This window comes from Vicia villosa, linkage group LG4 (genome assembly GCF_029867415.1).
Source record: "Vicia villosa cultivar HV-30 ecotype Madison, WI linkage group LG4, Vvil1.0, whole genome shotgun sequence".
Lineage (NCBI taxonomy): Eukaryota > Viridiplantae > Streptophyta > Magnoliopsida > Fabales > Fabaceae > Vicia > Vicia villosa.
The window spans coordinates 56,563,356-56,635,444 of record NC_081183.1 but is presented as its reverse complement, the minus strand read 5'-3'; the positions used below and the strand labels follow the sequence as shown (position 1 = coordinate 56,635,444).

Below are 72,089 nucleotides of genomic sequence, written 5' to 3'. Positions count from 1 at the left end.
TACATCAGATCAGTTGGAAATATCTACTCCCTGACGATTTAGTTCGTTCAGAAGAAGAAACTCGTTTGCCCAGTCCTGATACCTTACTATCAGTTGAGGACGTTTTCTTTACCCGGCGTACACAGTTCGGAAGAAACATCCGTTCCTATCCTAATATCCAGTTTCAAATTAGTTGAAGGAACCGCCTCCGGATCTCCCGTGATCTTACGAAGGAGCAAGCCACTGATATCATCAGATCAGATGGAGATGTTTGCCTGATCGACTTTGTCTTTCAGATGAAGATTGTCCTACTTATTTTCTAGCATCATGTCTAGATCAGTTTAAAGGCATTCTTTCCCCGGCGTACACAGTTCGGAAGAGATATTGTTCCTATCCTGATTTCCAGTTCAGTTGAAGGAACCGCCTCCGGATCCCCGTGGTCTTACGAAGGAGCTAGCCGCTAATTCCCAGATTAGTAGGAATATCTACCTGATGATTTAATTGCATCAGAAGAGATGTCTGCCCAGATTCCCAGATCATGATTCCCAGATCAGAGATACCTATTACCCGTTGATGTCCGATTCAACCGATGTATCTCCTTCGATTCCCAGATCGACCTAAGACATCTATCCCGATGCATGTTCGGAGACATCTGCTACGTCTGATACTCAGATCAGTCGAGATGTTCCTTCTCTTGATGCCCAGATCATCTGAAGTGTTTTCCCCTTCCTGTGGGTGCCCGTTCCTCCTTTTTCACAAGTTGGAGCATATTTATTATCCAGATCAATTGAAGTTTTTTTTCCCTGCTTGCGGGGTGGTACATTCCTTCTTATTGCAAGATGGAATCTTCTATTCATCAAGAGCGCAAATTTTCGAGTTCATTCTGGTATTCAATCTCCTTCCACCTCAACGGTTCGAAACTTTCGTTTCTCACTCGTCAGGTTCAAGAAGTTTGAATAGGGGCAGCTGTTGCACCCCAAAATTTGCCCTCTTTATTTGAGCTATAAGTTAATAATGACGTTTATTTCGTCATTCAAAAATTGAAGAAAAATGATAAAGAGTTTTCATGGGTTTAAGAAGAAAGGCGTGAAAAATGGTTTAAACAGTGGAAATACGAGAAAAAATTCGCAAGTCATATTTGGAAGGTGATATGAACTAAGTTCCCGCGATGTCTAGACTGTTTCGACGATATCTACAACTTTCGTGTTCGGCTCGGAAGCTAATTCTTTGAAGAAGGTCGTCAAATTTGCAAATTACTTGAGGTTTCGCAGTGAAAAACGGTGCTGAATGTAGGGTTTTCGGACAATAAAAAATTCATATCTCACAATCCGCTCGTCGGATTCGCTTGAAAATTTAACTGGAGCTCCGTACTATCATTACCAAGATTTTATATGTTCGGACCGAAGACCAATTATGCACCAAAAATTCCCAGCATTTTGAAGAACGCCTTGATTTTTCAGTGAAAAGTGTGTTTTCGAGTATGTCGCACCTAGTTTGAAAATTCATAACTTCTTCGATTTTTATCGTATGAAGTCCATTCCGGCGGCATTCTCTCGGAAATTTCGTTAGCTTCGATTCTTCGTCACACATGCTTGTTCAGATTTTGAGCCGAAGATAGAGTTTTATCGAGTTTTTTGAGCGGTACTCACAAAATTCTGCGCAGTCGCACCAGATGAATTGACGTTTCTTGTCATTCAAACGGGCGTGTTTTCTTCATCGCTTATCGGATTGAGGTGATTCTTGCGGCGACGGGTCACAAATTTGGTCATCTTCATAATGGCATCGGTTTAGTTCCAAAATTTAGAGCCGAACCGAGTTTTCTTAAAAACGAGCCAAAATAAGACGCACCGAGGGCAATTTGGACGTTTCGCGTTGACAATATATAAACATTTTGCTCTTCACAAATGAAGAAAAAAACTCTCATAACTTCAATTCACCCAAAATAATCAAAAACACTTTCTCTCAATTCTCTCTCATTTCTCTCAAATCAAAACCACAAAAACTCACAAAACCTTCATCAATCTTCATCAATTCAAGATCAAATCTCAAGAACAAATGAAGATTGAAGCACGAATCAAGATCTTCTCCTCCGATTAAAGTACCACGCATCTCTCTCCCTCTCCTAGTGCCTTGCACCACACTCCCTCCCTTCTCATCTTTCGGATTTCGTTCGTGTTCGCGTCGTGTTCGCGTTCGTGTTCATCCGATCTCATTCTCGTCGCTTGATCCGGTAAATTCACTACAAACCTTGTTAGATCATTGATTTTGTTGCTTAATTCGACATTGATCATGATGATTTTTGATTGCGGATGATGGATCTATGATAATTGATGATGATAATTGTTTGTTGATTGAATGATTCGTGTTGATCTTGATTATTTGATTGAATTCGAGATTTACCGGTGAATAGTTGTTGATGATATATTGATAATGCTTTATGAATTAAATATATGCACACAAAGTGTTTGATGATTTGATTAAGAGAATTGTGATGATTTGATAATATTGAGTTGTTGTGAATTAAGGTGCATGTGGATGAATTTTAGAAGTAGGACTTGTTTGGTTCAATTTTAGAATGTGAATTTCAACTTAAGCATGATAATTGGTGTTGACATGAGAGGTTATAACCATGAGCATGATGTTGAATTTTTGAGGTTGATTCTTGTTGTTGTTGTGCTTGATGATAATGATTGAAGTTGAATATACTTGGTGCATAAATGTGAGTTTAATGTGGAGAATTGTAGTGATTACACTCTTGAAAATCATGATTCTATGTTATCTTTGCTCTTGCCAATAATATAATTTGATGTGTCAATTTCCATGAGCCATTTCTTGGTGTTTATGTGTGATTTCTATAAGTTGTTGGAGCTGTTTTAAAGGTAACATAATGCAGAATTTTCTTGGCTTTGTATTTGTGTTGCATCTCATTATTTTCAACTCATGAAAACATAGTTTTTTGAAGGATTTTTGTCCAAACCTTGTTGTGTTGTTTGTTTGTTAATTCTAAGTGATAGTAGAGTTTTCTTGTGTGTTAATAAATGCCTCTAAGTGCTGGAACTTGCTGCTATACCATGCTATTTGCTTTCTTTCCGAATTTTTCCATAACGCGCGCGGTGTGTCGGCTTTACTTCAAAATGTCATAACTCTTGAACCGTGTGGACTTTTCGCGAATGTGAATAATGTTTCTTGAGTGGAATAATATTTTCGGAGCTGTTGGTGAGGTTTATTTTCAGTTTCGGACGACTTTTTTTTATCGTTTTCGCTACTGTCCCGTTTCGGAAATCGTGCTTCCGAGCCGATTTAATAAATTCCGACCGCATATTTGAGTTCTTTGGCACGTTTCTAGCTTACCATAAAATTTTGGTTTAATTCCGACAAGTTTAGTTTTTTATCATTTTTACCCGGTTTCGCCGTTTCGGTGTACCGTTGTGCATGTAAATACTTGTGTTGGCTTCCGTAGTTTTAGTGTACATATTTGATTTGTTTTTGAATACTATCTCATGTTTCTTATTCACTTTTGTTATGTTTTCACTTTCTATTCCGTTATCCATTTCCGATTCACCTTATAATTCAATAACGCAATTCCGATTGCGGTGTCTTGTTATCTCTAACGTGTGTGCTAGTATGCAAGGCAACACGGAGGCTCTGGTCGATGCCCGCTCTCGTGTTCCGCTTTATTTGCGGGACACGACATTTATCCTCTCTCTGATTCGCGTTTCTACACGCATCCTTTATCATTATACTTGCTTGTCCGGATTTCTGTTTCCCTTGCAGGTGTATGGTATTCGTTGTGCCCGATGCACACGTTGGCGCGTGATTTACTTTCATCGCACCGATTCTTGATTGCTTATGCGGATTTTAATCGGAGTGCTGACATGTTTGCTGTTGCTTTTGCTAGCTCGCTCGCGGGATCCTAGTTTACTCACTCTCCTCGCTTTAGCTTACGGATCATCATCCGTTTGGTATTGATTCCGTTTCATTTTACTTCTTTCTGTACTTTATCGCTTTCTCGCATCATCCTTTAACATGAGAAGTAGGACCTAGACATGCATCTGGCCAAGCCCTCGAAAGAGGCTCTGTTTTTGTTGGTGTGTTTATATTTGTGCTTTGCGGCAGGGAGTCACGGTGTAATAAGTCCTATATGGCACTCCGTTAAGTCCTCATGGAAGGCATGCGGTCAAGGGTTCGTAATCAACCCCCGCCTAGTCTCATCGAGTCTGTTTGGTATGCGCACGCCTCGCGTTGCTCGCTTCCGAACGTGCAAAAGATCTTGTTATCGAGTATGTCAGGAAAAGGGTTCATGCAATCGGACCCCCGTCTTTCCTATAGCTCGCGTCGCTCGACGTTGATGCTCGGTGTACGCACGCACCGTTTTCCTTTACGATCCGTGACGGCTTGGTTGCTGAGAGGGGACCGCCCTCTTGTCTATGGCCTGATCATTTTCACGAGGTCTAATGCTTGGTTGACTTGGGTTGAGCTGCTCCCCTTGGCTATGGCGGGACCGTTTTTCTACCATTCGGTCAGTACCGTTGGTTTTGTTTGCTTTACGAGTGGATGCTCGTTTGTGTGCTATTTGTTTGCTTTTGCCCTTTTCCCTCGTAGGTTGTTAGTTTAGTTATATTTGCACCCTTTGTATGATAACATTAGGTATCAAGCTTTCCCCCTTAGCTTAGGTCTTTCTCATGCATTCTTTAAAACAAAAACCACACTCTTTGATTTTCTTTTCTTAAGAACTTGTTATTTCCGCTCCATTCCCAAGCATAAGTCTCCAAAGGTCGAGCAGCGGAGTGTGAATGTAACTCGTTCACCTAAAAAATACAAAACAAACAGAAACTAGTTAGCCGAGCTACGGTAGCTCTGATTCTGCAAAACAGATACGTAGGCAGCGGGGTAGGGCCCGTGCGAGCACAATCCTTTCTTTTCCCTACATTTTGCATTCATTTTAGTCCAGATTAGCGTAGATTTATTACACACCCATAGATTTAGACACAAGCGTGGATACCATCGAGTACGATGGGCGCGAGGGGTGCTAATACCTTCCCCTCGCGTAACCGACTCCCTTACCCTTTTTCTCTGGTCGTGAGACCGTTGTTTTGTTTTGTGGTTTGCTGGCATTCCCTTCCTTTTCAGGATAAATATGTTAGTGGCGACTCTGTTAATTTTCGCGGTAGCGACATTTGGTTTATGATATAGTTGTACTAGTTTATATATAGTAACTATTTTAACCATTTAAATAATGAAATGACTGAGTTACAACTTCAGAGGGCCCATTTTGTTAGTCAACCTCATGCAGAGAAAGGAAATGTATATTCATATTAATCTTTTTTTTATAAGCAAAATTGGATTGAAAAAGCACTAGGGGTGCTTAACCCAAATACAAAAAGATAAAAATCGGTAAGCAACCCAACCAACAACCAAAAAAAGAAAAGTCTCGGGTCTAGGAACCAATCCTCCCGGGACCTATTACAATGGTTCCTAAAAAACACACTAAACCAATTCCAAGAAAGGGATTTCATAAGTAATAATCCATCAAAGGAGGAGGACACATCCAACCCATTGAAAATAACATCATTTCTACACTTCCACATAATCTAACAAAATACTAAACCGAAGAACCATCTCAAATCAACACCGCCCACCATACCAAGATGCTCCTCCAACCAACAAAGACGCCCCAATACCGATACAATCACGGAATCATCAATCAATCTTAACCAAAGAAGAAGTTTCCTCCACCAAACATTAGTAAAAGAACACTCAAAGAAGATATGATTTAAATCTTCCTCTACATCAAGGCATAGAGGACAAAGCAAATCATTTGGATTATTCAAAATACCACGTTTCGATAATTCAACCTTTGTTGGAAGCCTATTCCATAACAATCTCCAACCAAAAATAAGAATTCTATTAGGAATTTTGATCTTCCAAAGACTAGAGAAAACCAATCCTAATGAAGATTCCATGGGTGACAACGGAACAACGCTCAAAGATAAAAAATCATAAGCGTTACTAACCGAAAAACCGGAAACGTGGCGCCACCACTTGAAACCATCAATCTCCGCCATAATGGGATGCACCGGAGTGAGAAGAATCCAAAGCTCATCACATTGAAGCGCGGCTGCCCGGTCCAAAGGTCCAAGGAAAAAAGGCATATGCCACCTCCAAATATCTCCATTCCAATAACCCATGTCCGCCACCTTGCAATGTGAATCCTTGACCAAAAGGAACAAATCCGGGAACATAGTGCAAAAAGGGGTGTTACACAACCAACAATCAAGCCAAAGAAGGATGAAAAAACCCGATTCGAGCTTTAAAGAAATAGATGAAGCAAACCAATTTGACGAATCGGTTGAAGAGTTCGCGCCTATCGAACAAAGATCCCTCCACCAAAGAGAAACTCTACTTCTTGAGTGAAAGGATGGAGCGGTGATCATAGCTCTCTTTATATCGCCGTACCTACAAGAAAGAAAGTTAGTCCAAAAAAAATTCCCTCCATTCAAAATTCTCCACTTCCATTTACAAAGGAGAGCAATATTGAATCTTCCACAATGTTTCACCCCTAAACCTCCCTCCTTCTTAGAACGGCACACTTTGTCCCAACTAATCCAACACACCTTCTTCCTTCCCTCCTCGCCCCCCCATAGGAAAGAATGTTGAATGGCAATAATCTCCTTAATAATAGCTTTAGGAGCCTTGTAAAAGGAGAAAAAGAATATCGGCAAACTAGATATAACGGAATTCAAGAGAACCACCCTTCCACCTATCGACAAGTGTTTATGATGCCAACCTCCTAATCTTCTCCTTAATTTTTCCACTATAGGTCTCCAACTCAAACAACTTCTAGGATTAATCGCAACCGGAATCCCTAGAAACACAAAAGAAGAGAAACCAACCTCACAATTAAGAAAAGACGACGCGGCTTGAATGAAATTAGGGTCTAAGTTGACTCCGAAAAGCCTACTTTTAGACAAATTAACTTTCAAACCGGAAGCAAGCTCAAAGCCCCTAAGAATAGCTTTGAACGTCCAAAGGTTGTTCCAAGAGTCCTCACCCACAAGCACGGTATCATCCGCAAATTGTAGGATTTCCAATTTGGCACCACCATCCACCACAAAACCCTTAAACTCACCTAGAGAAGAAGCCACTTTGACCATACCCGATAGACCTTCCGCCACCAACAAAAAAAGAAAAGGTGATAGCGGATCACCTTGTCTTAAACCTCGAAAAACATCAAAGTCGCGGGTAGGACTACCATTTACCAAAATAGACATGGAACTATGGAACTATTGAATACAAGAGCTTCAATCCAACTTCTCCATTTCACCCCAAAACCCATCCTTACAAGCATATTAATATTAATCTTAAAATATGGTTGTAAACAAATATTAAGTAAAACTCGTATTCAAGCGCATCATAACCACTTCTAAAACACATAAGACAACAATTTCAAATTCTTTTTAGAAGATCTATGATTGCAATTCTAATGCATGTCAAATATTGACCTAAAAAGCCCAAAATACAAAACCAATGGTTGTAAGGTAAAAAATATGAGAGTACAAATTAAACCATGCATGCATGTTTTTTTTTTCACCTTTGAATTAATGGTTATCCAAACTTACCTTTTTCAACCCTGATATGGTAGATTTACAGCATTTTATTTAGGACCAAATAGAACCATGCATGCATTTGCTTGCTCCCTCATTAAAACTGGACCCAAATATGTGAAATCCGGTTATGGATTTATATATGCATGGGATTAGGGGTATGCATGGTTGTTTATTTTTAGAAAGTCAAACCATAATCATTTTCAAACCATTAAAATGGTTTGAATTCATAACCATAACCACGTTTCAATCAAAACTGATTATAAAATCGATTATAAATTTGGTTAGGATTATATAATCGTTTTTTTTTTTAAATCCAGTTTTAAAAATATTTTTTATTTTGAAAATTAAAAATTTTATAATTGAATTAAAATATTTGGATTAATTTTGGTTTTGGAATAATAACCGGATTATAACCGAATCCAAAAATAACTTAACCGGTTAATAACCTTTTAATTATATCCGGATTATATTGATGGATAACTAAACCATTAATAATTAAACCGGTTAATAACCATTTAATTATATTCAAATATTTAAAATGGATTTAAATTTGGTTATGGATTTGGTCCTCACAACCGGATATTTTGCATACCCCTACATTGTGTTTTTTAAGATAAGGCAACGATGAAAATTCTTTGCACATGATGGTGAAGGACGCAGAAGAGTGAAATAGTCGATGCAGTAGAAAGAGAGAAAGGAATGACGAAAAGATGAATAAAAAAAAAGAGTATGAGAAAGATTCGGACAAATGGTTGATAATAGAAGATGTATAACTCATTGAAATAAAAGGGCCAATAGTTGATTATATAAAAATGATGATATCTAAGATGAACCAGCAAATAAGTGGCTCATGGGTGAACAACACCTCAAAACTTATGATGAACCTTTTCACATCAAATTCTATCTTCTCTCTCCCCTCCTTACTGTTTCTTGGTAAAAAGTGGAATGATTTTTCTTGCATTCTGCAAGAGTTAGGACAACAAATAATGAAAATTGCAAATTAAATAAATTATAATTTTGCAATCATAGCAAACACAAAAAAAAACACACCAATGAAAAATCTTTAGGAAATTTCTTTACCCATCTCCCTATGGGGTCACCCCTAGCGAAAACTCCAGTTTACCCCTGCTTCGAAAATGCATTTCCGAAGTATTTTTTTTTAAATTTTTCTAGACTTCGGAAATGCATCTCCAAAAACACCAAATGGGGGGTGTTTTCGGAGATGCACTTCCGAAAACACCTTTTTTCAGATTTTAGTGTAATTCGGAAGTGCATTTCTGAATTATGCAGAAGTCTATTTTTTTATGCTTTTTCTAATAGTCACGTACGAAAGATATACAAAACGTATAATATATACAAAACGGAAAAGCCGAACAAAATAAACGACATATCAACGTAAAATACTAATATAATAAATAAAATTCAAATAATATATACAGACCGAGTCATAGTGTGCGAAATCTATAATCCGAATGCAAAAAAAAATAAACCTGGACCCCTACTGGGTATGCCTAACCCTCTCTCCCAGGGACCTCCTCTGCCGCCTGAATGCCGCCGCACGGCCCGCATCAGTGACGATCCTCTCCATCACGGCGACTGCCTCTGGACCGCCCTGATCAACGATACCTCGATCCAACGCGTCCCATCCAAGCATCTCTATCCGCAGGCAGATCGGCAGAAGATCAATGGCGTGGTCATCCTCGGCCTGCTGGTTCTCCAGGATCTCCTCGTGTGCTGGCCTAGGAGCGCCGGGAGCGTCGGGTCTCATTAGAGGATGTGACACCTGATAGAACCATGTGACATACCCCTCCACACTGTGCCAGTCCTGGGTGACCCGAATGCGACGATACTCCTCCGGGACCACATGACGCTCCCAATCCTCGAATATGCTAGTGAGTTGCACTCGGGTCACTGTGTCGGGAGCAGCCTCAAAAGGTGACCTGGGTATCATCTACACAAATCCAAACTGCCGCATGCACCGCTCAGGGAGATACCGCACCATGGTGTTGGTCCCGCATGCCAACCTGCCAAAATATAACGAGATGCTGTCAAAGGGGACAACATCAGTGTATTCGTTGAATGGCCTCCAACTGATGTCATCGTGCATCGTGTGGTCGAGGTACCCACAGTATGGTCCCACTGCATTGTTCCCCCTTTGGAGAACATATCGGGCGGCCCTGGGCATGGCGTCCTCGTACGCAAAATCAACGCGAAAGCCGTGGATGCGGGGGAAGTAGGAGATGATCCAGCTCTGAAACACAAACACGATAATGTATTAAAAATAAATACGAAACATAAATAAATGTGAAACAATTAAAATGAAACGTACCGTAAGTAGTGTGCAGGATCCGGTCAACTGCCTGGTCCTCTAGTTGGAGGACTCATTCAGCTTCTAGTATAGGTATGCCAGAACAGCTGACCCCCAGTTCCACTGGTGAACGGTAGTCAAGTCCATGAAATAGCGGAGGTAAGTCACGTCGATGTACCTTGCACTCTTGTCCACAAAGAGTGCAGCGCTTACCACAAACATGTACCAGCACCGGAGAGCGCAGCCACGGTGATACTGCACAAATAGGGCGTCATCCGCCTCCTCGGATTCGGCCGCCGCCACAAGGTCGTGCTCAAAATAAGCTTTAAGCTTTCAGCAACTTCTAGCTCCATACCCAAATAGAGCGCCATCCACTCACTGGCTTCGATCCTCTGGATCCGGGAGTGGTCCAACAGCAACCCCCTGATCGGCAAGTGGAGAAGACACTGCACATCATGCAAGGTGATCGTCATCTCCCCAACCGGTAAGTGGAAAGAAGACGTCTCCCTGTGCCACCTCTCCACAAAGGCACCCTGCATCTCGTGGCTAATGGTGGTATACCCCGTCATGCACAGCCCACTAAGCCCTGAAGCTCTCACCGCGTCGTTAAACCACTCAGCCTCCGGTTTAAAGAGACTGAAAATCTTCCGGGAGTGGTTCACCTGTTTCAAAGTCTCCCTCTCCTGTTATAACAAAAACAAGTAAAAAAGTATGTTAATTAGACCGTTAAGAAAATGTTGAATAAACAGCTAAATTAAAAACGGTTAAATAATAAAGTCGGGAAAATTATAAAAAATACCTCTCCCCCTCAGATACGTCGAACGACGTGCTCGTGGTAGGTAATCAGCAAGGTAGTGTCATTTGGCCCTCCTGGGAAGCCCTCCTCCTGCTCCTCCTCCTCCCCGTGTGGAGGGTCAACATCCGGTACCTCCTCCGCCTCGTGGTATGTCACTGCCTCCTCCTCCTCCTCCTCTCGTACCTCTTGCTAGCGGGAAGAAGATACCTGAGGCAGACGACTCCTTGATCCAGATGCAGAAGTACCCTCGTCCATCTGCACGAGAACTCGCACACGTCCTAGTCCCTGCCCCCGTCCCTGCGTCGACGCCAGCTGCGCTGCCCGCTCGCGTCTAGCCTACGCAGTCTAGGTCTCTCTACCCTGTCTGATGCGTGCTGGGTGGCCTGCCATGTTCCTGAAAACAATTGAAATCAATAAGAATGTGAAACAATAGAAAAAACAAAAAAAATTCAATTCTGGACCACTTCGGAAGTTCATTTCCGAAACTGGGAATGGAGGTGCTTTCGGAAATGAACTTCCGAAACACCCCTGCGAAGCAGTTTTCTGCAACTTCTATGGCAGACCCCAAAATCCATCTTCAAAACTAATTTTAATCAATCTAAACAACCTAAATAACAGTATCAACCTACCCCAATAAAATTTTCGCAAGTTCCAAACACCCTAATAGAGATATGAATAATGGATCTAAAAATTGAAAAAAATTGATAAACTTACCACTAATAGAGATTGAGATGATTTAGGTTGAGATTGGGTCGCCTTTGGCAATCTCTGACTAGTTCACACACTTGCTTTTGCAGAAATTTTGAAGAGAGGAAGTTTGGAAGAAGATTTAGGGTAAAATGAATGGGGGAGGGGGCTGTTTTGCTTATTCTGCAAAATGCGCAGTATTTCGGAAATGCACTTCCGAAATGGTGTTTTCGGAAATGTATTTCCGAAATAAGACAAATTTTGAAAAGAAAAAAAGCGCTTTCGGAGATGCATCTCCAAAAACAGCATTTTCTTGCATTTCGGAAATGCATTTCCGAAGTAAGGGGTATATTTGGTTTTTCACCAGAGGTGACCAAGAAAGTAGGGAGGTGGGTAAATAAATTTCCAACCCTTATCTATTAAAGAAAATGAAAGTGGTTCAACTTGGTTGCTTAAAAAGGGAATTCTTGAGTTCCATGATATGCTACTGGGTGAAAAAAAGTTTATCCTGAAATTTAAATTACGGTGAGGAAAATTGATTATGAAAATGTTATGAATTTTTAAGTTTATATATTTACTTCTTTAATGACTCTTTCAATTTCTCATCTACATTGTCTTTTTAACCTTGTCTATTCAATTTAATCCTTAATTTTTATAGAAATTTTCAGTTGCTGAACAATCATGATGTAAAAAATTATTTATAGAGGGATAGTTTGTGCAAAAGATTAATTGTTTAATTCTTTTGAAACTTACAAATTGAATTGTGATAGACATGCGGGAATTGATAAGACAGGGGCAATGATCCCTTTTTTTCCATCTTTTTGCAATTCATCTTTCGATGATTTTAGTTTACTTTTGTCTTCAATTTTGCTGGAGATTTGATTTTTGTAGTATAATCTAATGAATTTATGGGTTTTTTTTCCATCTAACACCTAGAAATATTTTTAAGATGTAAAGCAAGAGTTGTTGGGAAAGGGTACAATAATAGATGTGTAGATTTCGATGATACTTATGCCATTGTATCTAGATAATAGGCTATAAGGATGCTTTTAGATTTCTCATGCATTTTAAATTTTAAAAACTTTCAAATGGATGTAAAGAGTGCATTCATGAACGATTACACCGAAAAGGAAATGCATGTTGATCAACCTCTCGGTTTTCTAAAACTTTTATTTTCTAATATTGTTTTCAAAACTGAAAAAAGGTTTTCTACGATCTGAAACAAACTCTTAAAGCTCAATATGACCATCTGAGCAAGTTTTTGCTTGAAAAAACTTTCAAACAAGAAAAGTTGACAAAACTCTTTTTATCCAAAAAATTGAGTGCGGAAAATTCTTAGTTAAAATTTATGTTGAGGATGTATTTCGGTGCTACTAACAAGTCCTTGTATAAGGAGTTTTCTTAGATGTTGCATACACTAGTGCAGGAAATACTTTTTACATCGGGCGAAAAGTACATTTTACATCGAGCCTGGGTCCGATGTAAATCCAAGCGATGTAGTAAATCAAAGACATTTTACATCGGGTCATAGTCCGATGAGAAAATTACACCTATCACATCGGTTGACTGTTAGGTCTGATGTGAAATATGGGGTTGACTTTTTTTACAATAGATGATATCTTTTACATCGGTTTCTTTTACGGCCAGATGTAAAATATAGGTTTTAACATCACACAAACCACATTATGTCACTGTTATTAAGAATGTGACTGCAAAACCAAACATATGCTTAAACTAGATCTCATTAAGTACTACCTCGAAAAAAGTTCATGATAACTAAAATTAATAAAAATCAATAAAAAGTTCACAATTGCAAAAATGTAGGAAGGACTAGCTCCAGATGAATTCCATTTCCCATCAAAATTAGAATCTTAAATTTAAGAAAGCATGGCTACCTGAACCAAGTTCCATTAAAAAAACTATAATAACAAAGCATTTCATCACTATTTCTTCCATCCTAGAAGACTACCTCATGTGGCTTCACACCGGCCTCGAGTGAAAACCTGGCACCAAGATAAGTCTTCAAATCCGGAACACTCTCAATAGCTTTAATCAATGCGGCATTAACTGTTTTCTGCTCATCTTTCTTCTCCTGAGGTAAAATTTTTTTCTCCTGCATTCAAAATTAAAAACAGATATCAGCCCACAGTAACCAATTGAGCATAAAAAGAAAAATATAAACAGAATATGAAATATGATATTTTTCGATTATGAGATCGTGAAAATTTCAAGATCCTCGTGTTCAATACATCATACCTCAAAAATGACATGAGAATCTTGCTTTCAAATGTCATAGTCAAATCCCTAATACCCTTATTCATAGATTTTCAAAAACACTAAGGATATGTTCTCCTAGTACTTCGTTATTACCTTAAGGGTGTTGTAGCAGGTTGAAGCTGATAGGTCATGTCATTCTTATGGCAAGTTAATAAGTCACTTCACTGTAACTATCAACATTGTCAAATAATATAAACTAACAAAAACATCAAACCACAACAATTACCATCAGAAGTCATACACCAGGAACGTTTTACTTCCAACTAAATTAAAATATACAGCATATATAGAGAGAATTTCCAAACACGTGTATATCAAATAATAACTCATGCCACTGCTATGTAGTTTGTAAATAAACAACATGAAAAATTAAAGAATTTAGAGGTATGTTGGGCAATGACAACTACAAGCAAGAAGATGACAAGCAGGTACAAAGGGTTATGTAAACGCAGTAACCATCTACATTCAACTTTAATTAATACACATACAAGGACAGTGTAGAATAATACAAAAGATTAAAATATAGATTACTATGTTGAGCAAGGACTAGTTCAGGCAAATAACAAACACAGTAACCATCTACATTCAACTTTAATAAAAACACATACAAGGAGAGGGTATAATACTAGTAAGAATATTACAAAGATTATTTTGTATTGGTGAAGAATTATTTTTTATAATATATTCATAAACTAAAATAATAGGTTACACAGAAGTAAGAAATTGATCATTTATTCATAAGCTAACTTTTAAAAATTAAATATTCTTAAGAAAAGAATTTGATCACAAACAGAGTCAATAAAAAGCATTACACGCATAAGATAAGCATTAGAATTCAAATGCAAATACATACAAAACATCACAGCTACTATATAGATTTAAACTCCAAACTCCATAGTCGATACAAAGATGGAAGCAAAACACTAAAAAATACTGGTAAAATCATTAGATTTGGTGTTAACACTTTCTGAGCAAAATTACAGAGTATTATAGTAGCATCTCCAAACACGGTCCAATCATTACCAAAAAATCAAACCCAAACATTAAAAAATGCAAATCATAGAAAATGATAATCGAGAATTCACCTCATTGATAGCAAGGATTTGACCATTGCTCTTCCTCACCTTCTTCAGCTTCCTCAAGAAATACCTAATCAAAATAAAATTCAAAATTCAAAATTTATAACAAAAACATTTGACTACAACTTCATGATTCTAGAAAACTATAAATCGGCTGAAATCTCACATCATTTTCAAGATCTAGCAAAAATGAACGGATATTATACATGACTGAAAACTCGAAACCTAAGTTAAAGTGGAATGAGATTAATCTCCTTTACCTGAACTTGGACTTGGCGCAAACTTCATTGGTAGCCCAAAGCTTCATACGATAAATCTTCGGGTGTTCATCTGATTCCGTAGGGAGAGCTCTCCCAACCACCTGGTACTGATGAAACTGCAAAACCAAAAACACAATATTGATATCACAATAATAAATTATACTTCATAAATCACATCGCGAGTAATCTTACTCAAATTTGAAAAGAAGAAGGAGTCAAGAATCTGTAGAAGAAGGGTGGTGTCGGCCAGGATGAGTCATCGGATTTGGATTTAGCGCGAGTGGGTGGTGACAGTTAGGATGGTGTTTACGGTGATTTCCGGTAAACAACCGCTAGTCCTCCAAACTATAAAATATACTTTGGTTACTCGCAGGATCGACTAGATTGATCCTAGGACATAGTCAAACAATTGTCTTTCGATATGATTTGATTCATGCTTGTTTGTTATGGCTTCGAGAAAACTTGTTTGTGATATGATCGTGTGAATGTTTACTTAAAAACAACACTTGTTATACACGTAAGTATGACTTTCGACAAAGAAATATAAATAAAAGCGTATAAACTGCAGAAATGTAAAGTGCAAGAATGTAACGTGCAGGAATGTTAAATGCAGGAATGTAAAATGCTTCGAGATAAAAGTTAGACGAAACAAAAGAAGTGCAGGAATGTAAATAACAGAAAGTAAACGAAAGCAATAATAATGAAAAGATACTTTGAATAAAGAAAGATACAAATGTATTAAACTGGTGTTGGTGTCATACGTACATTTCTCAGCGAACTCGTTCTCTAAACACTTGATACTTGAGTGATTTGTGAGTGATTTGTACAAAATGAACACACGGAATCCTAACATTAAGACCCTTATTTATACTAATTTTGACCCTAACGGTCCTACACTAATCTGATGCCACGTTGCCCACAAGAATCCCTGGGATGCCATCTATCTTTGTGCAGTTACACAAACTACTTCGAAATTCAAATCCTCCCGCCTGAATCCTCTTTCGACGCGTGGCAACGTGATCAGAACCGAGAATGCCACGAAAACACGTTAAGCTTCAGTACTTTACGTATTTCGCAAAACGTTTAAGTCATCAAAGATAACCCTCTTCGAATTAGCTCCAATTCCAACTATTTTCGTTCCAACCCAAACAATCATTCTCGAAACATGGCCATCAGCAGCCATTTTTAAACTCAAAAATGGTCATCAGTAACCATCTTCCTTCGAATTCTAACTCTTCAAAGGATATTCTTTCTAAACGAAATCCTCGGCTAACAAATTGCCCCCAATAAATGCCTGTTTCGAAAATGAGAGAAATAGGCGTTTCTTGTCATGATGAAATTTCGTTTTACTCACTTCTTAGAGTTCCAAGACGACTGACTAACGTCATAATCATTTATGACTCCACTTTCAAAATGTCTTGTCATTTTCAAAGATGTCTTCTCAGAACTTACATACCCATGTTCTGGCATTACTTCATGATCATTACTCTTATATACTAGGAGTAAGGCTAATAATTATTCGACCGTCGTTGGATTAAATCAACGTCTGCCGCGTGTCTTTTGACTTTTACCCAAAAGATTTGAAAGGGTTTCCGTTAAACCTTTAAATACTTGAACTTCTACCCTCGCATAACTTCCACTCCTAACTTCCTTGCCTTCAACATAGACAAGAAAAAAATCCTCTTTGGCTTAGTTTAACCTATTTCCTAAATCAAATTTACTCATGGCGTCTTCTTCAAGTGCTCTTCAACCCATTCAAAAGCTTCAAAATCCTACACAGATAAAGAATCAAGAACACATTCCAGACCCAAATGATGCAGAGGCGTGCGCCATCTATGCTTCTCAAGTAATCATCCCTTTTGAACTTTCTGGAAAAACTCATGCTTTCATGGGTCCTTTACCAGGAGGAAACAACCCCTCTTTGAGTAAATTTTTCCATGCTTATTATAAAACTAGACCTTTAGTTAGCAAGTATAAGATAGATGAAGAAGGTCATCCAATCTCAGCTGATCCTGATAACACAAAAGAAACCTCAACTGAAACTTCTTTGGTCTCAGAGAAAATTAGGTTAAACTATGTAACCAATTTTGTGAAAGCCTTTAGGTCAATCCCTTTAGCAAAAGATTCTGAATTGTATTACGCTTGGCTAGCGAAGGTGGAAAAACAAAAGGCTTCTTTTCGGAAACAATTAGGGATTTATGACTTAATCCAGTTATCCAAAACAGGCCTAGAATATAACCAAACCATGTTAGTAGCGTCAGTTTATTTCTGGGATGCTTCTCATAATACTTTCCACCTTCCATGTGGAATGGTCACCCCTACCCTTTTCGACGTAGCTGCTATAACAGGGCTTCGACCAACTAGGGAAACCTTCGATCCCAATTTCATGGATACTGACACCATCAATTTTAATGAAGCAACAGTCACTTAAACTGCTTTCGTTCAACAATACCACAACGAAACGACCACAGAAGTCTCAGATGAAGAACACATTGCGTTTTTAGCACTCTGGCTTTCGAGATGCGTCTTTTGTTCTAGGTCCATTCAAGTAGGAAAGAGATACCTTTGCATGGCTAACCAGCTAAATGCTGGGAAAAAGTTAAACCTAAGCCAGTTAATTCTAGGATTTCTCTACGAGAATCTCGGTGAAGCAACAGACCTTGTCAAGAACTACAAAACAGGATCTCTTCTTTTTGCTGGTACCTTCTGGTTGTTGCAACTATGGCTTAATGCCACTTTTGAGGCTCACCTCCCATACAAAAGTGTTGTGGATGAAGAAAGTGCAGCTATAAAGAATCGAACAGTGGAAGGAACCAGACTAGCTTACCTAACCTCAAAAGAAGAAACTGGCAAACTTCGTGAAACCTTCTTGGCGTACATAATGATGTTCGCTAAACGTTATCAATTCAGTCCCTCGATGGCTCCATTCGTACAACGGAAGGTGGGTCCCGAATGGCTTACTCGAGAGTTTCCAGCAGCTTCTTCCGACCAACAAGCTGAATCCATGGCTATCTGGGAAGCTTTCCTCACCCCAAAGTTGTTATATCACCGACTTCGATCTCCAAAGAGTCACTGCTGTCTTCTTTGTTATCAACCGAATCTGGTTTCGAGACAATTTGGGTTGGTTCAACTCAAACCAAAATGCTTATATGACAAAAGGAATCACATGTGTCTACACACTTCGCATATGGCAGAAGATGAATATGAGTAAAAAATCTCCATATATGTTGGCATCACCACTTTGTCTCCCGTCTCTTTCGAACTTGCTTTTTACTCTACCATAGATTTTCATCAATGGTGGACAGATTATTATACCACGCAAATCTTCGATGCTGAAAGCCTTACTCGGGAACTAACTGAAGCTTTTGCTGATGTGCAGGAGAATTTCCATAAAGGTACTTCGACTCATATAAAGAAATCCAAGCATTTCAAAAATTCTTTGAAACTATCTACAGGCCTGATGATCTTAGTCGGACCGTTCGTGAGGCTGCGGTCACTTTACGTGAAAAGTTTTCTGCTAAACTAGATACGTTGAAATTGCCCACGTCTGTTCGACCTGAACTACGTTATAAAGTGGCTTTCGAACTTCATCCCCCAAAATTTCCTCCACTACCTAGTGCTGATTTTGGTGTGGCTTTAAGCCCTCCTTTTCCAGACTGGTTTGTGTGTGGGAATCTCATAAAAATCCTCCAGGAAGAATCTAAAAAACGCGCTGAACGAGTGGTCCCGACTAATCATACCTTGGATACTTTCAAAAAACATCTTTATATAGGTCTTGAGCACGTTCGCGTCTTGACTCCAATACCCGAAGGTTGGGGTTTAGACAATCTTTCGACTAACTTTTCTTTCTTTCCTGAAATACTGATTTCCATTTTGTTCACAGCCGTTACTCGAAAGAGACAAATCAAGGAAGCCCCTGTACAGAAGGGTTCTAGAGCTTCGAGGAATACCAAGGCGAGTGGGAGTGATTCTGTCACCACTGGCAAGAAACCCACGGTACATACAAACCTTACATTTTAACTTGTGAAATTTTATGAATATTACTCACTTGGTTTTAATATGTATTTCAGAGCTCAAAACCTCCAGCGTCTTCGAAGCGAAAAGTTCCTCAAACAGCTGCTTCAGATGACGAAGATAAATCTCCTCCTCGTACTAGACAAGCAATAAAGAAAATACAGAAAGCTGCAACCCCTTCAGCCAAAGGAAAGGGATCTGGAACATCGAAGCTCACTTCATCGAGTGACAAGGTATCTTCTGATGAATCACCCTTGAAGGCTGCTAGTACTATCCCCATCGTGGAGAGTCACAACTCAAGCCCAGACACATTTCAACCAAGGTATTTGGATTTCACAATTTAATCATTTTTTCAAACTCTAATTCCAATGATTAAGTTCACATCTTACCTTGTAAATGTAGGATGATGCTGTCACAGCTACTTCTGATCTCAAAACTTCAAGTCTAAACATTGATCTTGACAATCTTCGAGGTAAATGTCTGACTTTTCGAATGACAGACGAAATTCTTGCAACTTTCCATTTTTATCAATTCTAACTATTCAACACAGGTGTTTCTCGACACAAATCTCCCGTGCTTTCTCCGGTTCTCGAAGACACTCAACCTCTTGCAACTATCATTCCAACTGTGCCTGCTGAAAAAAGTCATTCAAATGATGAGTCTCCACATATTCATCAAGATGAAAATATGGAGGAGAACCCTCAATGTTGGAATAGTGATAATGCAGCCGGACAACCAACTGGCAGCGAAGATACTATATCTAAGCAAGATGCTACAGAGGAAACTTCAAAACAGCCTACACCTGATCTTCATGAAACTTCGGCCTTCGGAACTATAGTCACTCCTGTGACTACTTCGAAGCAGGCCTCCGCAATACTTACTCCTTCAGAACTGGAGCAACTCAAGAAAACTGATCCCGTAAGCTTCCTCAAGACCATGATGAGTGTTGATAACGTTTCGCCCGTTGGACTTGGAACTTCTTCTAATGTCCTGGCGGGTACTGGTGACAAGGATGATATTTCTAATCTCCTTCGTCAAATAAGGGAAAAGTTCTTCGAAACCAACCTCGTCGAAGCTCTAAGCAGGGATTCCACCAAATGTTATAGCTTAAACAATCTTTTGAAGAAAGTAGACTTACTTCTGGTCTCAGAGGAAGTCTCAGAAGTGATTGTTTTACTGGGTTCTCTGATTGACCAACTTCAATCTAATCTTCTTCGAAAACGGAATATTGACGAGCAACTCACAACAAAGGTGACTTCTCATAGTTCTTCTTGGAAAGCTGCAAACGATGCAACAAAAAAGGCCGACGCCCTTAAGCTTGAACGTTCGAAGAACCAGCAGGAATATGAAGATTGTGAAACGAATATCAATTCCTGGAAGCAAGAAATTGAACTCCTCGAAGAGAAAATAAATAATTCCCAATCTCGTCAAGTAGAAATCCAACAAACCAATCAGCAAGAATTGACTGAAGTGGCGCAGTTAGGGATTCAACACTTCGAGACGGCACAGAAGCTAGTGCCAGAGATCGAAGAACTGAAACGACAATAGGCAATAATCGAACGTCATATGTCCTTATGGGAGACTCAATATTCGAATATGAAAGATAATCTTCCCAAGGATTTTAATTAGTTACTTTGAACCTTGTAATGCCCTTTGTATTCCGTACTTAGTTTATTTTGTAATCGAACTCCCTCCAGAATATATATGCAATTTTATCTTTCAATCTTCCACACATCTGATTTTGTAGTTGTCATAAGTAACGTTTTAGCGATTCCTAACAATTGCCAAAATTATTTTATTTTCATAATGATTTTAATAATGCACCCACTTGACATGATTACCCTTCGCAGCCTCTTAAGCCTAGACTTGACGTTTCCATTTCCCTTAGCCGTAACCATCATTAAATGATGACATCACCTTTTTCAAAACGTCTACTTGAGACGTGCGTGTATCAGTTTTCAATCATGATTACACTTCAACTTCCAAGGCGGGAAACTGCGGAGGCCATAACTTCTCTTGGGGATACCAAACGCAGTCCAATCAACACTAAAAAATGAACCGTTCTTTTTGGCCAGCGTATTCTATATAGAGCGTTAGCATTCTACTCCTTCATTCACACTTTCCCCAAACTCTTATCAAAATTTGCTCTCTTCTCCTTGCATCCTTTCAAACACAGAATTTTGACAAAAATATCACGCATTCTTTCTCTCAAATGGCGCAACCCTTGACCTACAATACCATCAGAGCCTGTATCAAAATGGAGTTTAAAATTTCTGAGGAAGAGTTTGAAGAGAGTCACATCAACATCAGCGCACTCTTTGCTAATCTACAACTCTAGTTCTATCGCAAGGTGTGGTGACGTGTCTTCCTTATGGGAGATTCTTGTCCTACATGTTTCTCAAAAAGGGTATAGTGAGAAGAATGCGTAGGTCAGGATCCCTAGACATGTTCGAAGTAGAAAGCTTTCCCCTGCTATCCTTGGAGGGTTTAGAACAAAGGATTAACTAGAGGATGCGTTGTCTGAGGCTTTTGATGGAGATGTTATAGTTTTTAGTTTTATTGTCTCCAATTTTTTTTGGATGCCCCTTTTGTTAGCCTCTAGTATGTTTTTAATTCTGTAGTTGATGGAAACAACAATCCCCAAATGGATGTACTCTTCTTCTTCTAATGAAATATGTTTTGGCATTGCTTTGTCTTTTTACTTTATTTAACACATATCTTGCTTGAACACGAAGCCATTTTGGTGCTTGTTTTACCACTTTGGCCTACGTAGCATACTTCGAATATCTACGTTTTTGCAATCTTTACTTCGTGCATGCTCGATTTGTATCTTTTCAGATACTTTCCATTTACTCTTAAGATCCTACGATCTTCTGCCAATTCTTCTATCTCATAAGCGTTATTTGAGAATACTTTTAAAATTCGAAAGGGTCCTTCCCAATGTGGGGACCATTTACCTAGTGCTTGATTCTTTCGATCTATAGGTAAAATAACTTTTCAAACTAAGTCATTATTAATAAATGTTTTACCTTTCACCTTTTTATTGTATGCTCTGGACACCCTTTCTTTTTGTCTTTTTATCATCTCCAGCGCTCGAAGTCTGTCTTCGTCTAAATCTACCAATTCGTTCATCATCAATTCTCAATATATGTTTGGAGGAATTTCTGCCTGTCTTTGAATCCGGACTGACTGCAAGTATATCTCAATTGGGAGCACTGCATCGTGTCCGAACGTCAATTGGAAAGGTGTAGTGTTTGTAGCTTCTTTTGGCGACGTTCGACAGGCCCAGAGTGCTTGGTCCAAAGTTTTATGCCAACTCTTGGGTTTTTTCCCTAAGTGTTTCTTTATGAGACCAATTACTATCTTATCTGCTGCTTCAACTTGTCCATTTTCCTGAGCGTAGTAAGGTGTAGAGGTAAACAACTTGAACCCCATTTCTTTGGCGAAATCTTGCATCTTTCGCCCAGTAAACATTGATCCTTGATCTGTGGTTATACTCTCTGGGATTCCGAATCTATATATAATGTGCTTTTGAATAAACTCCATCACAGTCTCCTGATCCACATTTGCAAGTGGTATTGCTTCGACCCATTTTGTGAAATAGTTTATTCCCACAAGGATATATCTTTGACCTTTAGAAGACTTGGGGTGAATTTCCCCAATTAAGTCTAGTGCCCAACCTCTGAAAGGCCATGGTTTTATTATTGAACTTAATTCATTTGCAGGAGCATGTTGAATACCTGCATGCTCTTGACACTCTTGACATCCTTTAGCGAATTCTATGCAATATTTTAACCTAGAGGGCCAATACATTCCGTACCTAAACAAAAGCCATTTCATTTTGTGCCCCGCTTGGTGTGCACCACATGCTCCACTATGTACATTCGAGAGAGCCAAATATGCTTCAACTTCACCCAGACATTTTAGCAAAACTCTTGCAGGAGTCTTCTTAAACAATTCATTTCCCATCAAGAAATATGATAAAGCTCGATACTTTACCTTTCTATCCGTGTCTGTCGAAGGATCCTTTAAATAGTTCACAATTGGACTCCTCCAATCTGTGTCTGCTAAAGAGTCTATATTTAAAACTTCAAACTCCTCTTTGTTAGCAAAACCTAATTGTGAATTTTCCAGATCACTTGGGGAGAGCTTGGTGGCCATTGCTTTGCCTCTTACTTCGATCAGCTCTTCTAGTTTTTCTTTTCATACTCTGTATCCTGAGGCTAACTGTGCCAAATCATTTGCTTCTTGATTATTCAATCTTGAAACGTGACTTAAATCCACGTACTCGAATTTTTTAAGTAGCCTGTTTGCTATGACAAAATACATGATCAATTTCTCTTTGATACATCTGTATTCCTTTGTCAATTGCTTGATCACTAGTTTGGAGTCTCCTTTAATTTCGACTCTGGTTGCCCCCAATTATAACAAAGCTTCAAGTCCAGTGATCAGTGCTTCGTATTCAGCTTCGTTGTTGGAGCATAAGGGACCTTCAATCTTGTACTTGAGCTTTGTTGGAATTCCATCAGGAGAAATTATCAGTATTCCAACACCGGTTCCTTCTTTATGAGTCGAACCATCGAAGTATAACTTCCAAGGCTTCAAGTCTACATATTATTGAGGGTTCTCAACCACTGCATGGTCAACAATGAAATCTGACACGATCTGACCTTTCATTGCTCTAAGAGGTTGAAATATCAAAGAGTACTCAGTAAGGGCTAAAGCCCATTTGCCAATTCGACTATGCAATATTGGTTTTGATAGCATATGTTTAATAACATCACAATGAGACGAAACATAAACATCAACTGGCTTTATATAATACTTGAGTTTGATACAAGAGAAATATAAACAAAGGCAGAGTTTTTCTATTGCGCTATACCTAGTCTCTGCATCATTGAGTACTCTACTTAAATAATAAATAGCTCTTTCGACACCATTGTCCTCTTCTTGTGCCAACATGCTGCCTATTGTATTATCTGAAGCTGAGATATACAGGCGTATATGCTTCTTCCCATCTGGGGGAGACAATATTGGTGGATGCATCAAGTATTGCTTGATTTTTTCAAAAGCTTCTTGATGTTCAGCACGCCATTCAAAATTTCCTTGTTTGAGTCGTAGTAAGGGGGAAAAGGCTTGCGTGCGTCCACTCAAGTTTGAGATAAATCTTCTCAAGAAGTTTATCTTTCCTAGTAATGACTGTAGTTCTTTCTTCGTGGATGGAGGCTTTGTTTCCATAATAGCCTTTGTTTTATTTTGATTAATTTCTATTCCCTTTTTATGGACTACGAAGCCCAGGAAATCTCCAGCCTGCACAAAGAAAGCACATTTAAGGGGATTCATCTTTAAGCCATGTTTTCTCATTCTCTCGAATGATTGGCTCAGATGGTCAAGATGACTGTTATCTGAAACAGACTTTACAACAATGTCATCTATGTATACTTGCATGAAAGTTTCTATAAAATCATGGAATATAGAATTCGTTGCTCTTTGATAAGTTGCCCCAGCATTTTTTAGGCCAAAAGGCATTACAACCCACTCGTAGGTGCCTATTGCCTCTGGGCAACGAAAAGCTGTTTTGGACACATCTTCTTCTGCAATGAAGATCTGGTTATACCCAGAATATCCATCCAACATACTTAGATATTCGAAGCCTGCGGCTGAATCTACTAGCATTTCTGCCACAGGCATGGGATATTCATCCTTAGGCGTGGCTGCATTCAAATCACGAAAATCTATGCACACTCTTAATGAACCATTCTTTTTAATAACTGGCACAATATTAGCAATCCATTCAACATACCTTGTAGTTCTGATGAATTTGCATCGTAGAAGTCTCTCGACCTCTGCTTTGATCTTCGAATGAATCTCCGGTGCGAACCTTCTAGGGGTTTGCTTGATGGGATTTTTTCCTTCTTTTATTGGTAACTTTAGTTCGACCAAGTCTCTTCCTAAACCAGGCATCTCATCGTAATCCCATGCAAAGCAATCTTTGTTTTCTTTTAATAACTTAATGACTCTTGAATTCAACCCTGGCTCTAATTTTGCACTGACATATGTTACCCTCTTCTGATCTCTGTCTTCAAGATTTACTTCTTCGAGTGGATCTTGGGCTTACATTTTGATATTTGCCCCCATTGGGTCTTTCTCGAATCCCAAGGGTTCTTTGTCGTAGATTGCATCCAGCCTTTGACTCAACTCTTCACCTGAGATCTTTTCGGCTTGAACTGTGTCTTCAAGGAATTGAGGGATCGAATGTGTACCAGAATCCGTCGTTTCTTCCTTCCTTGGGATTGCACCTACAATCATGTTTGATAATTCGGCTTCGAGAGCCGTTTTTCTTTTGTTCTCGGATATGTAAGCTGAAATCTTTTCGAAGAAGGATGATTCAGACATTATCAACGTCGTCGTCCCAGCTTGTTGGCCGTATTGTTGGAAAATGCTCTATTAGTGCGGTATCTTCTGGACCGTCCATTATTTCTCTATTCCATTGGAACCCATTTGGGTGTAAAGAAATAGTATAAAGCATTCTTATTTGGGGTATATATATCTTCTGCCGCATGGCAATGCCCTATGTTCACCAAATTCCTGTCGAAACTGGTTTTATTGACTTGATTAACTTCATCCATGTAGTAACTCTGATCCCCTTCAATGTTCTCTACTATACCATCTTCCGTCCAAATGGTTAATCTTTGATGCATTGTCGAAGGCACCGCAGCAACTCCATGGATCCACTCTCTTCCCAGCAAAAGATTGTAGTTTTCCTTCGCTGGTATCACCATGAACATCGTTGGTCTTGTGATCGAACCCATAGTTAAATTTACTTGAATGACACCGAGAGTTTGCCCTATTTTTCCTTCGTAGTTAGACAAAACCATATTATGTGGCCTGATATCAGTATCGAACATACCAATTCTCTTTAACATGAATTGGGGCAGTAGGTTCACTGCTGCCCCTCCATCTACTAGGACTTTGTTAATGCCAACATTTTCAATCTTAGCCCTTATGTAGAGTGGTTTTAGATGATTTCTCATGCCTTCATCCGGCCTCTTGAAGAAATCATTCTGCTCTTCAACTGCCCCGTTGTTTAGCACATAATAACAGACAGGTTTGTGTCTTGCCATCTCTTCCATATCAGCTTCCTCACAATCCTCAGCTTATGTTTCTTGATTAAACTCATGAGGGAGCACTGATACAATATTGCAATTGAGGTTTATAGACGATACTCCGTCTGAGTCGAAATCATTTGTCATTCTATCGTCTTCTTTCCAAGGGCTGGAATGCATCTTTTCTTCTTCCTTCTCATTTTCAGAGTTGAACAACTTGCGTTCTACTGGATGTTTACTTGTCCTTGCCCCCTGGGTTGGGACTTGGTTGCTACTAGACTCTCCATTCTCCCTTGGTTTGTATTCTCTTTGGGCCTTCTTCATCCTCTGGTGCCTTCTCCATTGAGATCTGGACATAGGATTTTTGCCTTTGTAATTCTCCAACCTGTACACCTCTCGATTTGAGGTTTGGAATTTCTTCCGATATGCCATTGCAGTCCTTCCCCCTTGGTCCCAACTTCGCCATTTGTTGGTTCTCGCACCAGCTTGCATCCATCTATCCCTAGGTATATCTGCAGGGACTTTGAACGTGACCCTTCGAGCTCTAGGGTGTGGGCTGTCAGGCCTCTTCGATGGGGTCCATACATCAAACCCATACAGGTTGGGACGAAGCCCTGGGTTTCTCGACCCATGTAGAAATATACCCTTTCGAATGATCGTGCCAGCAATTCGTCATAGACTGCTCCACATCTGGGACACAATGCAACTTAAGTGTTTTCCTTATGACACTTGACCAAGAAACCCACCAAGCTTTCTTCCATCCTCGGGTACACCTTTAGCAAAGAGTTTCCTCCTCTCCAGGGTTGTTCCAATCTTTCTCGTAAGGCCCTTTCGAAGTTAGCCTGAACCCTTCGATTTAGCATGATTGAACACCTTGGGCACATCAGCATCTTTCTTCCATTCTTCTCGTGGCAATTCCAGAGATAATCTTTCAAGTTTTCCCCTATTGGTGGGATTTCAATGTTTCCCTTCTCCCTTATCAGCCATTTTTCTAGTTCCTCTATTTCAGACAAAGGCCGCCTAACATTGACCATGTTAACAACTGCCGGAGGAGCTTCAGAAATCTGTATCTGCTGAAGTTTCACCCTGAGGTCTTCAGTGGCCTTGCTAGTTTTTTCTTTCAGATCTTCAGTCATATCTGCATCGAAGGATTCTTCAACATCAGTGTTGAAGACTGCATTGTCATTTAGGCCTTCAGTAGCCTACTTTCTAGTTGAAATTGTCTCCGATTCAGCAACATCTACTTCAGACACTTCCACCATGTTGACGTCAAGTTGTTCACACGGGTTAGTGGCAGCAATATTCAAAGGGTCTGTGTCAACCTTCATATGACTCTTGGTTTTGTCAGCGAATTTCAGACGTCCGTCCTTGATAGCATTCTGAATTAGATCCCTGAAAAGAAAACATTGTGAGGTTTTATGGCCTAAAAAACCATGGTATTTGCAAAAGCCTCGTTTCTTCCGTTGTTCTAACGGAGGAATTTTGGAATTAGGAGGAACTATCATCTGGCCATCTTTTACTAGTAAATCAAATATCTCGTCACATTTAGTAACATCAAATGTATAAGTTTTCTTAGGAAATCTACCGCTTTTATCATTCTCTACTGGATTTTTTCCATTGGCCGGTGTGAGCAATTTGCAAGAATAAGGTGGCGCTTCTTTTAATTCAGCTAGATCTATTTCGCCGTTGACGTCTTCAACCTCGACGTATGCTACCTTTTCTTTCTTGTAACTTTTATTTGCTCTAGCCTTTTCTGCTTTTAGTCGTGCGACTTGTCGAACCCTGTCTGCCAACTGGGCCATGTCCCTTAGGTATTGAGTATCCAATTTCTTTCGAATTGAATAATCTAAACCGCCTACAGCCATTTCGACTAATTCATGCTCTGTGACAGTCGTGAAGCATCTTGATTTCAACAAACGGAACCTATTTAAGTAATCATCTATAGGTTCCGTGAACTTCCTCTTGATGCTAGCCAGTTCTTTCAGACTTATCTTGGTTTGACCCATGTAGAATTGTTCATGGAACAACCTCTCCAAGTGTGCCCATGCATCTATGGAATTTGGGGCAACATGGTGAACCAAACAAAAGCATTTTTTGTTAGCGAACTAGAGAAGTATTTAATTCTTAAATCTTCGTTCCCTGCTAAATCTTCTGCTTTTGTCAAATATCTGGCTATGTGTTCCACGGTTGACTCACTGGTGTCCCCTGAAAATTTAGTGAATTTTGGTACTTTGGTACCTTTTGGCAATTCTGTTTGCATAACATATTCTGCTATGGGGGATGTATAATTTGGACGTCGAAGCCCGGTATTGAGGCCATTATTGGCCATAATTCTCTCTATCATGGCAGTTAGGTTATTTTCTGTTGCCAGGTTGTCTCTCCTAACCCTATGTACGACTTCGTCAGGATGTTCGTCTCTTCCCACTACAACTACTCTAGGCTGTTGCTAGGGAATTTCTTGTCGACCAACGTTAGCAGTCTGATTTTGAGTTTCCAAATCTATTACTTGATTTTTCTCGACTGGCGTTGGCCTGGGTGTCGGAACTGCATTTCGAACTTGTTCTAAAATTGGGTCCCCTTCTTGATAGGTTGATTGATTGTTCCTTCGCCTATTTTGTGGGACTCCTAAGAAATCCGCCATTTGATTTATTTGAGATGATATTTTTTGAAAAGTTTCCACATTATCCTGGTTAGTCCTGGCAATGTTTGTTGCTAATGGATTCAAGATCGACCCGAATTCTTTAGCAAGAGTTCCTAACATATCATGGTTACTTGCATCCATTTCCTGTCGAAATGCTGCTTGACTATTTGTGGTAAAAGGGGGTATTTGGGAAGAGAAGCCAGTATTCTGTGCGCTTCGACCTATCGAACTGACATTCGGCGAAAATGCCGTCGGGTTAGTTGTAGTGTATGTAGGCCATGATCCTCGTAATCCTGTCATATATGAATATGGCATTCCATATGGATTGTTGGGTCTCCAAGCTTCGAAAGTGGATGATGGTCCTCGGGAAAATAATTGACTTGCAGCGTTTGTCGAGAAAGGTGGTATCTCGCCTGTGCTGATGAATGGAGGCGCGATGGTCGAACTCGAAACTGGCACAGTCCCTGTCGTCCCTGTAGTACTTTCGGGTATTGCTTGGGAACTACCTATGGGTCCAGATCCTGTCGAAACCGGTATATCCTGCGCTCCTTGAGTAGAAGTCGAAGCATGCGTAGAATTTGCCGCCACTGTTCCTGACCCTTGTGGGGGATCTTGATCTCCCCCTCCACTGGCCGCATTGACCATTTTCTTGTTGTACCTTCGTTTGGGAATCGGTTGTGCACTGTTGGTTAATTTACCGTTCCTAAGGTTCATACAAGGTCTTGATATTTTCTAGACAAAATAAAACAATCAATTAATAACAATCTGTTTGACACTGTCCCACTGGGCGTGCCAATTTGTTTACGGTGATTTCCGGTAAACAACCGCAAGTCCTCCAAACTATAAAATATACTTTGGTTACTCGCAGGATCGACTAGATTGATCCTAGGACATAGTCAAACAATTGTCTTTCGATATGATTTGATTCATGCTTGTTTGTTCTGGCTTCGAGAAAACTTGTTTGTGATATGATCGTGTGAATGTTTACTTAAAAACAACACTTGTTATACACGTAAGTATGACTTTCGACAAAGAAATATAAATAAAAGCGTATAAACTGCAGAAATGTAAAGTGCAAGAATGTAACGTGCAAGAATGTTAAATGCAGGAATGTAAAATGCTTCGAGATAAAAGTTAGACGAAACAAAAGAAGTGCAGGAATGTAAATAACAGAAAGTAAACGAAAGCAGTAATAATGAAAAGATACTTTGAATAAAGAAAGATACAAATTTATTAAACTGGTGTTGGTGTCATACGTACATTTCTCAGCGAACTCGTTCTCTAAACACTTGATACTTGAGTGATTTGTGAGTGATTTGTACAAAATGAACACACGGAATCCTAACATTAAGACCCTTATTTATACTAATTTCGACCCTAACGGTCCTACACTAATCTGATGCCACGTTGCCCACAAGAATCCCTGGGATGCCATCTGTCTTTGAGCAGTTACACAAACTACTTCGAAATTCAAATCCTCCCGCCTGAATCCTCTTTCGACACGTGGCAACGTGATCAGAACCGAGAATGCCACGAAAACACGTTAAGCTTCAGTACTTTACGTATTTCGCAAAACGTTTAAGTCATCAAAGATAACCCTCTTCGAATCAGCTCCAATTCCAACTATCTTCGTTCCAACCCAAACAATCATTCTCGAAACGTGGCCATCAGCAGCCATTTTTAAACTCAGAAATGGTCATCAGTAACCATCTTCCTTCGAATTCTAACTCTTCAAAGGATATTCTTTCTAAACGAAATCCTCAGCTAACAGATGGGTGGTCGTCAAAGAAGGTTGGAGAACGGAAGAAGGTGAGCGGAGTGGGTGGTGACGGCTAGGATGGGTGGTCGGCGGTTTTGGCAGAAGAAATAGCGTTTCAACCGAAGAAGAAGAAAGAGAAAAGATTTTTGTGTGTGTAAAGGACTAGGGTTTTAGTAAAAATTGTGCGTAACATTTCCTATCGGTTATTAATTGGACCGATGTATGGGCCCACTGTACGTAACATTTCCCATCAATTTTTTATTTGCCTCATGTAAAGACCCGTTGCCCGTAACATTTCTCATCGGGTATTATCTAGACCCGATGTAAGATCCCTTATAACAAAGTTTTCATTTTATTTAAAAAGGGGGCTCAAGGCAAATCATTCTCTTCTTTTCCTTCTTGCACCGTCGACCTGCTCACAGAAAACCCTAACACCTCCATCAAATACTCCATCAATCTCCTCCTTCTCACTCACCAATGGCTTCCCACAAATCCTCAAGAAAGAGAGCAAGCAGAGGGGACTCCTCTTCTCAACCACAACTTGAAATAGAGGATGCTATATCTCTTATTCCTGATGCTCTTGTTGAATCCTACTCAGCCCACTTCAGCAAAAGAAAGGTCTTCAAGCAATTCATGCTATTCACAGGAACCTTGCGAAGACTTCATCTACAACAGGTAATCGATTTGCTTGAAGTTCAAAAACTAGGTGCTTTTCTTGAACTGAGTCATGATTACAGTGAGGACTTACTTCGGATTTTCTATAATGGGATAGAAGGACCATTCCAAGGTAGTTCGTTCAACTTTCAGATGGGTACAACCACTTACGCCATTACCGACAGCACTTGGAGCCATGTTGGCTTGTGTTCCGTTAAGTGAGAACGCTGTCACGGTAACTAATACCAACATATTGACTCAGTTTGACTACAATGTTGCACTGAATAACATGTTGAGGCGCCCTCATGCTGACCATATCGTTCAAAGTAATTTCTTCCCTCGGACGGATACCACAGGTCTTCTGAACTTACTTGATAGAATACTGCAGTGGATTGTGGCACGAATAATCCGACCTAAGCAAGGCGGATACTCTCGTGTTGACCAACAAGAAGTGTATCTAGTTTGGTTGATCAAAAATAGAATTCCGGTGAATTGGCCTCATTTTATAGTGAAGCGGATGTTTTAGTTGAAGGAATCAGGAAGAGGCATCGCTATTGGATACGCATCATTCATCCAATGGGTACTTAATAGGGTTAATATTCCGTCTCAACGACTTCCCAAGAAGTCCATCTCAATCGACCAAGAATTCACAAAGAAAACATTGAACATGATGGGATTCTCCTACAATCAAGCCACTGGTACCTATAGAGCTATTTTACGAGGAAACAATCCTGACCTAAACCGAGAAGATGAGGATGATATGAACATTGATGAAGGGGAAGACAATGAAGGTGAAGATGAAGATGAAGATGTGGGTGCTGAAAATGCTGGCTCTAATATGGAAAATTTGATTGAGGCTATGCGTCTCCAACAAATTGAGAATCAGAATTTGATGAACGAGCGCCTTACTACCTTGACCACTCATGTCAATGAGCAAGGTGCCCAATTTACGGCCTATTCCACAAGTTAAGAGCAACGGTACAACACACTCTATGGTATGATCGATGCTCAGAGCAATCAACTCTCTTCCTTCACAAACGCCTTTATGCAACACTATCCATTCCCTTCAGTTCATACAGCTCAACCACCACCTCCGGACCAAGAGAGACATGAAGATGATGATGCCTAGTGTCCTCTTTTTCATGCATAAACCATTTACATATTTTCATGAACAATTTCAGTGCTTTTGTGTTTTTATTTTTATGTTATGCTGAACAAAATTCTTCCGTACTATGTGTTTGTGTAAGAATATTAATTGAGCTATGTGCTCATAGTGTGTTTGGTTATTTACGTTATGTTTCCTTTTAAATTTCGTCATTAAGCATTATTTTATGTGAATGATTGCTTTGTGATTATGATTGCAAAAGGGCTTAGTAATGATCAAACTTGAATGATGTTATCCCACCATGTATGTATAATATGGCTTGTCTCTTTTTGATGTTGTCAAAGGGGGAGAAAATGAGTAAATTAGCAAGCTACATCAAACACATGCACCAAGACAGGGGGAGCATGTACAAAGGGGGAGCAAGCACTCTGTTTTAAGCAATGCCTGGACAAAAATTCACAAGTTTTGCCATCATCAAAAAGGGGGAGTATGTGAGGGCAATGATGTAGTTTTCATGATGTCAAAACATTGTGAATTAACTACAATTAGAGTGGAATCATAGAAATCAAATGAATGCAACAAAGATAAGCATTTTTGGCTACAAGACATCAATAGGTCGACTCATAAACACTATAGGTCGACCTACTGCAAGCATTTTATGAAAGATTTCATGTAAGGGCTGAATGCGTCGACGCATTACCTCATCAGGTCGACGCATGGGACTTTGGAGCAATCTCGGGTATGCGCACACCGACCCTTCAGGTTGACGCATCAAATTTTGGGTGACTCAAGTGCAAGAACAAAATGCGTTGACGCATTGATGGCTTAGGTCGACGCATGTTATTTTGAGGAACTCACGGGAATGCGCACGCCGACCCTTCAGGTCGACGGAAGTGTCACACTTAACTTATTTTCAGGTGCAAAACTCTCAACAGGTCGACCTATGTAGGGGAGCAGGTCGACCTATCGCTTCTCAAACTGGTTTTTGCTGTGTTCTAATTGGCCTATGCAATGTGTGTGGTATAAATATCCAATTGATCATTCTCAAGCATTTCAACAAGAAACGTGAAAGATATACTCAAGCTTCTTCTCATCTTCAACCTTTCGCTTATTAATCGAAAATCACACATAATCATCTTTTTCGATCGGAGTAAGGAACGTGTGTTGATAAGGTTCGACGGTAGACATTTGTCTTGTTCGAGATTCGACGGTAGACATTTATCTTGGTCGAGTGAAGATTGTTGAGGGTGTTTCTTGTATAAAACCTTAGGGTTTTTCCTTCTTCATCAAGGATTTGGTACGAAGGTTTTTGACGATCGATTCGCTTTGGTAATCAATTCAGCCATGCATAAGGGATTGAGGGATTGAAGATCAGCTCAACAAATTTGCTACCACCGGATGATTGAGAAAGGAACGATCGGGGTCTTGATCGGTGAAGATCATTGACATTGACTTGGTTCAACATGAATCAAGGGGAGGATCGAATTGTATTCAATTTTACTACATGTGTGTAGTTGGTGATTGGTAAATTCTATCCTTGTTAAACATTTTGCAATCAAATAAAACTTTCCTAATTTCATTTGAAATTAGGGGCAGACGTACTCCTGCAAGGATGATAGAGGAACTGCCTTAACAAATCTCGTGTTCTTTATCGCTCTTACTTCTATCTTGTTTCTATTCGTTTCTTTATATTTCCATTGTTGAGCAAAAATCAAGGTTTGGTAAATATCGATCACCAAGTGTTCGATAAAATTACTCAATCAATTTTTGTTCAAATTTTAGTGTAAACGTTCATTGTTAGTAATATACTATCAAGTGTGTAATTGAAGTAATTGATAAATTTGTTAAAACGTAATTCACTATTCGCCATTTTTCATCCGTTCGGTTTAGTGCACATATCCGGTCCCCGATAACGCGATAGCTCGGAGATGATTAAGTGATTCAGGGAAGTCACGTTTCAAAAGCTAAAATTTTCTTAAGTTGAAAAAAGGTGGTCTATTCACCCCCCTCTAGACCATTCCTATCGTCTAACACTATTGTCCGATAAAATGCGACAACATTAGCGCCATAAACCTCACGAAAAATCTAATATTTCACTCTCAAATTAAACCTAATGAGGATATACACCATTTCAGGAGAGGTCATGTCAAAAAAAAAGAGATTGTGTAATTGAGCACGTATCTTAATTTAATAAACTCACGTATACTTTTACTAATGTTTTTCCTAAAGAAAACTTCTTTTGCCTAATAGCCGAATTAGGAACATTGAATCAATTATAAATGGATTAATATTTTCTTAATGTCTGTTCTCCTTCATCTCCTTTCCTTTCTCTATGTGATGTACATATTTATGTGCTTGTCTTGTGTTTCTTTTCCGCCTTTTTGATAATGTCAAAAGGATAAAAGTATACTTTTAGAGGGAGTGGGTCATATTCTCTATATTTATTAAAGGGAGTTTAACTAGTTGGTTACTAGCTTGAATAATATTCTTGGAATGTGGTTTACACTAGATAATTGATTAGTATATTAGGGTTAGTCAAATATCTCTTTTGTAATGCCTCATAATCAATTATGAGGACTTCTAATAGATTAACGATGACGAATTTGAAAACCTTCCATATTTAGATTGCATAATCGATTAGACCTAGCTCATATTCTATTATAAGCATTAAAAAACATGTTTTCCTTTTTGAATTATATTTTTTCCTTTATAAAGGAGGCTTTTCCTCTATATTCTTTTTACTAAAGTTGCCTTAGCACTTTGGGAAAGAAAAATACTTCAGAGAGTTTTTTATTGTGTTGATGATTATGCTTAAATGCTTTTGATACCTTTGATTCGTGAGATTGTCCTGATAAAATCTTTGTTTGGTTATTGAGATTGTCTTGGTAAAATCAATGTTTGCTTATGGATATTAGCTAGTAAAATTTGTGCTTGGTTTGTGAGCTTAACCGTCAAAAACTATGTTTGGTTCGAGGGATCTTCCTCTGTAAAATCTCTCATCTTTGTAGTAAGATTTGTGGGCATATCCATAAAAGCTCAAGAAATTATTTTAGTGGAACTTTCAAGCAAAAATTCTTGGAGAAATGAGTAGGAAAAGTGGTTAGCCAAACTTCTACAAATTTTGGTACAATCTCTCTATCCTTATCTCTTTTTTTTTTGTTGATAAATTATCTTTTATTTATAAATCCATCTTTCTATCTCCTCTTATTTCTTTTGATTTTTAGCTGCTTTATATTTTGACCTAACATAAATTGCTTTTCAAAGTAATTTTTTTTAATTAATCACGATTTTTACACTTCACAATTCACCCCCTTCCCCCTCCAATTGTGTGTTAGAGTCATTTGTTCAACAATATCCTTCTAAAATAAGAAAAACTTTCAAGATAGAGTATTACACAAGAAAATGCAAAAACTTTTTCTAACACACAAAACAAGACGCTCAATTAGCAATTATCTAAAAGAGACGAGTCTTTAAACAATGAGAATCATATCCTTAAAAAACAAAAGAGATCAAGTAGAAAATTTGAATAGAGTTTAGTGAAAACGAGTTGCATCCGAAAACAACAAATTAAATCTTCTTTAATAAAAACATTAAAAACAAGTCAAAATCTTTTAATTAAATCATATTCAATAAAATCTTTATTTAATAAAATTCTCTTCAACCATATTTTAATATAAAATCTTTATTTAATAAAATTCTCTTCAACCATATTTTGATTAAAATAATTTTTTCCAAAGCAATTTTTGTAAACTTCTGAACGAACTAAAAGAGAACCAAATATTGTAATCAATGCTAAATTGATCACAAATCAAAACATATTATTTAACACAAGTTGCCTATAAAATTAGCCAACTATAGTTAGGCTTGCCTTATCCTCAACTTTAAAACTAACACTATGAAATAGTGTGGTGCGTGAATATCCAAACATGAATGCAAACGTGACTTCTCAATTTTCCTTTATCATGAACCATGCATGAAACAATTTGATAGGTTTTTGTTAGGTTTTGTTTTGTGATATAGTTATACTATATTTTAACCATTTAAAAACAATGAAATGGCTAAGTTACAACTTCAGAGGGCCTATTTTGTTAGTCAACATCATGCAGAGAAAATGAATTACTAAAATGAAAATGTATATATACTCACATCGATCTTAAAATATGGTAAACAACATTAGGTAAAATTCATGTTCAAGCCCATAAGCACCTCTAAAACACAACAGACGTAACAATTTTAAACTTTCTAGAATATCTATGATAGCACGTCTAATGCATGTCGATGTTTCTGATGTAAAAGATATGAGAGTACAAATACAACCATGCATGCATGTTTTTCTGTCCACCTTTGAATTTATTGTTTGGGACCAAAACTGTTATATGGTTGATTTGCAGCATTCCATTTAGGTCCAAGATATGTAAAGTCACTTGTTGTTTTCTCACGTGCATGTGCTTGATCCCTCATTAAAACTGGACCCAGATATGTGAAATCTGGTTTTGGTGCATGGGGATGTGATTGCTCCCTCATTAAACTAGGGCCAAGATATGTAAAGTCCTTGGTTGGGATCAAAACTGGTGGGTGGATTTTAGCAGCTGGTAAGGGTGGTTCTACCGTATCATCTCTGCAGCAAGGTTTCCTCTGGGGAGATATATCCATATCTTCTTCCATCCTTCTCTTGTGCAAATTATTTTCATCACAAGTTGATGAACTTCCAACTTCTAATTCTGAAGTTTCCACCTCTGGTAATTCTTCTGATGATTTTATTAAGGCACTGTAGTAAGGAAACGGATAACTTTGTATTGACGATTTATATGGCGGGCGAATGGGAGACCACTCTTTAATTGGAGGATGATTTATTTGGTTTCTTTTCCAAACAACACAACCAATGAGGTAATCATTGTTTTCTTCATTGAAGTTGAAGAATCCATTTCTTGCAAGAAGGTTGAGTATTGTGTAACTACATGGACAGACATAAAGATCAACACTAGTTATCACTTTTGCAAGCCCTACCCTTCCATGGGTTACATACTTTCTTGCAATCTGTTAAAAAACAATACATGGAAGATCCTTCTTTCCAATATAGGGACACAACCTGGAATTAATTGCATGCATTACAAAACATAAATTATAGAATGTAATTCAAACAATATGGTGGCAATAAATGAATAGAATAGAATAAAGAGAATTAATTTCTTACCTACAATCTTCTGTTAGGTGAGTTTCTAAGCTCTGCAATGTATGTTTCAAAATCCTGTAATTTGACTTTCCCTTTCACTTCAACACATTTAGTCCATTTGACATTAGGCATCTTTTCACCACTACACAATTGAATTACACATTCAAGATTAAGAATGGATATGAAATTTTGAGTTGTCTACTATGCAATGAAAAAGCCTCATATTATTAAGATCTACCCTAGGTTTAATACTTTTCATATTTTGGGCAATTTTGAAATGAATCTATGAAATAATTCTCAATTATCAATAGGTACCCTAATTGGAATAAGGATAATTATGCATTCAATGATTGATTTAGAAATACAATCATTGAATGTGATCTCATAATTTAACGGACAATAATTCTTTTGATAGTTTTTTTTAATCAAGAAATTATATTAAACGAAGAACTAAGGTTTCTCCAACCCGATTACAAAGGAGGAGCGGAAAAGCCCGACAAAAAGAAAAATTACACACCAATTACCCTTACGAAAGAAAGAAGAGCGGATCCTTACTAAAATCGTAAAAAGAATAATTGGGATGAGTAATCTTTCCACAAAAAGACTATTTCCAAACCAAGAACTTGTGGCTAAAAAACTCATCTCCAGCGACATATTTAGCGACGTGCAGAACACGTGGCTAATAAATGCTTGTTGCGACGTGAATACAACGTCGCCACCTATATTTTAATATTAATTTACTTTACAGTATTAAAGTGGTTGGGAGTCAGACATGGGGTTGTGTGAAAAACAGTTGCGACGTGGGTTGCACGTCGCTACATTAATTACATAAATTAATTCATCACACCCCATAACGTTCAAATGGGGGAATACTCAAAATTTTGAAAAATTTGGTGGTGACGTTATTGTCACGTCGCTACATTTATAATTCAAAATGGGGGGAAACATGATTTGACAGAGTGGCAGCGTAAGTGACCGTTGATTAATTAAATATTACCGTTTGCTTGTTGCGACGTGTTTAGCACGTGGCAAATAGTGAGGTTTTATTCACGTCGCAACATTGTGTATTAATGCAACCAATTCACTTCACTTCACCACACCTTCGTTTCAATTCCATTTTCGTTTCAGCAACATTCTCCCCCAAAACCAAAACCAGAACAGAAATTTACTCTCCCAAAATCCAATTGCATCAATCCAAATATTTTTTTGATATCAAATGTAATTAAGAGGTTGCATCAGTATTATCTTATAATTTTATTCTTGATTCTGTTATTAATTTTTGATTTTTTTTTTGGTATAGATTTAGTAGATTTGAAGAAGGAGGAGAGTAGATTGAAGAAGGAGGAGTAGATTGAAGAAGAGGTAAGTAAATAAAATAGATTTTTAATGTGATTTATAATGATTTTTGGTATAGATTTATAATGTGATTTTTTTTAGTAGATTTATTAAGATAATATGTATGTGTTTGTATAGATTTTTTAGTAAATTTATTAAGATATGTATGTGTTTGTATAGATTTATAATGTGTTTTTATATATTGTAAAACTATTAGAAAAAAATTGATATATTAAAATTGTTATATCTTAAAAAATAAAATAGAATATAGTGAATAAAATAAAAACGAAAATTAAATATATTTTTATTAATATTTTTAAAACTATTAGAAAAAAATTGATATATTAAAACTATTATTAAAATTATTATATATTATTATTATTATTAAAACGAATTTTTTGTTTAATATTTTATAATATATAAAATAGATTATTATAAATATTAATATAATTTTAAAAAGAATATAATAGTTATATATATTATAAAGTTTTCATTTTTAAGAATATAATATAGATATATATTATAAAGTTCTCACTTTAAAAAATAGATTATTATAACTTAAACAAATTTTATATATTCAAAACTAATATAATAGTTATATATCATTTTTAATTTTTAATTTTTTAATAGATTTATTAAGATAATATGTATGTGTTTGTATAGATTTTTGATAGAGTTTTGTTTTTTTGTATAGATTATAGTATATTTAAAAAAAATAGAATATGTATTATATTTATATATTTTAAAAAGAATTTTTATATATGTTATGTATATCATATATTTAATAAAAACATTTTTTATTTTTATTTTTTATTTTGTTCATATATAATAGATTTAAAACTGAATTTGTATATATGTTATAAAAACATAATATGTATGTGTTTGTATAGATTTTTGATAGAGTTTTGTTTTTTTGTATAGATTATAGTATATTTAAAAAAAATAGAATATGTATTATATTTATATATTTTAAAAAGAATTTTTATATATGTTATGTATATCATATATTTAATAAAAACATTTTTTATTTTTATTTTTTATTTTGTTCATATATAATAGATTTAAAACTGAATTTGTATATATGTTATAAAAACATAATATGTATGTGTTTGTATATTTCCAAATATAATAGTAATATTTCTTATTTCTTATTTCTTATTTTTTATTTTTATTATTATGTGTGTAACAAAAACATAATATGTTTATTTTTATTAAATAATATTTCCAATATATGTAGTTTAAAATGTGTAGTTAAAAAAAATAATTACTGTATGGTTAAAGATGTTCAATATAACGTGTGTAGTTAAAAATATTAGTAGTATTGTTATTAAATAATATTTTTAAGAATAGTAAATATTAACTAGTATACGTTTAAGAATAATATTATCGGTATTATCGATAATACTAACTCAAAATGACAATGATTGTATAAATGTGCAGTATGGAATATTATCGGTATTATCGTAGTTGGATGTACGATAGAACATTTCCAAGAAGAATGGGACTTAAACCCAATTTTATAGTAGGAGTTGAAGGGTTTATCAGTTGGGCGTTTGCTCAGGAATTATGTCGAAGCGAAGGAGGAGTTAGGTGTCCCTGTCTTAAATGTGAATGTAGACCAATAATTAGTGACCCACAGGAATTAACAGCTCAATTGCATAGAAGGGGTTTCATTGCAAATTATTGGGTTTGGAAGTTTAACGGTGAAGAACTGCCTAGTAACGTACCAGAGACTAGCAACTCTCATGCTTCAAGTAGTCGGCCGCCTGTGGAATTTGAGGAAAACTTTAATCTGATTGGTGACTTGGTTGAGGATGCTTTTGGTGTGAGCGTGACCTATGATGAGCCTGAAGATTTTGGTGGGGAAGAGTTGCCGAATGAGGAAGCGCATAAATTTTATCAGTTGTTGAATGAGATGAATACGCCGTTGTTTGATGGATCGTCTGAGTCAAAGTTATCAATTTGTGTGAGATTGTTGGCCGCCAAGGCAAATTGGAATGTTCCTGATCAGTGTTTGGAATTCTTCGTAAAGATGATGTTGGACTCAACTGCAATGAAAGACAACTTGCCTACAACATTTTATGAAGCAAAGAAGTTGGTGTCGAAGTTAGGCTTAAGAGTAAGAAAGATTGATTGTTGCATTAATGGCTGTATGTTGTTCTACGACAATGAGTTTGGTACTCAAGATGGGTTGTTGGAGGAATGTAAGTTTTGTAAGAGTCCAAGATATAAAGTTCCCAGTAGAGCCGTTAACACTAATCAAGACCGTGTAGCAGTAAAGTCCATGTTTTATCTTCCGATAATACCAAGGTTAAAAAGAATGTTTGCTTCAATGCATAGTGCAAGTCAAATGACATGGCATCACACAAATAACACAAGTCCAGGCACTATGCGACATCCATCTGATGGCGAGGCATGGAAGCATTTTGATCGAATGCATCCTGATTTTGCCGCAGAACCTAGAAATGTCAGGCTTGGTTTATGCTCTGATGGATTTACTCCATATGTCCAAGGGTCGGGAACCGCATATTCTTGTTGGCCAGTTATTGTAACCCCTTACAACCTCCCTCCTGAGATGTGCATGACAAAACCATACATGTTTTTGACGTGCGTCATTCCAGGACCTTCGAGTCCAAAAGCAGGAATTGATGTGTATTTACAACCTTTAATTGATGATTTGAAGAGATTGTGGATTGGAGAATGGACTTATGATATATCACGTAAAGAAAACTTTATAATGCGAGCTTCATTGATGTGGACCATCAACGACTTTCAAGCATATGGCATGTTGTCTGGTTGGGGTACGCATGGCAAAATGGGTTGTCCGCATTGCATGGGAAACAACAAAGGGTTCACGTTGGATAAAGGTGGGAAAAGCTCGTGGTTTGACTGTCACCGAAGATTCCTACCACGAAATCACTCCTATAGAAGAAACATGACAAACTTTAAAAAAGATGTACGAGTGAAAGATTCTCCTCCGCCTCGATTGTCACCATGGGCTATATGGGAACAAGTTAGTGAGCTACCAAAATTTACAGATACTGGCAAAGAATGCCGAATTGAAGGATACGGAGTCACGCACAATTGGACAAAAAGAAGTATATTTTGGGACCTCCCGTATTGGAAGGATAACTTGTTGCGCCATAATCTAGATGTTATGCATATTGAGAAGAATTTTTTTGATAATGTATTTAACACAGTGATGGATGTGAAAGGCAAAACAAAAGATAATGAAAAGGCCAGACAAGACATGGAAAAATGGTGTAACAGAAGAGAGTTGGAGTTGAAGCCTCTACCGAATGGAAAGTTATTAAAACCCAAGGCTTGTTTCACTTTGACTTCCCAAGAAGCTAAAGTTGTTTGTCGATGGCTAAAAGATTTGAGAATGCCCGATGGGTATTCATCAAATTTATCAAGGTGTGCTGACCCTAACACTGGGAAGTTGCATGGAATGAAAAGTCACGATTGTCACATTTTCATGGAACAATTGTTACCAATTGCATTTGGCTCGCTACCCAAACATGTTCTTGATCCACTGACTGAAATTAGTCAGTTTTTTAGAGATATTTGTGCGTCAGCTTTAAAAGTGGAAGACATCATGAAGTTGGACCAAAACATTGCAATCATTCTTTGTAAGTTGGAACAAGTATTTCCGCCTGGTTTCTTCGACTCAATGGAACATTTACCTGTGCATCTTGCATATGAAGCCTTTCTTGGTGGACCAGTTCAATATAGGTGGATGTATCCGTTTGAAAGGTTCATGGGTGATTCAAAGCGATCAGTGAAGAATAAAGCAAGAGTTGAAGGTTCTATATGTGCACATTACCTGCATCGAGAAACATCACATTTTTGCAGTCATTATTTCAATCACTTGATGTTAACTCCTAGAACCATACGGAATCCGGTAAATGTCAACCAGAGGAGTCAATTCACCTTATCAGTATTCGGTCTTCCAGGTCGACCTTCTGGAAAGAAGAGTGTGCATTGGTTGACCCAGAAAGAAATGCAATCCGCACATGTCCATGTCTTGATCAACTGCGTCGAAGTTAAACAATACCTTGAGTAAGTTTACCCAATAGTTTTTTTACCTTTGTTGACAATGTCTGTATACCAAACTTATTTAACTTATGGTGTATATTTTGTAGGGAATTTAACAATGCCTATTTTCATAGTACCAGTGTACAGTCAACATCCGGCGTCATTCATGCTCAATTTCCCTTATGGTTCAAGCAAAGATTGTCTACCGTGTTTCCACCAACTCCAGAAATACTCCATTTGAGAAACTTGGCAGAAGGCCCTATCCAAAGCGCAAATGAATGGCACACATACTTCGTGAACGGATATAAGTTTCACACTGAGGCATGGACCGAAGGGAAAAAAACCATAAACAGTGGTGTATTTGTAAAAGGGGTTACAGATGGTGGTGCAGATGACTTTTATGGAGTTATTAAACATATCTACGAGTTGGTATACCATTACATGGATTCAGAAAATAAAGTTGTCTTGTTTTATTGTGAATGGTATGATCCAAGTAGAGGCACAAAAATAGACAGGTCATACGGTACTGTTGAGATTCAAATGAACCGGAAATACAAAGAGTATGATCCTTTCATAATGTCAAATATTGTTAGGCAAGTTTATTATGTACCTTATCCTTCATTTGTGACACGTAAAAGAGGATGGTGTGTTGTACTAAAAACAAAACCGCAAGGTCATATTGAAAATGGGGATCAAGTAGAAGATGTTGCCTATCAAGTTGATGATGTTGATCAAATTAATGAAGTGGTTGCAGCTGAAGACATTACAAGTTTGTCTGATACAATTGTTGAGGGACATCAAGTTGATGCATCTATATTGTTGGTTGAAAATAATGTGGATGAAGAGAATGATGAAGAGTTTGAATCCGATGACAACAATGAAGAGAATGACGAAGAGAACGACGAAGAGAACGACGAAGATAATGATGAAGAGAATGATGAAGAGAATGATGAAGAGAATGATGTGGATAGCGAAGATGAAGAATAACTAAACATTGAATGTATATTTATATGTTAATGAATATTTATTTATGTGTTAATGAATATTTATTTATGTGTTAATGAATATCTATTTATGTGTTAGTGGATATCTATTAAATATATATTTATGTGTTAATGAATATCTATTTATGTGTTAATGAATATTTATGTGTTGATGAATATTTATGTGTTGATGAATAATAAAATAGGTAAAATGCCACCTAAGAGTAAAGATAGTGGTAAGAAGTCCCAACATCCGAGGATAGTAGTATGTGAGGCGCCTCACATGGCTGTGTCTTCCCGCCCTCAGAGTGTTGATCCTATGTCTTTAGCCAGTACTCAGGCTTTTACCCCATTACTCTCCTCCCACACATTCCCGTCTGGGGTACCGCCATCCTTCCAGTACTCAGCGGTACCGCCATCCTTCCAGCATCCTGGTGTGCCCTCGTCCTTCCAGCAGGCGGGAGGACCTAGCTTTCCATTCACACATACTGGTGTGCCCCCGCCCAGCTTTCCATTCGCTCATACTGGCATGCCTTCATCCTTCCAGCATACTGGAGGATCTGGTTTCTCATATCCCATGCAGATGACTTCCTCCTTTCAGCATACGGGAGGATCCAGCAGTACACCTCCGACACAGGCTGGACGATCTCCTAGTCCACGCCCCACACAGGCTGGACGATCTCCCCGTCCACGTCCAACACAGGCTGGACGATCTCCTAGTCCACGCCCCACACAGGTTGGAGGCTCACGCACCCCACATCCCACACATGTACCAGCCCGTGAGGTTGATGAGGCAGTTGATGAGATAGACGGAGCTGATCTTCGTGGGAGGGATGATCCCGATGAGATTCATGTCGTTGACGGTAGATTTTGGATTCATCCCGAAGGAAGTAAGTAAGTTTCCTATTTAAAAACTTTTATAGTGTGTATATATTTTCATTTTTTGTATAAATTTATATCTAACATTTTCATTTTTTCTTTCAGTTTTACTCCGAGTCGGACTGCTTCAAGGATTGTTAACTATATAGTTCAGCAGATGTATATCAGCTTTTAAGAGCTATGGGGACGTCGATAATAAAGATGAATGGTTTAGAATGTTTAAGGTATTGTTATTTATTTAAGTTGTGCATTTAATTTACTTTTTTAGTTATGGTTATTTAAATGAAATTCTCATTATAATTACTTAACATTTTATTTTGATGTCATACAAAACATTATTGCAGGAGAAATGCGTGTGGGATCCATTGAGTGAAAAAACCGTCCAGAAAGTTTTCAATACCAGATGCTCTAAAAGAATGTCTGATATGCTGCGGCGAGTAAGGGAGAATTATGAGCTTCACGGCATCCGTCCTAGCTGGATAGGCGAAGAGGTTTTTCAGGAGCTTGTAATATATTGGAGGACTCCAGAATTCCGGGCTAAATCAGAAACTTTTAAGAAGATGAGGGCATCTGAAAAGGGCGGTTGTGTCAACACAGTTGGAATTATTAGCACCGCCGAGCATGCCCGACGATTGGTAAAAGTTTTAAAAATTTTAAGTTACATCTTTATTCATAATATAATTTACTAATTATTTTTAATTATATTATATAGGCTAAGCAGTTGGGGAGAAGACCATTGATGCCTGGGCTGATTTCGAGGACCCGGACAAGGAGATCGGGAGGTGTTGTCGACGAGCGCACGAGGATGTATCTTGTAAGTGAAATTTACGTTGTTTATTTTTTTTATATTGGTACAAAGTTTGTGATGTGAATTTCATGTGGCAATTGATAAATTGCCACGTGAAAATCATGTGGCAAATCATAAGTTGTGGCGTTAAAATCACGTGGCAACGTTTTAATATATTTTAATTTATAATATGTATATATGTGTGCAGGAAGAATATGATAGACGACTTGCCATTTTTCTGGAAAATAATCCTCAATTCATGCCAGCAGAGGGGGAGCCGCTTAACGCGGATGTTGATCACTACATTTGGTGTGATGTTATTAAAGATAAAGGGCCTAATGGTTGCTTTTTTGGGGCTGGAAACTTGGTGTCCAGCTATAGATCTGGTGACCGTAATCTGTTCCAAAGAGTTCAGGATGGAGAGGGTGGATCGCGTCAACCAAATCTGACACAGGAACAAACTGAATTAATAAGGCAAATGGCGAGACGCGAAAGTGAGGCCCAGTTGGAGATGATGCGGAAGAGGCAGGCTGATATGGAGGAGCAGCATGCGCGGCAGATAGAGGGCATTATGAAGAAACAAGCTGAGATGGAGGAGCAGATGAGACGGTTTATGCAAGGAGGTGGGAATTACAGTAATGTTCCTCCTCAAGATCAGCCGGAGGATGACGGAGTGGCTGATGATTTTAATCCGGATAATTATTTTCCGGATGATGATGCTTCTTTAAAACATTTTGTATTTTATTTGTTTTTAATTTATTTTTATGTAACTTATTATACATTTTAATTCATTAAAATATTAGTTTTAAATGTTTAGGTTTATTTAATTGAATTAATTATATAAATTAATTATATGAATTTATTTTATAAAATTTTATTATATAAATTTTATTATATAAATTTTATTTTATAGAATTTATTATATAAAATTTATTATATATATTTTATTATATATTAATTTTATTATATAAATAAATAAATTAATTATATAAAATGAAATAGCTCCTGCTTATTAAATTTAAAAAAAAAAAGCATTTAATGTAGTGACATGGAGACCACGTCGCTACACTGGTCAACAAACGTACCTGTCCCATCTGCCACACCTGCTGTGTGTGCAGATACATGTTCCCCATGTAACTCTGTTGCGACGTGGGAGGCACGTCGCTACTTTCTGAAGTGGTTTCCACGTCGCTACATGGTTGCCACTTTGGCTCATGCGACATAGAGCCCCACGTCGCTACTTTTCAGTTGCCACGTGATATTGCATGTTGCAACGTGGGGGCCACGTCGCTGCACAACTTCCTTTTTGTAGTGTTAATGCTCCAAGCTTCCTTCCGAAAACGCACACCATTCCTAAGTAACCAAAAAGACCAAACGGTTGCTAGCCACACCACGTCCAATTTACTATCTATAATCTTACGAGAACGGAAGAAAGAGTGCCACTCCATAAAATGCGGTATACACTCCTTTTCCAAAATTCCTCCTTTACCAATCCAAAAAGCTATGTCACTCCGAATCTTTGTACCCACCAAACAACCAAAAAAGAAATGGTTCCAATCTTCCGGAACAATACCACACAAAACACATTTAGAATTATCAATGGAGAAGATCATACCTCTATACACCAAACCGTCAACCGTTGGGAGCCTATCTAGAAAAAGTCTCCATCCAAATGCCTTGATTTTATACGGAACCTCCATTTTCCACAAAATGCCAAAAACACCATCATGAATGTTAGGTGGTCCGAACGGAATATGGAGATTCAAGTAAAAATTATAACAAGAAGCTACCGAGAATTCCATCGACGGTCCTTCGGTCCAACAAACCGAATCCGAACCGTGTCTCCACCCGGAAAAAGCATCCACCCGACTCTTCAACTTCAACAAATCCGCCTCTAAAAAAGTACCCTCCAAATTTAAGCCAAAATCACCCCAACACCACGTGCCTTCCTTCCACCCCCCATTCCCGCCACCGAAACACCTTTCAAACTAGAGTATAAATACAAATCCGGGAACTCCTCTTTCAAAGGAATCCCTTCCAACCACGAAGTTTCCTAAAATGGTGTGTGGAATCCGTTGTGAATATTAAATTTAACCTTTTCCACCATAGGATCCACATGGAAAGAAGAACTAATCTTAACCAAATCTCTCCACCAAAACGAAGAAAAAGATGAAGAGACACCACGGATAAGGGAGGGAGAATTACTAACCTTATTATTAATCAACAAAGAGGACTTTTAAGACTTCAAGCCAAAGAGATCTTTGACCTTGGAAAATACGCCACCTCCACTTGTTAAGAAGAGAAATATTAAACAAAGTTATATCCTTAACACCTAACCCACCTTTCTCCATGGGAAGACAAACGTCTTTCCATTGAACCCAATGTATCCTTCTTTTCTCCTCTACCCCTCCCCAAAGGAATTTACTTTGTATGCTATTAAATTTCTTCACCACCTTCAACGATATTTTATAAAACGACATGGTGAAAATGGAGAGGGAACTAAGAACCGACTTCAAAAGAGTAATCCTACCTCCTAAATTCAAGTTGCGATTAGTCCAACCTTCCAATCTAGCCTTCGTCTTGTTTAAAAGAGGATCCCAAGTAGATTCCAACCTTGGATTGTGACCAATCGGAATGCCTAGGAAAATAAACTTGTTATCCTCCACTTTACAAGATAAAAAGTGAGACGCCGCTTCCAAAAAGTGATAACTAGGATTAATACCAATCAACTTACTCTTGTGATAATTAATCCCAAGGCCCGATACAAGCTCGAATGCTCTAAGAACCGCCTTAATCGCCCGAATATGCTTCCAACTACCATCCTCCACCAATAAAGTGTCATCTGCAAATTGAAGGATGTCCACTCTATACTTTCCCTCGATGACAAAACTTTGAAAGTCGCCTAACTCAATAGATTTTCTCACCAAGGCCGTGAGTGCCTCCGCTATCAAAACAAAGAGAAAATGAGATAGGGGGTCTCCTTGTCTCAACCCTCTAGAAACACCGAATTCTTTCATAGGGCTCCCATTTGAAGGATAGAAAAACACTTAGAAAGGGGGGGGGGTTTGAATAAGTGTAGCTTTAAAAACTTGACCGATAAAAATAAATTGCACAGTTATTTTTATCCTGGTTCGTTGTTAACTAAACTACTCCAGTCCACCCCCGCAGAGATGATTTACCTCAACTGAGGATTTAATCCACTAATCGCACGGATTACAATGGTTCTCCACTTAGTCAGCAACTAAGTCTTCCAGAGTCTTCTGATCACACACTGATCACTCCAGGAACAACTGCTTAGATACCCTCTAAGACTTTCTAGAGTATTCTGATCCACACGATCACTCTAGTTACAACCTGCTTAGATAACCTCTAAGACTTCCTAGAGTATTCTGATCCACACGATCACTCTAGTTCCTTACAACTTAATGTAATCAATTCTAAGAGTATTACAATTGCTTCTTAAAAGCTATAATCACAAACTGTGATATTTCTCTTAACGTTTAAGCTTAATCTCACTAATATATTACAACAGCAATGTAGTGAGCTTTGATGAAGATGAAGATTCTGAGCTTTGAATAGAACAGAGTTTCAGCAAGTTAATATGAGTTGTTTTGTTTAGAATCGTTAACCTTGCTTCTCATCATAACTTCATATATATAGGCGTTGGAGAAGATGACCGTTGAGTGCATTTAATGCTTTGCGTGTTCCGTACAGCATCGCATTTAATGTTATACGCTTTTGTCAACTACCTCGAGCCTTGTTCACGCTGTGTCTACTGACGTTGCCTTTAATAGCTTCTAACGTTCCTTTTGTCAGTCAGCGTAGCCTGCCACATGTACTTCCTTCTGATCTGATGTTTGTGAATACAACGTTTGAATATCATCAGAGTCAAACAGCTTGGTGCAAAGCATCTTCTGATCTTCTGACCTTGAAGTGCTTCTGAGCGTGATACCATCAGAACTTCAGTGCTTCTGATCTCATGTTCTTCTGATGCTTCCATAGACCCATGTTCTGATTCTGCTTCGACCATCTTCTGATGTCTTGCCAGACCATGTTCTGATGTTGCATGCTGAACCCTTTGAGACAAAGCTTCTGAGCGCTGAATTATGCATACTCTTTATATATTTCCTGAAAAGGAAATTGCATTGGATTAGAGTACCATATTATCTTAACCAAAATTCATATTATTGTTATCATCAAAACTAAGATAATTGATCAGAACAAATCTTGTTCTAACAATCTCCCCCTTTTTGATGATGACAAAAACATATATAAATGATATGAATTTGCGATCAGAAAGAGCAGACGGCAAAAGACAAATTACACAGCTATAGCATAAGCATGTGAATATGTCTCCCCCTGAGATTAACAATCTCCCCCTGAGATAAATAATCTCCCCCTAAAATAAATACTCGAAGAACTTTAATAAAAGACTTCCCTGATTATTTCGGTAGAGACGATCACATAAGCTTCTGTCTTCAGAGAATTCATAGCTTCTGACTTCTGCTTCCATTGGACAGCTTCAGAACTTGAATTTCTTTAGATCCCTAGAACACTCATAGCTTCTGATTCCTGCTTCCATTTAGGACAGCTTCAGAACTTGAATTTCTTTGATCTTCAGAACATTCACAGCTTCTGATTTCTGCTTCCATTTAGGACAGCTTCAGAACTTGAATTTCTTTGATCTTCAGAACATTCACAGCTTCTGATTTCTGCTTCCATTTAGGACAGCTTCAGAACTTGAGTTTTCTGGATCTTTAGAACATTCACAGCTTCTGATTTCTGCTTCCCTCGGATAGCTTCAGAGCTTTGAATTTCTACCAACATCACTTCATGCTAGATTTGTATCAGAACATTGTTGAATGTACCAGAGCATCATCAGAGCATCTCTACATCCTGAAATGTTACAGAACAAAAACTAAACGACAAAAGTCAGCATGAACGAGTCAGAACATAAAATGTATATTAGAACACATGATATGTATCAGAGCCATATAGGCTAAAATAATGTATCAGAGCAAATAGAATTTTGTCAGAGCAAATAGACAAATTTTGGATCAAATTCTATTATCAGAAATTCTGATCATTCTTCTTTCTTGCTTCTGATTTCTGAAGCTTGACAGCACTCAGCTTGCTTCAGTTTCCATAAGCTTATTCTTTTTACAGAATAACGCTTCTTATGGTTTTGCTTCTTGTGTGCTTTGAAGATTCTCTTCACTTCTTTATACCTGCAAAACACTTAAACCATATAGAACTTGCAGTTCTTGTTAGTAAATGTGTGGGAGCTTTATCCAGCAACTGATAGATTAATCAAATCAGTTTCCATAAGCTTATTCTTTTTACAGAATAACGCTTCTTATGGTTTTGCTTCTTGTGTGCTTTGAAGATTCTCTTCACTTCTTTATACCTGCAAAACACTTAAACCATATAGAACTTGCAGTTCTTGTTAGTAAATGTGTGGGAGCTTTATCCAGCAACTGATAGATTAATCAAATCATTTATCATTTATCTTCTCCCCCTTTTTGTCATAACATCAAAAAGAATATTTCAAAATATTCAGATGTATAAAACGACAAATAAAATCACTGGAATGTAAAAACAAAGAAACTTTTCATTGATAATCAAAAGATATTACATGAGAAGATGTTTAACAAGCAGATGCAACAAGGAGAGAAAACTACTAAGACCAAAGACTAAGACCCTGGCTAAGACAAAATCTGCGCCAGCATGTCTTGAACCCTGTCATAATTTGCAGTTTTCCTTGCCATGAAGGAGTGAAACGCATCATTGACTGCTTCTTGGGCTTCCAGGCGAGGGGTCAGGGAGACTTGATTCTGATGCAGATCTTCCACAATCTCTATCAGAAACAACATTCTCAGCAGGTGAAGATGAAGAGATTTCTTTGGAATGGGTTGAGGGAGAAGAAAGGTTAGATGAAGAGGAAGTTGAGTCTTGAAGGTAAAAAGATGAGGAAGAAGATGGAGATGATGGAGGGCTTTCACCAGGGGGTTGAAACACACGTCTAGAATAGTTTCTAGACAACTTTGCTTCGAATGAATTCACCTTGAGAGGGTCATAGGTGATCTTTATCTATTTGGGTTTGGAAGAAGATGTTTCAACAACTTTTCTCTTTTTGTTTTGATCATTTTCATGGTTTCCTGGGCTTGATGAAGAGTTCATGATGGATTTGCAGATAATGAACAACTAGGGTTTGATATGAATGCAAAGAGATAGAGAAAGAAAACAAAGACAGAGTGTAATAGAGAAAATATAAGAGGGAAGGAGAAGCGTTTGAAGAGTATTTAAAAGAAAATAAAATGAAACAAATGATGGATAGCATTTAATGTTACGTGACATGAGGAGAGATAATAAAAGACAAATGAGGTGACTAGCACAGTTACCTATGGTCGGCGTCCCTTCAACTGCACGCGCGCTTATCCATGAACAGTAAAGACAGGTTTACCATCCCGAGATAGAACGTTACAGCTGTTTTGCTTTAAAAGAGGTTCTGAATCAACTTAGACAATGAAACGTTAGTAATAACCGAATCATAATTTCTAAAAGATTTTAATCAGAACTTCTGATTAAAAAAATAATCCACTTTCATTTCAGAAGATACTCATACATAAGAACTTCTCATCTTCTCATTCTGGGCATAAATCCATACCGATGTTCTTCAGAATGAACTTAAACCTATCTTCAGCCAGGGGTTTTGTAAAGATATCAGCCCATTGATGGTCTGTATCCACAAAGTTTAAAGATAGAACACCCTTCTGAACATAGTCCCTTATGAAATGATGTTTAATCTCAATATGTTTAGCTTTTGAATGAAGAATAGGATTCTTAGATAAACATATAGCAGAAGTATTATCACAGAATATAGGAATGTTACTCTCATATATCTGATAATCTTCTAGCTGACTCTTCATCCAGAGCATCTGTGTACTGCAACCAGCAGCAGCGACATATTCTGCTTCTGTTGTTGATAGAGCAATAGTTGCTTGCTTCTTGCTATACCAGGAGATCAAATGACTTCCAAGAAATTGGCAACTTCCTGAAGTACTCTTTCTTTCAATTCTGTCTCCAGCATAGTCAGCATCGCAGAATCCTACTAAGTTGTATTTTTTAGATTTTCTGTAAACTAAGCCAACATTAGTAGTACCTTTCAGATACCTTAGAATTCTCTTAACAGCAGTTAAATGAGATTCTCTAGGATCTGATTGGAATCTAGCACACAAACAAACACTGAACAGAATGTCAGGTCTAGAAGCAGTCAAATATAGAAGAGATCCAATCATACCTCTGTATAACTTCTGATCTACCTTCTTACTTACCTCATCCTTACCTAGGATGCATGTTGGATGCATAGGAGTTTTGGCTTCTTTGCAGTCTAGAAGATTAAACTTCTTCAGAAGTTCCTTCACATACTTGGTTTGGTGAACATACGTTCCTTCTGATGTTTGATTTATTTGTATTCCAAGGAAATACTTGAGTTCTCCCATCATGCTCATTTCAAACTCAGCCTGCATAGACTCAGCAAACTCCTTTCCAAGTGTAGCATTAGATGTTCCAAAAATAATATCATCTACATATATTTGACAAATTAAAATATCCCTTTTAAAGGTTTTACAAAAGAGAGTAGTGTCCACTTTTCCTCTAGTGAAACCATTATCCAGAAGGAAAGAACTTAAGCGTTCATACCAAGCTCTGGGAGCTTGTTTCAATCCATACAACGATTTCTTTAGTTTAAAAACATGATTAGGAGACATAGAGTCTTCAAAACCAGGAGGTTGATGGACATAAACTTCTTCATCTATATAACCATTTAAGAAGGCACTCTTAACATCCATCTGATAGAGAGTGATGTTATGTTGAGTGGCAAATGAAATTAATAGACGAATAGATTCTAACCTGGCCACTGGTGCAAAGGTTTCTGTATAGTCAATCCCTTCTTGCTGACTGTAACCCTGAGCCACCAGTCTGGCTTTGTTCCTTACCACTTCACCTTTCTCACTGAGCTTGTTTCTGAAGACCCATTTTGTACCGATTATATTGAATCCATCTGGTCTAGGAACAAGATCCCAAACATCATTCCTTGTAAACTGATTCAGTTCTTCTTGCATAGCAATTATCCAGTCTGGATCTTCTAGAGCATGATCAACAGAAGTTGGCTCGATCAAAGATACAAGACCTAATTGACAGTCTGCATTGTTCTTAAGGAATGCTCTTGTTCTGATTGGATCATCCTTCTTTCCAAGAATGACATCTTCTGAATGACCAGAGATGAGTCTGGATGATCTTCTGACAGATGGTTCTTCAGAAATGCTTAGATTCTCCAGAGAAGCTGATACTTGATCTTCAGATTCTTTGCTTCTGAGAAGCTCTGCTTCGGATGCGTTGCTTCTTGGCTCAACAACTTCTGATACATCAATATCACAATCTGCAAAATTATCAAACTGCTTTGGTTTTTCAGAACCAAGCTTATCATCAAACCTGATATTGATTGATTCTTCTACAATCAATGTTTCAGTATTGTATACTATGTAGCCTTTTGAGCGTTCAGAATATTCAAGAAGGAAACATGTTTGTGCTTTGGAATCAAACTTACCAAGATGATCTTTAGTGTTCAGAATAAAGCATACACATCCAAAAGGATGGAAATATGAAATGTTGGGCTTTACATTCTTCCACAATTCATAAGGAGTCTTATTTAGAATAGGTCTGATAGAGATTCTATTCTGAATATAGCATGCAGTGTTTATTGCTTCTGCCCAGAAATGCTTAGCCATATTGGTTTCATTGATCATGGTTCTGGCCATTTCTTGCAGAGTCCTATTCTTTCGTTCTACAACTCCATTTTGCTGTGGAGTTCTAAGACAAGAGAAATCATGGGCAATACCATTTTCTTTGAAGAATTCTTCAAAGAATCTGTTCTCAAATTCACCACCATGATCACTTCTAACCTTTATGATTTTACACTCTTTTTCAGATTGAATCTGAATGCAGAAATCAAAGAACACTGAATGGGACTCATCCTTGTGTTTCAAGAATTTTACCCATGTCCAGCGGCTATAATCATCTACGATGACTAATCCATATTTCTTCCCTCTGACAGATGCTGTTTTGACTGGGCCAAACAGATCAATGTGCAAGAGTTCTAATGACCTTGAGGTAGAAACAACATTCTTGGACTTGAATGCAGGTTTGGAGAACTTGCCCTTCTGACATGCTTCATAAAGAGCATCTGATTTGAATTTCAGATTAGGGAGTCCTCTGACAAGATCCAGTTTGTTAATCTGAGAAATCTTTCTCAAACTAGCATGACCTAATCTTCTGTGCCAGACCCACTGCTCTTCAGAAACAGACATAAGACAAGTCACCTTCTGACTCATAAGATCTTGCAGATCTGTCTTATAAATGTTGTTCTTCCTCTTGCCGGTAAATAGGGTTGAGCCATCCTTCTGATTTACAGCCTTGCAAGACTTTTGATTAAAGATTATATCATAACCATTGTCACTCAATTGACTGATAGATAAGAGGTTATGTGTTAATCCTTCTACAAGAAGTACATTTGAAATGGAAGGAGAGTTACCAGACTTTATAGTTACAGAGCCAATTATCTTGCCCTTCTGATCTCCTCCAAACTTGACTTCTCCTCCAGACTTAAGCACCAGGTCTTGGAACATAGACCTTCTTCCTGTCATGTGTCGTGAGCATCCAGAGTCCAGGTACCACGACATGTTGTGCTTTGTCCTTTTTGCAGCCAAGGATATCTGCAATAGGAATAATCTTATCCTTAGGTACCCACATTTTCTTGGGCCCTTTCTTGTTAGATTTTCTCAAGTTCTGATTGAACTTGGGTTTAACATTGTAAGCAATAGGAGGAACAGCATGATAATTCTTAATGTGAGTTTCATGATATTTCCTAGGTTGTGTCACATGCTTTTTGGTGTGTGTAATGTGAAAACTTTGAGCATGTGAAGTGTGCCTAATATCATGTGAGTGGCCATACTTGAACTGATCATACAATGGCTTGTATGTGATTTTCATCTTATCAACAGGTTCAAGTTTGTATGGGGTTTCACCCTCAAAACCCATGCCAACTCTTTTGTTTCCAGACACAGCATATATCATAGAAGCTAGCTGACTTCTGCCAATACTTCTAGATAAGAACTTCCTGAAACTTAAATCATATTCTTTCAGAATATGGTTTAGACTAGGAGTGGATTTTTCTGAATCAGAAGGAGATCCAACATTATTGGATAATTTTAACAGTTTTTCTTTTAATTCAGAATTCTCCAACTCAAGCTTCTTTGTTTCAAATTCAAATAGCTTTTTCAGCTTTTTGTATTTGAGACTAATCTGAGACTTGAATTCCAGAAGTTCTGTTAGACTGGAAACTAACTCATCTCTAGTAAGTTCAGAAAATACCTCTTCAGAATCTGATTCTGATGTAGATTCTGATCCGTCATCTTCTGTCGCCATCAGCGCACAGTTGGCCTACTCATCTTTAGAGTCTGAATCATCTTCTGACTCATCCCAGGTTGCCATAAGACCTTTCTTCTTATGAAACTTCTTCTTGGGATTTTCTTTCAGAAGTTTTGGACATTCATTCTTGAAGTGTCCAGGCTCATTGCATTCATAGCACATGACCTTCTTCTTGTCAAATCTTCTGTCATCAGAAGATTCTCCATGTTCAAATTTCTTTGAACTTCTGACGCCTCTGAACTTCCTTTGCTTGTTCTTCCAGAGTTGATTTAGCCTTCTGGAGATCAAGGACAGTTCATCTTCTTCTTCGGATTCTGATTCTTCAGGATCTTCTTCTCTAGCCTGAAAAGCGTTAGTGCATTTCTTGATATTGGATTTTAATGCAATAGACTTACCTTTCTTTTGAGGCTCGTTTGCATCCAGTTCAATTTCATGACTCCTCAGGGCACTGATCAGCTCTTCCAAAGAGACTTCATTTAGATTCTTCGCAATCTTAAATGCAGTCACCATAGGACCCCATCTTCTGGGTAAGCTTCTGATGATCTTCTTTACGTGATCAGCCTTGGTGTATCCCTTGTCAAGAACTCTCAATCCAGCAGTAAGAGTTTGAAATCTTGAAAACATCTTTTCAATGTCTTCATCATCCTCCATCTTGAAGGCTTCATATTTCTGGATTAGAGCAAGAGCTTTAGTCTCCTTGACTTGAGCATTTCCTTCATGAGTCATTTTCAAGGACTCATATATGTCATAGGCCGTTTCCCTGTTAGATATCTTCTCATACTCAGCATGAGAGATAGCATTCAGCAAAACAGTTCTGCATTTATGATGATTCCTGAAAAGCTTCTTCTGATCATCACTCATTTCTTGCCTTGTCAGCTTTACGCCACTGGCATTTACCGGATGTTTGTAACCATCCATCAGAAGATCCCATAGATCACCATCTAGACCAAGAAAGTAACTTTCCAGTTTATCTTTCCAGTATTCAAAGTTTTCACCATCAAATACCGGCGGTCTAGTATAACCATTGTTACCGTTGTGTTGCTCAGCAGAGCCAGATGTAGATGTAGACTTTGCAGTTTCATCAGCCATCTTTTACTGAAGCGTTTTTCTCTTCCTGAATCTTTTCTATACACGGTTAAGTGCTTGCACCTTAGAACCGGCGCTCTGATGCCAATTGAAGGATAGAAAAACACTTAGAAAGGGGGGGTTTGAATAAGTGTAGCTTTAAAAACTTGACCGATAAAAATAAATTGCACAGTTATTTTTATCCTGGTTCGTTGTTAACTAAACTACTCCAGTCCACCCCCGCAGAGATGATTTACCTCAACTGAGGATTTAATCCACTAATCGCACGGATTACAATGGTTCTCCACTTAGTCAGCAACTAAGTCTTCCAGAGTCTTCTGATCACACACTGATCACTCCAGGAACAACTGCTTAGATACCCTCTAAGACTTTCTAGAGTATTCTGATCCACACGATCACTCTAGTTACAACCTGCTTAGATAACCTCTAAGACTTCCTAGAGTATTCTGATCCACACGATCACTCTAGTTCCTTACAACTTAATGTAATCAATTCTAAGAGTATTACAATTGCTTCTTAAAAGCTATAATCACAAACTGTGATATTTCTCTTAACGTTTAAGCTTAATCTCACTAATATATTACAACAGCAATGTAGTGAACTTTGATGAAGATGAAGATTCTGAGCTTTGAATAGAACAGAGTTTCAGCAAGTTAATATGAGTTGTTTTGTTCAGAATCGTTAACCTTGCTTCTCATCATAACTTCATATATATAGGCGTTGGAGAAGATGACCGTTGAGTGCATTTAATGCTTTGCGTGTTCCGTACAGCATCGCATTTAATGTTATACGCTTTTGTCAACTACCTCGAGCCTTGTTCACGCTGTGTCTACTGACGTTGCCTTTAATAGCTTCTAACGTTCCTTTTGTCAGTCAGCGTAGCCTGCCACATGTACTTCCTTCTGATCTGATGTTTGTGAATACAACGTTTGAATATCATCAGAGTCAAACAGCTTGGTGCAAAGCATCTTCTGATCTTCTGACCTTGAAGTGCTTCTGAGCGTGATACCATCAGAACTTCAGTGCTTCTGATCTCATGTTCTTCTGATGCTTCCATAGACCCATGTTCTGATTCTGCTTCGACCATCTTCTGATGTCTTGCCAGACCATGTTCTGATGTTGCATGCTGAACCCTTTGAGACAAAGCTTCTGAGCGCTGAATTATGCATACTCTTTATATATTTCCTGAAAAGGAAATTGTATTGGATTAGAGTACCATATTATCTTAAGCAAAATTCATATTATTGTTATCATCAAAACTAAGATAATTGATCAGAACAAATCTTGTTCTAACACCATTCACAAGCACCGACATATCACTCTTAAACACCAATAATTCCATCCATTTCATCCATCTACTCCCAAACCCCATCGCTTTGAACATGAAACGAAGAAAATTCCAACTCACCTTATCGTACGCCTTTTCGAAGTCAACTTTGAAAAGGGTGCACTTACTACCCGCCTTCCTCGCATAATCAACCACCTCATTAGCAACGATCACCCCATCAAGCAATTGCCTACCGGGGACAAAAGCGGTTTGACAAGGAGAAATGATTGAATTTAGCACCTTTTTAAGTCTTCCCGCCAAAATTTTAGCCGCAACTTTATAAATACATCCCACCAAGCAAATAGGCCTATATTCATCCAAACCCAATGGATTATGCTTCTTTGGAATAAGGGTCAAAAAAGAAGAGGTAATCGCCTTAGCCAAAGAACTCCCTCCAAAGAAATAATTGAAAAAATTGAAGAAATCTTCCTTAATAAAAAACCAACATTTTTTAATAAAGAGAAAAGAATACCCGTCCGGCCCCGGGCTCTTGTCACTTCCACAATTCCACACCGCCTCTTTGATCTCATCTTGAAGAAAAGGTCTCTCCAAATCCTCCGCCTCTTCCTCATTTACAGTATTGAACGGAATGCCCTCTAACAAAGGTCTAGAAACCTTCGGTTCCACAAATTTCTCCTAAAAGTGTTTGAATACTGTCTCCCTCACCTCTTCAACCGTCTCCTCCAATCCTTCCGAAGAGAGAATCGGACCTAAATGATTGTTCCTCCGTCTTTGTTTCAACACCTTGTGGAAAAAACCGCTATTGGAGTCTCCTTCCCTAATCCAACTCAATCTAGACTTTTGAAGCAACATATTTTCTTTTATTCTCAAGTTCTTCCAAAATTTACTACACGCTTCCTTTCTACACACCATGGTGCTATCAAAGTTGAAAACATCATCCGAGGCTAATTTATCATCGGCCAAATTCATCTTGCAAGCACCGTCCTCCATCTCCAAGTCAATTCTACCAAACACTTCCTTGTTCCAAATCCTAAGTTTATCTTTAAGAAGCCTTAGTTTTTCCTTTAACACAAAGTCTCCTCTTCCTTCCACCTTAAGGCATTTCCATTCTTTCTCCACAAAAGGAATAAAGGAATCGAAGCTAAACCATTCATTGTTGAATTTAAATGGTTTTGGGCCCCAATTCCTTTGGTCCTTCAAAATCCATATTGGACAATGATCCGAAATATCCCTATCACCAATGAGTTGGCCCATAACCTCCCATCTAGACACCACTTCATTAGAGACGATAAAACGATCGATTCTACTCATCGACTTCCCGTCCCCGCTAAACCAAGAATACTTTTTTCCTTTGCAAGGAATGTCCACCAACGCACTTCTATCAATAAACTCCGAAAAAAGTTCCATATCTCTTTTATTCACATACATCCCTCGACCCTTCCTTTCTCTAACGTTAGTTATCGCGTTGAAATCCCCACCCATTATCCATTCCCCATCCTTAAAAGCCTCCTTTAACTCAAGCAACTTCTCCCATAACTCAATCTTTTTAATCAAAAGACAAGGCGAATACACATTAATCACATAGTAAAAATTATTCTCCCAAAAGGCTTTAATTCCTAAATAGCCCTCTCCTTTAAAACTATTAACAACCTCAACTTTGTCATTCCATAAGATGAGCAAACCTCCCGATCTACCTATCGAATTTGAATAAGAAAATCCCACCTCCGGAGAATACCAAAACGACTTGGCCAAATTATCTTCCATGTTTACAATCTTAGTTTCTTGAATTAAAAAAACATCCGCATTCCCTTTTTTAATCAAAGCTCTAATCCTCCTTCTTTTGAGTGCATTCACTCCCCCCCCTAATATTCAATGAGCCTATTATCATTGAGCACCTTCTTTATTCTCCTTCCTTACCTCCCCCTTTTTAATATCTCCATCAAACTCCAAAGATTCAATCCTTTTCAAAAGATTATTCCTACCCTTTGAATCAACCACCCCAAGCGCCACAATAGCCGAGAAAAGTTTACCCCCAATGTCCACATCCATTAATCTCCATTGTCTCCCGTTATTTCTCCCAATATCGGATTCTTCGGTTTGTTCGCCATAACATAACGAGCTAGCCCCAATATTGCCGCCACTGTTAAACTCCACAGTATTGGTCCCCACTAGAGAATAAGTAGGACTCAAAACAAGACCAACATTGCTTTGTTTAGGATTCACACTTTCCGGCCCAAGCTTGAAACTCCTCCTACTGTATGTCTTAACAGCCCTATCGTTAACATGTTTCAACCGCAGCTTTTTCCTATTTTTTGGAACAGTTATGTCCACTGGCAGAACGAGAGAACACACAACCCTGCTGGGAGAAGCTTCCAACCCCGAACCACCATGCTTACCTAGTAAACTTCCAGTCCCAAAGCACAAGGAATCCGATTCCGGATTTGAGGAGTCTCGCGCCACAAGCCTCAGATCCCAACCAAAAACAGCACTGCTGTTGCGCACCTTTAGGATGGCATTATCAAAATCCCCATACGCGCTATCCGCCGAAATATTCACGGAACCACCAACCACACTAACACCGGCTTTCACCTGAGACTTGCAGGCATCATCGTCAATGGAACCAGAACCAGTGGGTTTCCTCACATTATCCTCCCTAATAATCCTATCCGAAAACTGCTCGATACTTTCTACCGAATTGGCAGAATCACGGTCAAGGTTCCTAAGGCTGTTATCATCAAAAGGAAATTAAAGGTTCCTAATTCTTTTGATAGTATTAAATCACCCAAGAAATTAAGGTCTATGTTAAAAATAAAATTCCATGTAGGTTGATATTAAGTTCTCTATTTATTTTTCTAAGTCATTTCAATGTGACGTGACTTCTCTATCCATCTCAAAAAGTTGGGTATTGTACCTTCAACCAATCAGAAGATCCTATTTAATTTAAACATATTTAATTAATTATAAAATAATACAATTATTTGATGTTTGCAAGACATTTTATATTGGAGATAACTTTATCCAACTTTTTGAGTTGGGTAGATAAGAATTCACCTCTATATATATGTATCGTGAAATGTGTTAATCGACACACACAAACGGATAACCAAAAGAATCGAAAACAAACAGAAAAAGACAACTAAGGCTTAAACCACTATGCTACAAACAGGAGATAAACTGACACACCCAAATTCAAAATATAAAAGAGGACTAAACATAAAGTTGCAAATCGACACACTCATACCATACCATGAGAAAAAAACCGGATGCACCGCAACACTCTAAATTGAAGATTGGCTGCTAGTAACCGGCTTAAAAACAACAACAATTATGCTTTAAAAAAACTACTTGAAGCTGATCTTGACTGCTCCCCCTTGCTAATTACGGTCGAAGACAAGAAGACGAGGCTAAAGATTCACAATCTCTCAATAGATTATGTAATTCATTATATTTTGAATCCATTGACTTAATTTGAGAATTATTTATTAAATGGATAATGATTGAATCTTTTTCAATGAGTAAATATGCACCAACTAGCTCAATAATTGAAACTCCATATTACCTATAAAAGTTCCTCCATCTGATTTGATAGAAGAGGCAAACATTACTTTTCCAATAATTATCGATGTTTCTTCGATCAAAGAAAATAGGAGGATGGACAAAGAAGAGGACATAGAATTACAAGCTGCTATTCAGAAATGCGGTGAAGGAAATTGGACAGACATGGATGCAAGAGATGATTTTCCTATTAATAGAGCTGCTGCACAGCTGCTTAAGGATATTTTTTCAAATCTAAATTATTATTTTTTGTTATAATGCACTTTTCATTCTACATATTACATTAGGTTAACTTTTCCAAAATGTTGTCTACAAAGGTGGAGAATTTTAAAAAATAAAGTTGACATCACTAATGGAGAAACCATTTCACATGATTTTCCTATAGTCATATGTAAGTTTGATTTCAAACAAATTAAAAACAGTGGAAGCGATAACATGCTAATCAAAATCAAATACACTAAATGAGAATAAATTAAAAGAGAGCAAATGACTTGAGGTCATCTTTGCTTTTTCACTCTAGAATCAACTAGATGTGATTCATAAATAAAGAACTCTATAGTAACTTAAACATGATTTACATTCTAGTTAAAGAGTCATAACAATATATCATAAATTCAACTTAAAAAGGACATAACAACAATACTCACATATTATAAAACATCTAAAATGCACTTCACAATAATACCACCACACATAAAAACATGGGTTAATATACGTTTTCCCCTGCGGCGAGATTCATTTTATCACTATAAAATAAAATTTGGATTCCCCTTGAAATGTGAAAATTCTATTTTTTTTTTACCTCCTAAGGGCACAAGTTACCCTTTGTAGAAAAAAAATTTTGATTTACCCCCCAATTTCAGTGTTAAAATTGTACGCGTGGGAGAATTCAAAATAAAATATTATAAGGGAGAAATCAAAAAAAAAATTTATAGGGGAAAAATTAAAACTCGCTACAATGACAAGGAAGAATGTATATTTAACCCTAAAAACATTGTATCTTTAAAATTAGACAGATAGAGAACAAAAGAATGAAACAAATTAATAATTTCTACAATTCATAGCTTAGCTTTACCAAAGATTATCGAGGAGATGGTGAATAGAGGGCAGTGAAAAGATACGACAACGATGAAAATTCTTTGCACATAACAGTGAATGACGAAGAACACTGAAATAATCTTGCGGATAGAAAGAGAGAAAGGAATGATGAAAAGTTGAAATATTGAATAAGAAAAGGAGCGTGAAATAAGGTTAGAACAAATGGTTGATAATGGAATATGAGTAACTCGTTGAAATAATAGGTCAATAGTTGATTACAGAAAAATGATGGTGTCTAAGGTGAACCAACCAGTAAGTGGTTCATGATGAACCACACCTAAAAACTGTTGGATTATATTGCTTTATCAAAACTTATGATGAACCTTTTCACACCAAATTTTATCTTCTCTCTCCTCTACTTATCATTTCTTTGTAAACAGTGGAATGAGTTTTCATGCATTCTACCGTGAAGAGTTAGGACAACAAACAATGGAAATTTCAAATCAAATGAATTATAATTTTGCAATCAAAATAATCACTCACAAAAAAACACAAGTGAAAAATCCTTACTTATTAAAGAACATGAACATGGTTCAACTTGGTTGCTTAAAGATGCAATTCTTGAGTGTCATGACGGTGCTATTGGGTGAAAAAAAATTTATCTTGAGATTTGGATTATGGTGAGGGAAATTGATTATAAAATTGTTATGAATTATTAAGTTTATATATTTACTTCTTTGACTTCTCCTTAATTTTTCATCAATCATGAAGTAAAAAATTATTTATAGAAGGATATTTTGTGCAAAAGACTAGTTGTTTAATCATTTTGAAACTTACAAATTGAATTGTCATAGACATGTGGGAATTGAGAAGATAGGGACAATGATCCCTTTTTTTTTCCATCAATTTTCAATTTATATTTCCATGATTTTAGTTTACTTTTGTCTTCAATTTTGCTAGAGATTTGATTTAGTGAAGTATAATCTAATGAATGTATGGTTTTTTTTATCTAACAAGAATAAAACATGGTGCACTGGCTAGGGACCCTCATCTTAGAAGCCATCTAGAAAAATAGCACTAAATGGTAAGAAATACTTGCATGGAAACGAATCTAAATTCATATATTTAGGAAGAACTAATAAGAAGAGAGAAAATTTAAATTTATTTAAAATGTAATTTTGTTTTAAATTGACAACATGGGGTGATAACGAAGGAGAGAGATAATTTTATTTTTATTATTTAATTAATAAAAAAATTATGATTGGTTGTGTAACACCTCATTTCTACCCCACGAATAATAATAAAATCAAGGTTACAAAGTTTCAATATGTAAATGAGATGCTACAGTTTTCTACTTTAAAAATAATCAACATATAATTTAATCGCATGTGGTACAGATACATAACACTTTAAAACTTGGATGAACAATTAACAACAACTTTTATTAATACTACGCAGCGGATTCGCAAACTTCAGCATAATTACATAACATTTTTTGTTCAAATAAAAACAACTTCATAACAACAATTATTTCATGTAATCAACTTAAGATTCAACAACTGAAGTAAATTCAACAATAAAACATCATGCGTTCATCCCCCCGAGTGTTACGTATCAGAGCACCAACTTAAACTAATGAAGATAAATAGCCTTCACTCTGGATTAACTGCGCGTTACCAACATAGGGGTAACATTCAAACAGAAGGGGTGAGATATCAAACCATATAATTGAGTGTATGATAAATCATATATTTGAATCAAATTATACAAAGACAATCGCTTCCCAACTTGCCAAGCAACATCAACCACAACATAAACATCAACAATATACGACAAATAATTTATCAACACAACAACTAAAATATATGACGTGGAATGCGACTCGTTACAATGCATATGCATGTGGTACCAATGGAGCAAAACTCCCTGTTAGAACAAGATTTGTTCTTATCAATTATCTTAGTTTTGATGATAACAATAATATGAATTTTGCTTAAGATAATATGGTACTCTAATCCAATGCAATTTCCCTTTCAGGAAATATATAAAGAATACGCATAATTCAGCGCTCAGAAGTTGTATCTCAAATGGTTCAGCATGCAACATCAGAACATGGTCTGGCAAGACATCAGAAGATGGTCGAAGCAGAATCAGAACATGGGTCTATGGAAGCATCAGAAGAACATGAGATCAGAAGCACTGAAGATCAGAAGATGGTATCACGCTCAGAAGCACTTCAAGGTCAGAAGATCAGAAGATGCTATGCACCAAGCTGTTTTGACTCTGATGATATTCAAACGTCGTATTCACAAACATCAGATCAGAAGGAAGTACAGGTGGCAGACTACGCTGACTGACAAAAGGAACGTTAAAAGCTACTAAAGGCTACGTCAGTAGACACAGCGTGAACAAGGCTCGAGGTAGTTGACAAAAGCGTATAACATTAAATGCAATTCTGTACGGAACACGCAAAGCATTAAATGAATTCAACGGTCATCTTCTCAACGCCTATAAATATGAAGTTCTGATGAGAAGCAAGGTTACCGATTCTTAACAACTCTGAACGAAAATAAACTTGCTGAAACGCTGTTCAATCAAAGCTCAGAATCTTCATCAACTCACTACATTGCTGTTGTAATATTTTAGTGAGATTAAGCTTAAACGTTAAGAGAAATATCACAGTTGTGATTATCGCTTTTAAGAAGCATTTGTAAACTCTTGAATAGATTACATTAAGTTGTAAGGAACTAGAGTGATCGTGTGATCAGTATACTCTAGGAAGTCTTAGCAGTTGGCTGAGCAGTTTGTAACTAGAGTGATCGTGTTGATCAGAATACTCTAGGGAAGTCTTAGGAGTGAACTAAGCCTAGAGTGATCGTGTTGATCAGTAGACTCTAGAAAAGTCTTAGAGGGTATCTAAGCAGTTGTTCCTGGAGTGATCAGTGTGTGATCAGAAGACTCTGGAAGACTTAGTTGCGGACTAAGTGGAAAACCATTGTAATCCGTGCGATTAGTGGATTAAATCCTCAGGTTGAGGTAAATCATCTCTGCGGGGGTGGACTGGAGTAGCTTCGTTAACAGCGAACCAGGATAAAAATAATTGTGCAATTTATTTTTATCGTCCAAGATTTAAAGTCACACTTATTCAATCCCCCCCTTTCTAAGTGTTTTTCTATCCTTCAATTGGCATCAGAGCGCCGGTTCTAAGGTGCAAGCACTTAACCGTGTTTAGAAAAGATTCAGGAAGAGAAAAACGCTTCATTTAAAAGATGGTTGATGAAAGTGAAAAGTCTACATCTACACCTGCATCTACATCTGGCTCTGCTGAGCAATACAACGGTAACAATGGTTATACTAGACCGCCGGTATTTGATGGTGAAAACTTTGAATACTGGAAAGATAAACTGGAAAGTTACTTTCTGGGTCTAGATGGTGATCTATGGGATCTTCTAATGGATGGTTACAAACATCCAGTAAATGCTAGTGGCGTGAAGCTGTCAAGGCAAGAAATGAATGATGATCAAAAGAAGCTTTTCAGGAATCATCATAAATGTAGAACTGTTTTGCTGAATGCTATCTCTCATGCTGAGTATGAGAAGATATCTAACAGGGAAACGGCCTATGACATATATGAGTCCTTGAAAATGACTCATGAAGGAAATGCTCAAGTCAAGGAGACTAAAGCTCTAGCCTTAATCCAGAAGTATGAAGCCTTCAAGATGGAGGATGATGAAGACATTGAAAAGATGTTTTCAAGATTTCAAACTCTTACTGCTGGATTGAGAGTTCTTGACAAGGGATACACCAAGGCTGATCACGTAAAGAAGATCATCAGAAGCTTACCCAGAAGATGGGGTCCTATGGTGACTGCATTCAAGATTGCAAAGAATCTGAATGAAGTTTCTCTGGAAGAGCTTATCAGCGCCTTGAGAAGTCATGAAATAGAGCTGGACGCAAATGAGCCTCAAAAGAAAGGTAAGTCTATTGCATTAAAATCAAATATCAAGAAATGCACTAACGCTTTTCAGGCCAGAGAAGAAGATCCTGAAGAATCAGAATCTGAAGAAGAAGATGAACTGTCCCTGATCTCCAGAAGGCTAAATCAACTCTGGAAGACCAAGCAAAGGAAGTTCAGAGGCTTCAGAAGTTCAAGGAAATTTGAACATGGAGAATCTTCTGATGAAAGAAGATTTGACAAGAAGAAGGTCATGTGCTATGAATGCAATGAGCCTGGACACTACAAGAATGAATGTCCAAATCTTCAGAAGGAAAGTCCCAAGAAAAAGTTTCATAAGAAGAAAGGTCTTATGGCAACCTGGGATGAGTCAGAAGATGATTCAGAAGATGAGCAGGCTAACTGTGCGCTGATGGCGACAGAAGATGACGGATCAGAATCTACATCAGAATCAGATTCTGAAGAGGTATTTTCTGAACTTACTAGAGATGAGTTAGTTTCCGGTCTAACTGAACTTCTGGAACTCAAGTCTCAGATTAGTCTCAAATACAAAAAGCTGAAAAAGCAATTTGAATTTGAAACAAAGAAGCTTGAGTTGGAGAATTCTGAATTAAAAGAAAAACTTTTAAAATTATCCAATAATGTTGGATCTCCTTCTGATTCAGAGAAATCCACTCCTAGTCTAAACCATATTCTGAAAGAATATGATTTAAGTTTCAGGAAGTTCTTATCTAGAAGTATTGGCAGAAGTCAGCTAGCTTCTATGATATATGCCGTATCTGGAAACAAAAGAGTTGGCATTGGTTTTGAGGGTAAAACCCCATACAAACTTGAACCTGTTGATGAAATGAAAATTACATACAAGCCATTGTATGATCAGTTCAAGTATGGCCACTCTCATGATATTAGGCACACTTCACATGCTCAAAATTTTCACATAACACACACCAAGAAGCATGTGACACAACCTAGGAAATATCATGAAACTCACATTAAAAATTATCATGCTGTTCCTCCTATTGCTTATAATGTTAAACCCAAGTTCAATCAGAACTTGAGAAAATCTAACAAGAAAGGACCCAAGAAAATGTGGGTACCTAAGGATAAGATTATTCCTATTGCAGATATCCTTGGCTGCAAGAAGGACAAAGCACAACATGTCATGGTACCTGGACTCTGGATGCTCACGACACATGACAGGAAGAAGGTCTATGTTCCAAGACCTGGTGCTTAAGTCTGGAGGAGAAGTCAAGTTTGGAGGAGATCAGAAGGGCAAGATAATTGGCTCTGGAACTATAAAGTCTGGTAACTCTCCTTCCATTTCTAATGTACTTCTTGTAGAAGGATTAACTCATAACCTCTTATCTATCAGTCAATTGAGTGACAATGGTTATGATATAATCTTTAATCAAAAGTCTTGCAAGGCTGTAAATCAGAAGGATGGCTCAATCCTATTTACAGGCAAGAGGAAGAACAACATTTATAAGACAGATCTGCAAGATCTTATGAGTCAGAAGGTGACCTGTCTTATGTCTGTTTCTGAAGAGCAGTGGGTCTGGCACAGAAGATTAGGTCATGCTAGTTTGAGAAAGATTTCTCAGATTAACAAACTGAATCTGGTCAGAGGACTCCCTAATCTGAAATTCAAATCAGATGCTCTTTGTGAAGCATGTCAGAAGGGCAAGTTCTCCAAACCTGCATTCAAGTCTAAGAATGTTGTTTCTACCTCAAGGCCATTAGAACTCTTGCACATTGATCTGTTTGGACCAGTCAAAACAGCATCTGTCAGAGGAAAGAAATATGGATTAGTCATCGTAGATGATTATAGCCGCTGGACTTGGGTAAAATTCTTAAAACACAAGGATGAGACTCATTCAGTGTTCTTTGATTTCTGCATTCAGATTCAATCTGAAAAAGAGTGTAAAATCATAAAGGTCAGAAGTGATCATGGTGGTGAATTTGAGAACAGATCCTTTGAAGAATTCTTCAAAGAAAATGGTATTGCCCATGATTTCTCTTGTCCTAGAACTCCACAGCAAAATGGGGTTGTAGAGCGAAAGAATAGGACTCTGCAAGAAATGGCCAGAACCATGATCAATGAAACCAATATGGCTAAGCATTTCTGGGCAGAAGCAATAAACACTGCATGCTATATTCAGAATAGAATCTCTATCAGACCTATTCTAAATAAGACTCCTTATGAATTGTGGAAGAATAGAAAGCCCAACATTTCATATTTCCATCCTTTTGGATGTGTATGCTTTATTCTGAACACTAAAGATCATCTTGGTAAGTTTGATTCCAAAGCTCAAAAGTGTTTCCTTCTTGGATATTCTGAACGCTCAAAAGGCTACAGAGTATACAATACTGAAACATTGGTTGTAGAAGAATCAATCAATATCAGGTTTGATGATAAGCTTGGTTCTGAAAAACCAAAGCAGTTTGATAATTTTGCAGATTGTGATATTGATATATCAGAAGTTGTTGAGCCAAGAAGCAACGCATCAGAAGCAGAGCTCCTCAGAAGCAAAGAACCAGAAGATCAAGTATCAGCTTCTCTGGAGGATCTAAGTATTTCTGAAGAACCATCTGTCAGAAGATCATCCAGACTCATCTCTGGTCATTCAGAAGATGTCATTCTTGGAAAGAAGGATGATCCAATCAGAACAAGAGCATTCCTTAAGAACAATGCAGACTGTCAATTAGGTCTTGTATCTTTGATCGAGCCAACTTCTGTTGATCATGCTCTAGAAGATCCAGACTGGATAATTGCTATGCAAGATGAACTGAATCAGTTTACAAGGAATGATGTTTGGGATCTTGTTCCTAGACCAGATGGATTCAATATAATTGGTACAAAATGGGTCTTCAGAAACAAGCTCAGTGAGAAAGGTGAAGTGGTAAGAAACAAAGCAAGACTGGTGGCTCAAGGTTATAGTCAGCAAGAAGGGATTGATTATACAGAAACCTTTGCACCAGTGGCCAGGTTAGAATCTATTCGTCTATTAATTTCTTTTGCCACTCAACATAACATCACTCTCTATCAAATGGATGTTAAGAGTGCCTTCTTAAATGGTTATATAGATGAAGAAGTTTATGTCCATCAACCTCCTGGTTTTGAAGACTCTATGTCTCCGAATCATGTGTTTAAACTAAAGAAATCATTATATGGATTGAAGCAAGCTCCCAGAGCTTGGTATGAACGCTTAAGTTCTTTCCTTCTAGATAATGGTTTCACTAGAGGAAAAGTGGACACTACTCTCTTTTGTAAAACCTTTGAAAAGGATATTTTAATTTGTCAAATATATGTAGATGATATTATTTTTGGAACATCTAATGCTACACTTGGAAAGGAGTTTGCTGAGTCTATGCAGGCTGAGTTTGAAATGAGCATGATGGGAGAACTCAAGTATTTCCTTGGAATACAAATAAATCAAACATCAGAAGGAACATATGTTCACCAAACCAAGTATGTGAAGGAACTTCTGAAGAAGTTTAATCTTCTGGACTGCAAAGAAGCCAAAACTCCTATGCATCCAACATGCATCCTAGGTAAGGATGAGGTAAGTAAGAAGGTAGATCAGAAGTTATACAGAGGTATGATTGGATCTCTTCTATATCTGACTGCTTCTAGACCTGACATTCTGTTCAGTGTTTGTTTGTGTGCTAGATTCCAATCAGATCCTAGAGAATCTCATTTAACTGCTGTTAAGAGAATTCTAAGGTATCTGAAAGGTACTACTAATGTTGGCTTAGTTTACAGAAAATCTAAAGAATACAACTTAGTAGGATTCTGCGATGCTGATTATGCTGGAGACAGAATTGAAAGAAAAAGTACTTCAGGAAGTTGCCAATTTCTTGGAAGTCATTTGATCTCCTGGTACAGCAAGAAGCAAGCAACTATTGCTCTATCAACCACAGAAGCAGAATATGTAGCTGCTGCTGGTTGTAGTACACAGATGCTCTGGATGAAGAGTCAGTTAGAAGATTATCAGATATTTGAGAGTAACATTCCTATATTCTGTGATAATACTTCTGCTATATGTTTATCTAAGAATCCTATTCTTCATTCAAAAGCTAAACATATTGAGATTAAACATCATTTCATAAGGGACTATGTTCAGAAGGGTGTCATATCTTTAAACTTTGTTGATACAGACCATCAATGGGCTGATATCTTTACAAAACCCCTGGCTGAAGATAGGTTTAAGTTCATTCTGAAGAACATCAGTATGGATTTATGCCCAGAATGAGAAGATGAGAAGTTCTCATGTATGAGTATCTTCTGAAATGAATGTGGAACATTCTTTTTAGTCAGAAGTTCTGATTGAAATCTTTTAGAAATTATGATTCGGTTATTACTAACGTTTCATTGTCTAAGTTGATTCAGAACCTCTTTTAAAGCAAAACAGCTGTTACGTTTTATCTCGGGATGGTAAACCTGTCGTTACTATTCATGGATAAGCGCGCGTGCAGTTGAAGGGACGCCGACCATAGGTAACTGTGCTAGTCACCTCATTTGTCTTTATTATCTCTCCTCACGTCACGTAACATTAAATGCTATTCATCATTCGTTTCATTTTATTTTTTTTAAATACTCTTCAAACTCTTCTCTTTCCCTCTCATCTTTCTCTATCTCCTTGCATTCCTCATCAAGTTTTTCTCTCTCTCTCTCTTCCATATCAAACCCTACCTGTTCATTTTTCTGCAAACCCATCATGAACTCTTCATCAAGCCCAGGAAATAATGAAAATGATCAAAACAACAAAAGAAAAGCTGTTGAAACATCACCTTCCAAACCCAAAAAGATCAAAATCACCTATGATCCTCTCAAGGTGAATCCATTCGAAGCAATGTTGTCTGGAAACTATTCTAGACGTGTGTTTCATCCTCCTGGTGAAAGCCCTCCATCATCTCCATCTTCTTCCTCATCTTTCGACCTTCAAGACTCAGCTTCCTCTTCATCTAACCCTTCCTCTCCCTTGATCGATTCCGAAGAAATCTCTTCATCTTCACCTGCTGGGAATGCTGTCTCTGGTAAAGATGGTGGAAGATCTGCATCAGAACCAAGTCTCCCTGAAAGCCCGAGAAGCAGTCAATGAGGCGTTTCACTCCTTCATGGCATGTTGGCACAGACTTTGTCTTAGCTAGGGTCTTAGGATTTGGTCTTTGTAGTTTCCTTTTCTTGTTGCATCTGTTTTCCTGCATTCCT

At 37.7% G+C, this 72,089-nt stretch overlaps 2 protein-coding genes across 2 annotated transcripts; one reads left to right on the top strand and one right to left on the bottom strand.

The window, feature by feature from the left end:
• The first annotated feature begins 42,145 nt into the window (after positions 1 to 42,145).
• Positions 42,146 to 44,821, top strand: LOC131597237 (uncharacterized). Its single transcript, XM_058869944.1, has 3 exons — positions 42,146 to 42,842; positions 42,926 to 43,223; positions 44,786 to 44,821. The coding sequence occupies exons 1-3, from the start codon at positions 42,166 to 42,168 to the stop codon at positions 44,819 to 44,821; spliced, it is 1,011 nt and encodes a 336-aa protein (XP_058725927.1). The 5' UTR covers positions 42,146 to 42,165.
• Positions 44,822 to 46,711: 1,890 nt separating this feature from the next.
• On the bottom strand, positions 46,712 to 48,484 carry LOC131597236 (uncharacterized). The gene is made up of 2 exons (XM_058869943.1): positions 47,809 to 48,484; positions 46,712 to 47,361 (listed from the first exon to the last, which is right to left on the bottom strand). Exons 1-2 carry the CDS (start codon positions 48,482 to 48,484, stop codon positions 46,712 to 46,714), a joined length of 1,326 nt encoding a protein of 441 aa, XP_058725926.1.
• Between the last annotated feature and the right edge of the window lie 23,605 nt (positions 48,485 to 72,089).

Excerpts from the sequence above, each read along its gene's own strand:
- LOC131597236 (XM_058869943.1), bottom strand. The coding sequence starts at position 48,484 with ATGAAAGAATTCGGTGTTTCTAGAGGGTTGAGACAAGGAGACCCCCTA. Across the intron at positions 47,362-47,808 it reads TTGTCTTCCCATGGAGAAAG|AGGCGGATTTGTTGAAGTTG; the intron begins GTGGGTTAGGTG and ends GTACTTTTTTAG.
- LOC131597237 (XM_058869944.1), top strand. The coding sequence starts at position 42,166 with ATGCCCGATGGGTATTCATCAAATTTATCAAGGTGTGCTGACCCTAAC. Across the intron at positions 42,843-42,925 it reads GAAGTTAAACAATACCTTGA|GGAATTTAACAATGCCTATT; the intron begins GTAAGTTTACCC and ends TATATTTTGTAG. Across the intron at positions 43,224-44,785 it reads GTGCAGATGACTTTTATGGA|TTTTACTCCGAGTCGGACTG; the intron begins GTTATTAAACAT and ends TTTTTCTTTCAG.